At 49.6% G+C, this 70,584-nt stretch overlaps 2 protein-coding genes across 8 annotated transcripts; one reads left to right on the top strand and one right to left on the bottom strand.

Moving 5' to 3' along the window:
* Positions 1 to 29,931: 29,931 nt before the first annotated feature.
* Positions 29,932 to 48,124, top strand: CIPC (CLOCK interacting pacemaker). Of its 7 annotated transcripts, none has more exons than XM_082647712.1 (6): positions 29,932 to 30,028; positions 30,980 to 31,110; positions 35,353 to 35,540; positions 39,655 to 39,824; positions 43,170 to 43,741; positions 43,786 to 48,124. In XM_082647712.1, the coding sequence occupies exons 3-6, from the start codon at positions 35,405 to 35,407 to the stop codon at positions 44,027 to 44,029; spliced, it is 1,122 nt and encodes a 373-aa protein (XP_082503838.1). In that variant the 5' UTR covers positions 29,932 to 30,028; positions 30,980 to 31,110; positions 35,353 to 35,404; the 3' UTR covers positions 44,030 to 48,124. The 7 variants fall into 7 exon arrangements, with proteins under 7 accessions (XP_082503838.1, XP_082503835.1, XP_082503834.1 ...); XM_082647709.1 differs by adding an exon at positions 31,601 to 31,670 and having other exon boundaries at positions 43,170 to 48,124; XM_082647708.1 differs by adding an exon at positions 31,601 to 31,750 and having other exon boundaries at positions 43,170 to 48,124.
* Positions 48,125 to 63,989: 15,865 nt separating this feature from the next.
* On the bottom strand, positions 63,990 to 70,319 carry ZDHHC22 (zDHHC palmitoyltransferase 22; the record flags this gene model as incomplete). The annotated part of the gene is made up of 2 exons (XM_082648637.1): positions 63,990 to 64,255; positions 69,794 to 70,319. The coding sequence occupies 2 exons, from the start codon at positions 70,317 to 70,319 to the stop codon at positions 63,990 to 63,992; spliced, it is 792 nt and encodes a 263-aa protein (XP_082504763.1).
* Positions 70,320 to 70,584: the final 265 nt, after the last annotated feature.

Here is a 70,584-nt window from a genome sequence, read left to right as displayed (position 1 = left end):
AGATGTTAGCGGCTTTAAACAACAACGCACTTGTGATTTTGTGAGTCAGGAATCTGGGCAGGGCTCGACTTGTTGCCCTGCCCTCCACGTGGCATTAGCTGGGATCATTCTGCACTGGCAGCGAGACTGGGAGGGAAGGGCCGAGAAGGCTTATTCACATGCCTGCCAGCTCGGCGCTCCTCTACATGGCCTCCCCCGTGTGGCCAGCATGGTGGCTTCAGGGTGGCTGGTTTCTTACATGGCAGCTGGCTTCCAAAGGATGAAAGCAGAAGCTGCCAGGCTCCTTAGGGGCCAGCCGTGGAGCTGGCATAGCGTCACCTGCACTGCATTCTACTGGTCAAAGCAAGTCCTGTGGCCGGTCCAAGTTCAGGAGGAAGGGAAACAGATTTCTCCTCTAGATGGACACAGCAGCATGCTCATTCTGGAATGCAAGATGCTTGTGGCCATGGTGAGAGACTAACACGCATCCCCAGCTTCTCCACGGGCAGCCTTCCTCCCATGTCTAATTCCAGGAAGCGCTCATTTCCAGGGATTTGCTAAAGCCCACCAGGCCCCCGCCACGAGCCACATGCCTATGTTTCGTCTTACCTGGCCCTCCAGCCCAATGACTGCTTCATGCTCCGAGCCTGGCTTTACAAGAATCTATCTTATCTTGTTTTCTCCAAGGCAGGCACCATTTCCCCCTGCTTCCCAGGGGCCCCATCACCTGAGTTAGCCTGAGCATGTCTTGTTCTCAGGACCCTAAAAGAACCGAACATGTGACTTGCAGACAGTCAGCCACCTGAACAAGAGTGGGTTGGATTCATCTTTGCAGAGCCAGCACCAGCACTGAGTTTTCCCCAGAAGAAGAGCTCCGTAAACAGGACTTTCTGGCACCAAACTTCACACGCTTGGGCCTTGAACCAAGGAAAAGAGCGTCTTACCTCTCCAGGATCGGCATCATCATCACCTGGAAATGTGTCTAGGGTTGTGGCCCTCCCATCCTACCTCCTGAACCAGGACTTGCATTTTAACAGAAACCCAAGTGACTCATATGCGTGTTCAAGGTTGAGGCAATCGAGGTAGCAGTTCCCGAGGTAAAGAACGGGAACAGGCTGGGAAGACAGATGCCAGTTGAGCCCATCTGGAATGATCAGGCGAGGGTCTCACCCTTGGCTGACGGTTACAATCACCTGTGGGCCTTTAAAAAAAAATCCTGATGCCCAGTGTGCACCCCAGTCAATTAAGTCTTACATTCCTGGGGGTGGAGCCCAGGCAACAGAATTTTCTAGAATCTCCTTAAGCGATCTCACTGTGCAGTCAGGGTGGGGAGCCGCTGGTTTAGGGTACTGCTTCTTCAAGTGTAGTCTGCAGCTCATCTATGCCCAGATCACTTGAGACACTGATTAACTATGTAGATTCCTGGGTCCCACACCCGGTTCTTGAGTCTAAACATCCGGGAGCATGGCGCAGGAATCCACATTTTTAGCCATCTCCCTAGATGATTTGAGTGTGCACTAAGTTAGAGACCACTGGTTTAGGGCCCTGAATAAGCGACAACAATGGCAATGGTGTTTCTAAATGCTACAAGGTATAACGTGCACACATTAGAAGATACAGGTAAGTCCAAGTAGGAAACAAGAAAACGCGTGTACTCCTTCTGTCTAGGGATGGTGGGGGCCCTCGGCACCCACTCTAGAGAAGGGAAAGCGCCTCCCTCCCCTAGGGAAGCTGCCACCCAGCGCTGGGTCGGCTGTGATTTGGGCTCTGATTCGCTGGCAGGGTGGAGCCTGTTCTCTGGCCCGGACAGAATTATTGCCTCAAATCACGTGGTTGATTATCAGTTACTCGTGTCCGTGTGAGAGCGTGTGTGTGTGTGTGTGTGTGTGTGTGTGTGTGTGTGTGTGTGTGTGTGTGTGTGTGTGTGTGTGTGTGTGTGTGTGTGTGTGTGTGTAAGTGTCTTTGCAAATCATTAAGGGTCGTCATTCTGGATTATCGTTGATTAACGAGAGGGAGGCCTGGTACCTGCAGCAGCCGGGATGGCAGCCCCGCAATTATGTCCCAGCTGATCGGTAATTGGCGCATCGCAAGATGATTTCTCTCTCTCTCCGCTGCTCCTCCCAGCCTCTCCTGCCGACTCCGCAATTAGCGCCCTTGCTCATTCCCTTCCAGCCCGGGCTGAGTTCAGAGGCCTGCTCCCTGGCGAGTGGGTGCGGTAGGGCTGGCTTTGAAGACCAGAACCCAAATGGGGCTGTGACGGTGATGTGCGGGGTGGTGGCAGAGGCTCCGTGGCGGGGGGTGGGGGGGCATGGAGCTGGCAGGACCTCAAGCGCGCTACCTGGGCCCGCCTTATCGTTCATTATCCTTCCCAGGAAGCCCAGGGGCCATTCTCTGAGCTCCCTGCCCCTCCCCCACTGCATGGACCGGGAAACTGAGACCCAGAGAACGAAAATAGCAAATAGGAAAAAAAAATCCAAGACCACTAATTCAGAACAGCACGGTACCATGAATCCAGCCCCACAGAGCAAAGGAAAGAGCAAAGTTCCAGAAGGAACTCCTCCCCACCATCACTTCCATCCTGCTGAGGCTGTCACCTCCCAAGCCAACACTGCTTGTCTCAGTTTCCCCGAGCAACGCAAGCTTTTGATACCCCAACTCCCGGGGTTTGGGAGGAACTGCCCTGAGGAATGTGTGGTGTTAATTCAAGGCAGCAGCACCCACCTGGATTATGGCAACGGCCTCCTCACTGTTCCCCACACGTCTACACGGGGCCCCCAATATCCATCACGCTGGAGACACAGGGATCTTTATAACGCCTGGTCTTACTGCTGATGAGATACCATCCCTCCATGCGATGTTACTCCCCATTGCCCTCAGGATAAAGTCTGGGTCCCCAGTCCCCTTTCTTGCTCCACCCCACTTGCTCTCTCTGCCCAGCACGGACCCCTCAGTGCTCTAGCTCCCTCCCACCACCTTGTCCTTCACCCAATCTGATCCCTCTACCTGGTACCCTTTCCCCTCCTCCCATCATGTTTCACCTGGGCACACACCTGCGGGGGAGGCAATGATGCTCACACTCATACTTGGGCTCCATTGCCCAGAAAGGGGTTCTGCGCTCACTGGAGACCAACAGTGACAGAAGCAGAAACTTTAAGGATGGCTTTAGTTAGTTTAGCAGGGGTGCGAGAGGATGGGGAAGGCGGGGCCGTTCCGGAAAACTTCCACATGAAAGACTCTCCCGTGGCTGCAGAGCCACCAGGCAGTTTGTTTCTGAGCCTTGCAGCTGTCTTGGCCATTTTCATTTTTATCTACTTAGGGTGGTCAGCAGGTCACGGCAAGCGGGAGATGCAATGCTAATGACTCCGGCTCCACGTGGCAACCATTCAGGAAAAAGCTGCAATGTTCTCTCTGCCACATTAATCAGAGAAACACATCAAGAGCTGTTGCGTGGAGACAGCTTTCCTCCCAGTACCTGCCCTGCATACTAATCACCACCCGCTCCTGGCGGTGAGTCAGCTCCATGCCAGGCAGGCAGTGAGGGAAGGTCAGAAACGCCCGCTCCAAGCACGTGGGGACAGGCAGAAGGGCGGCAGCCGTGTCCCCACCCCACAGACACACACTGCCCGCAACCATCATTGAGCCCGGGCAGGTGGGCACAGCAAATTCTGGGAAAGTCCATCCAAATGCAGACTCTGGGTTAATTCCTTCGTCTAGGTCTTACCCAAGTCTACCAGAGGGACCTCTCCAGAAGCTGATCCCTGGACAGAGTCTGATAAAAGCAAGAAGGGCCTCACTGCCAGGCACTTTGATAACAATAAGACATAATTTTAGATCGCACTTAACATGTGGCAGGCATACGTGTAAGCCTTCTAGATGGATTACTCAGTTACTCCTCATATAACTCTGTGAACTGGGTACCCTTACTAGTCTCATTGTATAGATGAGCAAGGAAACACACAGAGAGGTTAAGTAACGAACCCAAGGTCACACAGCTAGTAACCACCCGCTGGGTTTGAACCCCCGCAGCTGTGTTCCAAACCATTTCCCTCCACTTCCCCTCATTGTGCTACTAGAACCCAGAGTCGCCTGAGCCAGTGGTAACCACGACAAGCTTCTGAGTGTCTTTTGCATGTATTCATTCATTCACTCATTCGTTCATACAGCAACTATTTGTTGAGCACCTACTATGTACAAGGCACTGTGCTGGGCACCAGGGAGACAAGGGGAAACAAAACAGACATACGCTTAAGAGGGAGACGGGCATCAATTTAACATTTTCACAAATTTATAGTAATTGCAAAATGTGATAAGTGCCATGAACAGAAGTACCAGGTCCCATGAAAGCCCATGGTGGGGGACGCTCATGTCTCTGGGAAAAGTCCAGGAAGGCTTCCCGAGGGAGTGACAGATGAGGGGATGGCTTACATCTGCAATTCTCAAAGGGTGGTCCCTGCATGGGCAGCATGAGGTCACCTGGGAACTTGTTAGAAATGCAGATTCTTGGGGCTCACCCCAGACTTACTGAATCGGGGACCCTGGGGATGAGGCCGAGAAATCTTGAGTAAGCCCTCGGGGGGATTCTGATGCCCACACAAGTTTGAGACCTACTGGCTTATGCAAAGGCCCGGAGGCAGGCAGGAGCAGGCATGCTGGAGCAACTGCAGGTGGTGTTGGGGCAGGGGATGGAGTGCCTAAGATGAGCTGGACAGGGTTTGGGTCACCTTGGCCTTGTAGGCATCCTAAGTGGTGCAGCCCTGCATCAGCTCCCATCACCAAGAAGCCCAGTCAGAGGGTTCCTCGGCCCTGGGGACCCTCAGGAGTAGCAGGTCACCCAGGTGTCCAGTCTGGCTGAGGCGAGAGGATGGGAGTGGCTGCGTCATATGGCTTCTGACCGGTCACCTGACTTCTTGCCAATGTTTTAACTTTCAGGAAGCACTGGTGAGAAGGTGGATCCTGTGGCTGGGGAAGTACCTCCATCCTCAACGCCGGGAAAGGAACTTAGGATAGAAACTTCTCCTTATCCTCAAGAAGCATCCCAATAAAACACCAGCAGCAGCAGGTGGCTACGACCCACTGAGTCGCGAGCTGGCTGGGTGTCAACACTGCGAGCACCTGAAGCCAGGTTCATCGCAGGAGAGGGACAGGGTGAAGTTCCCTAGCTGAGCCTGGACGAACTGGAGGTGGTCGCACCTGCTTGCAGAGGTGTCAGCATAGAATAGATCAGAGTTGGTGACGACCAAACAGCCTTGTTGGGCTCCTTCCCATGCACCTCCCCTGCTGCAGGCCGCCCCCCTCAAAGGGGCTTCACCCCACGGGCTGTCTCCGCAGGGTCTACTGGACGACCTGGCCGCCAGAGCAGGGGATGCAGGTCAGAAGGCCAGGATGGATGTTGGGTTGTTACTGGTCCGCTCCAACGTCACAGGGGCCTTTGATATGGATCCAGGTCACGTCCAGCTCTCCCAGCCAGGGTTCCTCCTTCAAAAGAAAAAACTAAGAGACCTTGGAGGAACTCACTGTCCCAAAAAGTGCAGTAAGGAGTGGGAACTTGCAGAAGGCTCTGGTAGATGAGGGAGTTAGACAAGGAGCACAGAGGAAAGGAGGGTACTTTTCTTTTTCTTTTTAATATTTATCTATTTGGTTGCACCGGGTCTTAGTTGTGGCTCGTGGGCTCCTTAGTTGTGGCATGCGAACTCTTTAGTTGTGGCATGCATGTGGGATCTAGTTCCCTGACCAGGGATCGAACCCGGGCCCCCTGCATTGGGAGCGTGGCACCCTACCCACTGTGCCACCAGGGAAGTCCCGGGTACTTTTCTTTACACTAGCTTTTTTCTCTCCATAAAAAAATGTGAACACAGACGTAAAGAGAGAAAAAGTGAAAGTTCCTTTTTTTCCCGTCTCTTACTAATATCCCTGCTTCCTTAGCAGTAACCTATATTAGCAGTTGGCTCTATATCGTCCCAGACCTTTTCTGGGCATTTACACACACACACACACACACACATACCCATGCGTGCATGATGCCAGGATGTTTGTTTTTCTTTGCTTTTACATAAATGGGATCAAGCCGACCATATTGTCCTGCAACTTCTCCCCCATAACAATATATCTTGGACATTTTTTTTATGACCACATATATAGAGCATCCTCATCTGCTGTTGCTTTTCTCTTTTTTCTAATTTCTGCATAGTATTGCACGTGCGAATGTAACACAGTTGATTCAACCACCCCCTTTCCACTCACTCCCTCACTCAGGGTCCCTGTTGCGGCCCAACTCTGGGGGGCGTTTGTGGTAAGTGATACTGCTGCACAGCCCAGGGGACCCCATCCACGCTCAGGCTGCAGCCGCCCCTCCCACCTCCCATGAACAGACTTTTTCCCATGCAAACAATTCTACAACCAGCATCCTTGCCCATGCCTCTTGGTGCACACACACAAGTATTTCTGTGGGTGTTGATACCTCGCGTGGGTGGAAGTGCGCGCCCTGCCAAGGTGTGGGAGGGCGCTGACAGCCTCCTCTGCCCCCATCCCCCCAGCACATATCCATCACTGGCTGCCGCCTGGGCCGCCGCTTCCAGGAAATCCATTGCAAAGATTGAGGACTGTCAGTGGCTCACACGCTGGGGGCCATCCAGGGAGTAGATGAAATTGTAGGAGAAAATCCTACCCGGCTCCAGACCGCTCGTAATGGAGACCCCTTGGTGACCTTTCCGGAGAAGTTAAAAGAACACAGGCAGACACACTCACCCTCCATCATCCACCACCAGTCCACCTGCCGGGAGCACAGCCCTCTGTCCTTGGAGAAGCCGCTCCTCATTAGCAGGCCTGGTGGGAAGGGGGAGGCTGGTCCAGGGCCCAGGCCGCCGCTGTGCAGGTAAGGAGGCCAGCGGGGGCACCTGCTTCCCTGGAGGGTGAACCCAGTGGACCACAGGGCCCTTAGCTGCTCAAGGTCAAGTTACCTGCCCCCTTCCGCCGCCCCCTAGAGAGACCATCTGGCAGCCGGGCAGCGATCCTCCAGTGATTCCCCTCCACCCAGTCCCCAGGCCAACGGATCCTGCATCTGCACTCAGCCCTCCTTCCTCCCTCTGTTCAAACAGAGGTGCCGGCCCCGTGGCCTCAGTTCTTCTTATCCAGCTTGGCAGCCTTGCCCTGCACCTCCGGGAGGAGGGGGCCTCTGAGCGCAGTGCCCATGAAGCAGTTGCCGGTGGACAAATCCAACATTTTCCTTACCCGGGAGGGTGACCTGAGCCTTTACCTGGTTTCACAGCAGCTAGGTTCATAATGCCTCACCCTCCACCCCTCACCCCCGTTCCTCCCCTTCTTGATTCCACCCACCCACACCCACACCTGGCCCCGCACAGAAAACCCAGCCATAGCTGTGAACGTGGGGAAATACGCAATCGTTTTCTGTATGCAGCTGTCTCCCTGCTCTCCAGGCCTATTTACCTGATAATGACTTAAAAAATAACCCTAGCTACATCTATTGGGCAGTGTGCCAAGTGCTTTATGTATATATCTGACTTAATTTTCGCAAACTCTACACAGTAGATACTGCTAAGGATTTACAGGTGGGGAAATGGAGGCTCAGAGAGGTTAAGCAACTTGATTCAGGTCACACAGCTGGTGAATGCTAGAGCCAGGCTGGAAATCAGGTCCCCATCATTCTCCAAGGCTATGAGCTTAACGGTTGTGCTACCCTGGCTCCCACTTACTTCATTTCATTCCTTCTTCTGGGTTGTCCCAAGGACCGGGTTGAGCTGGCCAATTCCCCAGGCTGCCCCCCAGACTGGGGGGAGCTGCGGCTTCCGGTCCCTGGAGCCGTATGGGTTCCTGGCAGAGGAAAGACCCTCACATCTCCGTGTCCAGAATCTCTGACTCTCTCGTGAGCACACCCAGGCCCCCTCCAGGCCAGTAGAAACTGACAGCCCACCCTGCCTGCCAGCAAACACTTTGGCTGGCCTGGCCAGCTCAGCCTGAGGACGGGGGAACTTCCTCCGGGCAGCACCTCACCGCCTGGACCCAGGCAGGGGCTGGTTTCAGGGCTGCCCATCCGCAAGCAGGCTGGGAGGCGGGAAAGGGAGGCAGCCCCCATTCCAGAGGGGCTTTTGCTGCCCTCGTGTGGCCTGGACACACAGCCCTGCACCTCCCTCCTCCCTCCTCCCTCCTTCCTCCTTGCTGTTATCCAGCCTTCCCAGCTGCCAAGAGCCCACACCCAGTCCCAGCCCTGGTGCAAGTGCCCAGGTTATTTTGCGGCTGAGGAGAGGGCAGCACGAAGGCCAGGGAAATTCACAACCACCAGTTCGTACCCCAGAGCCAATAACATGGATGGAGGTGAAATTTACGTATCTGTTGACCTGAAAAGATGTCCTAGTATATTGCGCTGTTAAAAAAAAGGGGGGGGGAGGAAGCAGGTTTTAAAGCTGTGTACAGTAAGAGAGCATTTTATTAATTAAACAAAAGTATTATCTATGTAACTAATCATAGAAAGAGGATATTTGCCAAGATGTTAACAGATGATTTTTGTTTTCTTCTCTTGGCTTATCTGTGTTTTCTATTTTTTTCAATGAACATCAATTACCCAGATAATTTTAAAAAGCAATCAAAATAAACCAATCCCAGACTGATTGTACATCTTCCTGTCCCCCCTACCCCCAACAGCTCTCCAAAAAAGAATCACAGATCCATATTCCTGGACCTTCCTTTCTCTCTCCAATCATTTCCACATCTCAGTCGGCCTGTGTTGGTTGGAGGTGGGGGGAGGATTCCTACCTGCTCCAGGAAGCCTTCCCCTGACTAATGGGAGGTGTGAAGGCTTCTTTGCCCAGGGGGCTTTTTCTCACTGACCCAGCTCTGCCCAAATGCACAGTGCCTGGAGGCCATCTTCCCTCCCTCTGGTGCCTTTTCACGGAAGAGGAAATGCTCTGCTTTCTACTGCATTGTTTGTTCCTGCAGGCTGAGCCGACTTCCCTGAGGCTGAGATGCTCAGAGGCAGCCCAACCCTCCATCACATGGACCGGAGCCCCAGGGCAAATGGTTCCACTGTCGAGAGGTGATTATGGCAAAATGAAGAGTGAGGGAAAAGAAGTGACAAAAGAAAGAGCAGTGCTTCAGGAGAGGGCTATGCTGCCCCTTCCAGAAGGACCCGAGGAAACTAGGAAGGAGATGGGAACGGAGATTCCTGAGCATTTCCTATGTCCACACAGTGGACCCTCCGAAGACAGGCCCTTGCCCCTCACTTTGTGCGGGTGAGGCCACCGAGGCAGAAAAGCGCCCAGGCCTTAGCTTCCTGCATCTCTGGCGCTTCACGCCACCGTGTCTCACGACAGAGGAGGCTCCTGAAAAGGTCTCTGGATGGAGAAATTAGCGTTGGTGGGCAGTGTTTTCTCCCACCCACCCCCGCCATGTTAGCCACTGCCCAGGCTCCCCAAGAGCCACAGACACCCCTCTGCTCAGGAACGGCAGCTGGGACCAAGCACTGTCCTGCAGGGGATGGCCCTCTGAGCGCCTGCTCATTAAATGATGAAGGTTGCTAATGTCATTGTTCTGGCCATCAGAAAGGCAGCCTAGAGGGCCCAGAGAGCTAGCCGGCAACCCAACAGAACCTAGGGTTCAAGGGAAAGGAGAGGACCTTTAGTGTCACCCTGAACCCCTAACTTTCAAATCACATTCCCTGAGGTGGCCATCCCCAGAGACGCAGGAACCAGGCTCCCATCCCTGCCAAGCCTCCACACACAGGACAAATGCAGTTTGCACACCTAATTGGGAGGCAGGAGACCCTCCCTGGTACTCTTTGAGCTCTGTTCCTAGCCACCTGGGTCATCTAGGCCAAGTCACTCCTCACCACCACACCTCCCCTTCTACCTACACGGTGCTGTGGCGTTAAGAAGGGCTTCTAAGGGTGCTGCTGAAGAATGCTCAGCCCCTGGCAGCGTCTCCTCCCTTAATGGGGGTCTGGTAATGAGTTCCATGCCCTGAGCAACTCGGTTTGTGGACAGGTAGTCGAAGCGTGATTGATAGCGACACCCCGTGGACACAATGGGTAACTGCAGTCACCTGGACGGAAGCCACAGGACGACCTTCGACTTTCTTCATTATGTGGAGAGGAGCTGATTGCAATTAATCCCACTCATCACCTTTCACAGGGAGCTGTCTTAGAGCTGAAAAAGAATCCTTCCCCAAACCAGAAAACAACCCTCCAGCCACACATTTCCATCAGCCTCCAGCTAAACACCTGTTTCGTTTCAACTTGTCCCTTTTCAATATTGACCTGATAGAAGTATCTAGTGGCCATGGAGGGAGAGTAATGTCAACAATAATATTAATAGAGGAAATATGTAAAGGGCTGTTGACTTTTGCCATGAATTTCATGCATTGTCTCATTTAATCTTCCCAGCAAACCGTGCAGGTATGTGCTCTTACCCCCAGCATTCAGAGGAGGAATCAGAGACTTGGAGCATAAGGGGAAGCTAAGTTTCAAACCTGGGCAATCTGGCATCAGACCCCATTCTCTTTTAAACACCAGTCTGTGCAACCTCACTTCCCCCAGTGTCTACCCACCGTGGTAATCCCTTGAGGCTGGAGAAATCCCAATTCCTAGGGCACTGGCTTGAATCCTCAGACTGGACGCCCCTGAGTCACCCTCTAGGGCAGTGAGAGGCAGGTGGACATGAGGGCCTTTAGGGTTCAATAGGCCTGGGTTGGAGTCCCAGCTCGGTCCCTCATTAGCTATGTGACCTTGGGCTTATTCCTGAATTTCACTCCCCTGAACCGCCAAATGTGCGTAATAATCCCTTGCCTTGGAGGGTGCTGTGAAGGTTAGAGAAATCATTCGGTGCTGAGCGGATGCTCCAGAAATGGTGGCTACTCTTATCTGCAGGGTGGGTGTGCCCATTGACCTTGGGAGGAGCCAGCCTGGAAGATTTCCGTAGGTGGCAAATTCTAATTCAGCCTCTTTAGAAAATACCACCACTAAGAAGGGCTAGGATGAAGGTGAGGGCCAGCTTTCTCACCCTTAGGCTTGTCCGATTTCGGAGGGAGCAGCTCATGGTCATGGTTCAAAGGATCCCGGAAGGGACTGACTTAACCAAGTTGGCAGAGCAGACACAAGATCCTGTGACTTTGGGCCCCATCTTTCCTCAGAGACCCCATTATGCAGAGAACAGTGTGCCGGCAGGATTCAGGTCCATGCCTCTAGGTATCTGCAGAGACTCTGGTGCCACGAACCAGCCAATGGTCCATTTGTGGTACTTTGTTACAGCAGCCCTAAGAAACTAACATGGTCATGAGAGATACTGTGACTTCCCCCTTGCTCTCCCTTGAACCACGCATCCTGGGGGAAGCCAGCTGCTATGTCATGAGGCTACTCAAGCAGACCTATGAGAGGTCCGCGTGGCAAGGATCTGAGGCTTTCTGTCAAAGCCAGCGCCCGCTTGGCACCCTGTGGGTGAGCCTCCTTGGAAGCAGATCCGACAGCCCCAGTCAAACCTTCAGATGACTGCAGCCCTCCTAAGAAGCCCGGAGCCTGGGACTTCCCTGGAGGTCCAGCGGTTAAGACTCTGCACTTCCACTGCAGGGAGCAGGGGTTTGATCCCTGGGCAGGGAACTAAGATCCTGCATCCTGTGCGGTGCAGCCAAAGAAAACAAAACACACAAACAAACAAACCACAAAAGAAGCCTGGAGCCAGAACAGTCAGTTAAAGCTTTCCCCAGTTCCTGGCCTACAGAAACTGTGAGATAATAGATGCTTATTATTGTTTGAAGCTACTAAGCATTGGAGTAATCTGTTGTACAGCAATAGCCACCTAATATTCACATTTATCATACTGGGGCCCCAGTATAACCTGAAACAGAGAGAGCTGCGTTTTTTACATACATCATACATCACTTGAAATGGATCAGGGGCCCCAGCGCCATTCTCTCTGGGGATGTTGCCAACACTGGGCTCCACAGGTGTCCCTGTTATTCATTTCCGCGTGAGCACCTTCCATGTGCCAGACACTGTGTTACCGGCTGCGGCTATAGATGTGAACTGTCATGTTCATGGCCAGTGGCCATTATGGCCATAGCTCTGCTAGTAGACAGATGTGTGAAAAAGGAGAGCGCTCATCTGCAGAGGCGGGGGTGGGTGGGTGGGGGGGGCATTGAGATGCTGAAAGGAGAAGCCTTCAGTGGCGTGACCCTGCAGAGGCAGGAAGAGAGCCAGGTTCAAGGGTCCACAAGAGCAGTGGGAGGTAGAGGGAACTAGAATCCAGACTCCCCACTTCACGGCCTTCTCCCCTGTGTCTGTCTGTTCTGTGTCTCTCTTCTAAAGATACTAGGCATTGGATTTAGGGCCTGAGCTAATCCATTACAACCCTTAATTACATCTGTGAAGACCCTACTCCCAAATAAGGTCACCTTCACAGGTATGAGGCAGGGTTAGGACTTCAATATATACCTTCTGGGGTACACAGTTGGCCCACAACAGTGACCTAGCCTTGGAAGTCACATACCATCGTTTCTTCAGTAGCAATTGGTTACAAGGGTCAGCCCTGTTCAGGGCAGGAGGAGACCACACAGAGGTGAACATCAGTAGGTGAGGATAACGGGGGGCCATCTTGGAGGCTGGCTGCCAGGAGATCAGACGGCAATCTGAGCATGAGACCCGCCCTCAGGCGCAGTATTCACAAAGGAAACAATGGAGAAGCAGTTGCACAGCACTTAGGCCCCCCGTACAGTCAAGAATATAAAAGGGGCAGAGTGGGGAACAGAAGGGTCTGGAAATAGAAATCATCCAAGAGAGGAAAGCTATGTGGAGAGCTCCACCTCCATCTCAAGTCTTGTGATGGGGGCTTCCACAAAGCCATTTACAGCCATCTGCCCCCACGGGCCTGGGCCAAGAGGACGGGCTGCACTGGGATTGGCCAGGGGCCCTGTGAGTGCTTCCCGGGGCCTCTGGGGAGAGAGGGCCGGCGTGGCGTCATTTTAAGTCCTGTAGCGCTTCCTAATGGGCAGGAAGAAGGTGGAAGGGGATGCTGGATTCTTGGGGCTGAAGATGAAGTCATCAGCCATTACCCGGAGGAGAGACGAAGACCAGGAACCTCAGCAGAGAGCCTCAGGGACGGGAACCTCCGTAGAACCCAGGGGAGCCCCCGGGAAACAGCGCTCACCATCTGTCAGGCCCGGAGGGCTGGCGATTTTGCAGTCATATAAGCATTGCCCTATTCCTCTGTTCCCTCATTTCTTCTCCCCGCTCACCCCTCCCCCTTAGACCCTGCAAGCATCAGCATGTGGGGAGCAGAGGCCGTCAGGTGAGAAAATAGACAAAAGCCTCCCACAGCCCAGTCCCTGAAGGCCGGCACCCCAACTCCAGACCTTGGAGCAGAAGGAGGAAGATTGGTCTCTGAAGGAAGATGAACGCGTCAGGTCATATCTATAACCAGCTGCTTTAGAGCTCTAAATCGACTGTGGATTTTATGACGTAGAATGACCATACCTGAGCCTGACCAGAAGAGACATGGGGTCAGCTGGGCTTTCATCCAAGGCGGGTGAAGGGGAAATGGCTCCTTCATGGAAAAGTTCAAGTGGAGGGAATTCCCTGGCAGTCCAGTGATTAGGACTCTGCGCTCTCACTGCCGCGGGCTAAGATCCCAGAAGTGGCATGGCTTGGCCAAAAAGAAAAGTTCAAGTGGACAGTGAGAGGTGCAAACTGAGCTGCATTTTGATTACATCCCACGTTCAGCGATTGGTTTCACTGAGCTCGAGCTTTCTCAAGGCAAGTTGGGCCTTATATTCCTCACTCTTGTCACCCCCGGGGCACAGCCTCGATCCACAGGGAAGTTCCCGAAGAAAAGTCTGTCTCAGCTTTTGTCCAAAATTGAGGCATGTTTACTCAATTTTCCTTCCTATTGTCTGGAAATGACACCAAGAACAGGGGGGAAAATAAAAAAGGACAACTTGTCCCCGTGCAAAACAGCCACACCCTCTGAACTCTTCACCCTGCTGTGTTCTGACTTCACCCTGGATGGGGAGGTGAGGTATGAGGTTGGCAGAAAGGTTCCTGGGAGGATACGCTTGGCCTGGGAACAAAAGCTGTTTTTCTGAAAGCTTTGTGCACGTCAACTAAGTGAGGGAGGGGTCTGAGCAAAGACAGGAGAGAGAATCAGGGGAGGAAGTTCTGCTAAAAAAAATTTAAATTCCCCAGGGATGTTGGAGCTGTCATCTGATCAGTCCTTTAAATGTCTTGTTATTATTGAAAAAAAGAAGGTTGGGGCTTCCCTGGTGGTGCAGTGGTTAAGAATCCGCCTGCCAATGCAGGGGACATGGGTTCGAGCCCTGGTCCGGGAAGATCCCATGTGCCGCGGAGCAACTAAGCCTGTGCGCCACTACTGAAGCCTGTGCGCCTAGATCCCGTGTCTCACAGCAAGAGAAGCCACCACAATGAGAAGCCCGCGCACCGCAGCGAAGAGTAGCCCCCGCTCGTCACAACTAGAAAAAGCCTGCACACAGCAACAAAGACCCAACGCAGCCAAAAATAAAAAATAAATAAATTTATAAAAAAAAAGAAGAAGAAGGCTGCCTGTGAGTCTCTCCTCTCTCACTGTCCTTGCACCAAGCTTGGAACCAAAGCTTCCTTCCTTCTCTAGGAGTCAGGCTCTGAAGAGAAGTGCCCTCGAGATTAGGCGCTAGGACCCGGCAGAAGCTGGGGCTCTGCAGCAAGAATCCAAGGTCTTCAGCTCACAGGCCTGCAGTTCAGACACCCACCAGGTAGGTTCCAGCTCCCAGCAAGGACCCAGCCGAGCAGAGGCATGAGCTGGAACACAAGTGGGGATGAAAGCCTGGAAAGCAGGGGCATTCCACAGTCAGCGCTTCTAGAAAAGCCTGTCTTCCCCAGCACAGAGGCTGCAGGGAGTAGCGACTCTGGTTCTCTATATTTCAATAAAAAGCATTTATCGTGCTGATGATGTTGGTGATATTTCAGGACCTAAACAAGCCTAATTTTTCACAGTCTGTAGGACAGGGGGCTCCTAACACTTTTTAAAAGATGCTAGACCCTAAATAAAATCCCTTGTCACCAGGCCACCCATTTCTCTCTCCCCCAGGCCCTGGTGCCATGAAACAGTCACAGCCCCCCATCAGCCGATGGCAGCGCTCTTGGATCTGTTTCCCGAAGAGCTTAATCGTGAACAAATTGCTGTCACTTGGCCTGGAGCTGAGAAGCCCAGGAGAGTCTCAGGATGAGGTCTTCCCTGGTGAGAACACAGCCCTTCTGGGAGCCTCTCTTCCTCAGTGCATGTTTGCACTGGGGAGTAACTCCAGAGCACCGAGCGCCGTGTGGGGTTAGCAGGGCTTTTCAACTTCAGCACTAATGGCATTTGGGCTGGATAGTTCTTTGTTGTGGAGGTGGTCCTGTGCCTTGTAGGATATTTAGGCCTATGCCTGGCCTCCATCCACAAGACGCCGGTAGCATCCCCTCCCCACTCCTCCTCCCTCGTGACAATCGAAACTGCCTCCACGCATTGCCAAACGTCCTCAAGGCCAAAGTCATTCCTGGTTGAGAAGGACTGGCTAGGAGCAGCGCTCATTCCATGACTAGACAGCTAAGGAGACCCAGGGTAGAGCTGGGCCACCCGTATCTCAAGGGAATTTTCACTCCAGGAAAAAAGAGACCAAGTCTACACGGCCCTTGTATCAGTGCTCTGTTGGATGCAACTCTAAATGACCTGCCAAGGGTGAGGGGTGGATGCTGTCTCTTGTAACTGAGAAGACCACGGATTTAGGCACATTGCTGGCTCAGGCCCAGCTTGAACCAGGACTCAAGCAATATCACCAGGACTTGATTCTGTATTCTGCTTTGCTCCAGCTTTGGAATTCTTGCAGGGGCAAGATGGCTGCCAGCGCTCCAGTCCTGTATCGTCCTAGGTTGGCGACTTGTGGAAGAAAAAACGGGAAGTGTTTTCCTTTCTGCAGTCCTAGCGAAAGCGTCATTGTATTTGCTTGGCTCCGATTTGGTCAAGAGTCCGTCACCAAGCAAAAGCAAAACACCATGGCCAGAAATGTGCTGGCCTAGTTGGCCAGGCTGTAGTCACATGCCCACCTCTGGATCTCGGAGCACAGTCAACCCGGCATACAGGGAACCAAAGACGGAAATGTGAGGTTTCCCAAGAGGAAAATCAGGGTACAACTACCAGGGGACAGGTGAAAGGATTCCAGATGACAAAAAGCAACAGGTCGCTACCACAGTCTAGACCAAAAAGAGGTTCAGCTCATCCGTCAAGGCGAGAGGTAATGAGAGTGTAAGGAGGACTTCAATGAATGGCAGTACAAAGGCTGTGCCGTGACTGTCCAAGTCAACCTCCAGGAGACAAACAGAACCCTCTTAGGTGTCTCTAGGACAAACTAGCAACTGACATGATCCATTCAACTGCTGCCTGAAATGGAGACCACAGGAGTTTCACCAAGATCTTTCCCCCCTTCTTCCATAGTAACATATTTGCAGTTGGGCCCATAGCTGCCCAGCTGGGCACAGCATTTCCCAGCCTCCCTTGCAGTTAGGTGTGACCATGAGACTAAGTGAACACTACAGGAACAGAAGAGATGGCCAGACCTATGCCTTAAGATAGTGGGTGTCTCATCCACACTCTTTCTCCTTCCCTTGAACCAGAACATGAACTTTCCTGAGGCCCAGGGTTTGACCACACAAGAGAGAATGATGCCTTAAGGGACGACAGAGGAAAATGCAGAGGAATCTGGATCCCTGAATGACCAGGGTGGAGCAGAGCCTCCTGCTAGCCTGGAATGGGTACCTCAAGTGAAAAAGAAAGAAATGTCTGTCTTTTCTAAGCCACTAAATTGTTGCATTTCCTCTATTTGAAGATGCAAGTTTTTTTCGTATTCTAATATCTCCAAAATCCATGACACCATTGGCCAGGCAGTGGCCACCCTTAAGTCAGGCCCCAGGAAAATATTTTTGTGAGGCTCTTGTCTATATAAACAAATTACAATTAACATATTATAAAAATTCATAAGTTCATGTGAGACATAGTGATTTATCAATGAAGATTCAGAATAACGGGTAGAGAAGAGCTGCTTACGTATTTGTTTATTGTCTCATCAATGCACATGAAGATTCTTCCTCCAGGCCAGACACCATCTCTTCCTGTTTAGATCCAGAAATCTATCTCTTCATAATTTCAGGTCTCCCACCAGGAGAAAATAGTAGTGATACATCATTATGTTGACTAAATACTGGACACATAATATTGTTTTTTTCAGAACAGAGTGACAAAGTTCTGTGTCAGCCTTCACTTGCCTTTCTTGCTGCCATTGACCATTTGATATTTATTGAGGTTTCGTCTCCATTCTGGAAATTGCATAATGTGTGGAAGTGATATTCTGTGCTCATTTGATAGAGATCCTATGTGTTTCTGGTCCCTGATACCCTCGTTGGCCAACGCTAATGGTGAAAGGGATTTTTAAACAAGTAACAGTGATAACGGAACATTTGGGTTTTGAATTTAGAATATATTTAGACCATAAAAGCTAGTTTCTACAGTTTCTTTCACCACTTGAAGAAGGTGTAAAGTGAGTTGCTTACTTGCTTTCCAGACCTTGGGCAGGTCCCGGCGCCGCAGAGTCCGGTTACTCTAGGTAGCAGAGCACGGGTCTGTGCCCAAGTCCTAGGGAGCACGGTGCTGTGCGCGCCTACGCAGACGCAATCGGGACGCCCTCGCCCGCCACGCCCTTTCTCCGCACCCCTCTAGGTGCTCCAGATACACGAGGCTCTTGGACTCGCACCAGCCGCGGACCGAGTGGTGAGGCGCCTAGGTGGGTGGGACTGACTGTGGGCCTGGAAGTTTGACCTTGGGGGTGGACATCAGGAAGAAGATGAGAAGAGCCTGGAGAGCAGGGGTGCGACTAGGGGCGCTAGAACGCAACCAGTTGGGGGAACCTGCAGGGCGACAGGACCCTTCCTCCGCGCTGGCTCTCCCCGGGGCTGAGACTTTCACCTTGGAGGCTGGTGCAAGACCAGCCAGGAGTCAGCAAAGGAGCTGTGAATGGGTGAGCCACAGGCCACATTATACAGAAACAGCATAAGGGTCAATGTTCTGAGTGGGAAATGGCAGATAATGGGACAAGATCCTGTGTCAACAGAACCTTTGTATCAAAATAATGTAAGTCAAATCCTTTAGGGAAAAAAAAAGTTAATCCATCTGCTACTGTAACTGCAGTCATCATCCAATATCCAGGGCTTCACTTAGGCTCACAGATCTGGCCAAAAGTCTGGGAGGTGCATGAGGGATGCCTAGACTTGGAGCAGCATTTGCTGCTGGGGTTAGATCTTTGGTGGAGGCCAGTCATGTCACAAAACCTTTGTTAATACCAAAGTCATGACCATTTAGTGACACAGGCTGGACTTTCCGAGGATATGATGCAATACAGCATTCCTTTTTTATCATCATCAATCTTTGTGCCAATAGTGAGTAGACTCCAGGCAAGGGCAGGGGCTCTGCTTTTGCTGGTACTGGTGTTAGTCACTATGCAGGATCCTTCTGGCAAGATCAAGAAAGTACCAGCATCAAAACCCAAGGAGTGTCCCTACCTTGGAAAAAAATCCCCAAAGATAATAGTGAAATACTCTTTTAAGATAAGCTGCATCTATCACCAATGCTCTTGACATGAAGAGTGATGTTGGGGAAAATGCAGCAATGATTCTCAGATGGAAAGTGGTTCAGAAGAGCTGGCTTCTGACGGAGAAGAGGATCGGATGGTTGACGTCAGTGAGCACACACATTCACTAGTCACGGTCAGTTCCATCATCTGTGGTTTTGGGCTGGCCTCACCAGGCTGGATTGTTTTCCGCTGGGCCTTAAGACAAGGCAGTGTATCAAGATGGGTTCTGTCAGTTCCAGGCCTCACATTTGTGCTGAAGACACATGATGTGTGGGCACAGAGCCACCCCGGGAAAGACCCCATCAGCCTAGTCAAAGCCACATGGGTGCGGCAGCTGCTGTGATTTCCTCCAGCTTGCCTTTAGAGAATAACAAATGCTTTACAGTTTGTAAAGCACTTTCACTTACATTATCTTATCCCATTCTCACAACCCTGAGAAGAAAGGCAGACATTATCATCACTCCATTTTAGAACTGAAAAATAGCTCAGCGAGGTAAGGGAACTTTATCAGGGAACCCTGGGTTGTGACAAAGCCTGGATCTGACATCTTTAATGACATCTTTAATGCCACACCCTGGGCTCTGTCCACCATACCACAAAGTCTACTTTCAGGGAAATTCCATTTCTATCTTTTATCTTTTGCATTACTTGGAGCTATTGGGTTGGCCTAAAAGTTCGTTGGGTTAGTGAATACGTTGTTCAATAAAGTTCTTCGTGGAAATGAAAAATGTCTTTTATTTTTACTTAAAACCAAACGAACCTTTTGGCCAACCCAACAAATAGTTTGTTTTGTGTTGGTTGGGTTTTTTTTAGTTTTTTGTTTTTTTAGGGATGGATGTTTCTAGTCTAGGGTGAAAATTCTTGTAGAGCAAGAACCCCATTTGACTGCAACCATTGCTAATTTCTCTTAAATGACATTCTCACAGATTGCCCATGAGATAGCAGCTTTCATGCATTATATCCCTTATGGAAAAAAGAGGTACCTTTAAGAATGGGGTGGGTAGTCTTTACCTCATTTTCATGTTATACAACAAACCCTCAGTACTCTTGGGTTTTATAAACTATGGGATGGAGTTTACAGAATGCCACCAAGTCCCCCGCCCCACCCTCACCCCAAGAATCAGTAACAATTTGCATCAGTTGGCACAGTTTTGTTATTTGTATTGAAGTAGAAGGGTTTTTGAGCTTTATTCATTTTGTTTTGTGGGAGTTATTCTGTTTGGGTGCAGAGCTTCCTGGGGAGAAAGATAAGAATAATGGAAGGAATTGATGAGCTGTCTGTCCCCCATACTGCCTGAGAGACTCATTTCCAGCCCCAGGGAGGGAAGAGTTAGGGTGATAAATGGAGAGAGGAGTAATCATGTAAGACGTTGAGCAACTAAAGATACAAGCGGTTCTGTTATGGGACACAGGCAGCAAAGGACAGCCATTCAGTGAGGAGGTTATTTGTTCCCCGCTACTCCATCCTGCCCTCCACTTTGGCAAGTTGGTGGTGTAGAGTGGCCCCAGGAGAGAATGCCATGCCCAGGCAACAGGAGTGACCACTATAAGAACAGAGTCCTTACAGAAGACACACGTGCTGATGAGGTACCCTTTTTAAGGGGCTGTGGAGAGTAGACCATCTGTGGGAGGTCGCGGTGGAAGAGCATAGTGGACCTTCCCTGTTTCCTCTGGGAGACACCTCAGGGACCTCCAGAAGTAACTGAGGAAGAGTTGGCAGGGCACAGGATAAGTAGAAACTTCTACAGACCTTCAAGAGGGGCTCAGAGCTAATAAAATTTAGTCTGGATGTCAGTGTGACCTCATTGGCACCCACAGGCTTGTGCACTTTATTCTTCTCCTCTATATGCCATTCGACTTAAAACATCCTGTCTTTAGTGAAGATGCCATGAAACGTGCTTACGGTGCAGACGCCTTCCAAGAGCAATTCTCCCACTAGCTGATGGCCCTGCCTCCGCCCACCCTTCTAATAAGGGGGAATCGTAGGGCAGCAGCTGGAGAAGTCTACCTGCAGGGTTTGGGGCTGGGAAGAAGAGAAATAACTCTTTTCTATGTTAAGGTAGAGCACCAGATATGATTTGCTAAAGGCTTCTGAGTGACGAGGTTATTAGGCAAAGATTTTTGCTATTTCAACTGAAGTTGGAATGAGAGAATCTGGGGGGTAGGCTGCAGCGTGAAGGATTTAGATTAGAGCAGTAACGAATTTCCCAACATCAAAGGGAACGGGTTCTCTGCTCTAGGCCCATTTTTAAAGGTAAATAGAGAGGTCTCCCTTGTGTGTTAACCTTCCAGATCTTGCAATGGCTCTCTACATATCTTTTCCTGAACTCCCACCCTCTTCCTGAGTTCCATCTGTGTCCTACAACCTCATCACAGCACTTAACAACACTGAGCTGTGAACTTCCTGGGGTAGAAACTGTGTCTTATTCTTTAATGTGTCCTTGACCCTTAGGAGTTACAAAGCACACAGTGAATGTTGGTCTGATCATAAGGGAAAAGCTGCTAGGAGACTGGAGGATACGTCAGTACGCGTTAGAGCAGTATGTGTTCACACTTTTGAGTTTCACCTGGGGAATGGGCTGTGAGCGGCTACTGGAAGCTGTCATGAGGACGCAATGAGGAAGCACCAGGAGAAACATCTCTACAATGCCTGGTATCGTACAGTCCCCTTCTCCCCTCTGTCCCCTTCCTTCTGCCTGACGTTGGGTCTGGAAGCAAAGGTCAGGTGCTCTATGTGAAGATGGGAGGTCTGAATGATTTCTCAAGAATGGCAAAGGATCTGAGGGAACTGGACGGCAGAGATGAGCAAGCTGCAGGTCCTGCCCTGGGATCTGGAACGGCAAGCAGAGAAACCAAGTGTGCTGACAGAAATGGGGGAGGGGGGACAATTCTGGTGCCAGAGTATGGCTACCCACAAGAGCTACCTCCTTCCTCTGTGGATCCAGCCCACTCAGGAGGGGCAGTCGGTGAGTGTGCACAGGGTCGGGCACCAGTGTTGTCAGGAACAGATCCTTCACACCATGGCCTGGCACCTTCCTGAGGAAGAAAAGATGCCAAGCCAATCCCCCAGAGAAATCAACTCAAGGGAAAGGGGCTCGTCAAACCCCAGGCTCTGTCTAGCCGTTGTCTCCCCAGTGGGAAAGAACTTAGCCCAAGGGATCAAAAGACTCCTTAGCGCAAGATCTGGAACATTCCAACGTCCCTCCTTAAGCGGAGGGAGGCTGATGGCACTGCTGCAAAGTAGACAAAGAAAAGCAAGGGACTTCTTTTAAAGTGAAACGTGTAAAATAGAGGGGGGTGGGGGAGACCGTGAACACCGGGGCAGCAATTAGGCAGAAAGACTGCAGTACAGACACAGGGCAGTACCATCCTACCCGACAACACTGGCAGTGTCATACTCCAAAAGAGCTGTTTAAAAACTGCTAATTACTGAGATTCCAATAAGAGCTCTGTCTTAAAAGTGATTTCAAACTGATTGCAGCTTTTTGAACTGATCGCAGCTGTAAGCTATAAAGGAAGGAATCTAAATAAAAGTGAAACATCCTTTGATCAAACACAAAGGAACTCTTCCAAATAAAAATACCTTTATTTTACATACACATCATAGCTGTCTCACATGTGTAAACAAATGATTTATACACATCTATTAAACAAATAAGTTCCCTGAGATAGGGATCATACTTGTTCATCCTCATAACTCCTGACAGTATTTAGCATAGTATCTGGCACATGGAAGATGCTTACGGAATTGAATTTCATCGAAGCAATTGCAGTATTAATGATTTAATCAGATCATTGTCATTTTTTACAATAATGGGCTACTATAAAATGAATACTAGGGTACAGCAGTACAAAAGGCCATTGTAATAGCCTCAAATCCAGGAAAAACATACCTATTTTTCCAGAAGACCAAAAGAAATATGCAAATACAGTCGTTCTCGAAAGGCAAGTCAACCACTCTACATTCCACAACAGAGACCATGTTGATTGTGCTGTGTGAGTTGCTAGGCAACCACTTGGTAATTCCCCATGTAATAGAGACGAACCTGTCATCTGCTTTCTTGGCTATAATGTGACATGAGGAGACAACAGGTAAAGGACAGCCAAGAACACCTACACCTGGATGACACAATCACTCCTGAAGTGTGATGACACTGGAGAAAATCCCCATGCCCTGCAGAAAGTGCTGGAGGGAGAATTTCATTAAACTATTAGCACAAGATATCCGGTGAATTTTCTTGGATTTACCCTGTGGGTAAATCCTGCGGGTGATCCTGTTATCCCTGTCCACAAAGCCAGGGACCAAAATCCCTGAAGTTCAGCTTGTGGATGGCTGTCAATCCAATAAGGCCTCCAGATCAGCGGGTCCCATGACTCCAGCTGGGAGAAAATTTTACCAGATAAAAGCATCCTTTTAAGTCTTAAAAGGGACACTTAACATCTCAAAGAAACCCAAGTTCTGGGTGAACAAACCATACTCTTTTATACCAGAAGAAAATGCTCTTAGTAATTTCTTTGGACATGATTTCCCAGACATTTTAGGCAAATGAGCTACCTTGTAAAGACCCCACTCCACTGTAGGTACTGACATCCCTGTCTTTGAAATAGACTGAAAACCCAATAAAGCATTGGAGAATGAATGCATAAGGAATGTCTGAAAGTTGCTCTGACATTAAGAACTTAAATTTAAATGCCACTTCAAATTTGGAAGACTAAGAGTACTCATCTTTTTCATATGAATTTCAAAAGGACCACTCCTCCCCAGATTTAAAAAAATAGAGGAGGGCCTCCCTGGTGGCGCAGCAGTTAAGAATCCGAATGCCGGGACTTCCCTGGTGGTCCAGTGGTTAAGAATCTGCTTTCCAATGCAGGGGACGCAGGTTTGAACCCTGGTCGGGGAACTAAGATCCCACATGCCGTGGGGCAACTACTCCCATGCGCTACAACTAGAGAGTCCACGCAGGCAAAAAAAAAAAAAAAGAATCCGCCTTCCAATGCAAGGGACACGGGTTCGAGCCCTGGTCCGGGAAGATCCCACATGCCGTGGAGCAACTAAGCCCGTGCGCAGCAACTACTGAGCCTGCGCTCTAGAACCCTCGAGCCACAACTACTGAAGCCTGTGCACCTAGAGCCTGTGCTCCGAAACAAGAGAAGCCACCGTAGTGAGAAGCCCGCGCACCGCAACGAAGAGTTGCCCCTGCTGGCTGCAACTAGAGAAAGCCTGCGCGCAGCAACGAAGACCCAACACAACCAAAAATAAAATAAAATAAATAAATAAACAAATAAATAAAACAGGAATATTTGCCCACAACCTATTCCCACAAATATCATATTTCAGTCTTTTCCGGAAATTACTTGCTTCAGTCTCTTGTTTGAGATTTAAGATCTTGGACCTGGGATCAGGCAATCCGTTGGAGATAAAATCACCAGTTTTGATGAACAACTGGGCAAGGCTTTAACCTAACATCTGGTGCCAACCTGATTTATCCAACCTGTTGAGATGCTGACTGAAGCCCAGCTGGCCAACCCTGCGGCGCGAAGGCTGTCAAAAGCACCAGCCCTGCCTAACCAGCACTGGAAAGGGGAGTGCTGGTTGCGAAGTTCCTGGGCACGTCTCCATCTGCAAAGGAAAGCCACGGCATCCGTCATCTCTACTGACTACCAGGTTTTACAAGGGTTTTCATGGAATTCCGAATAGAATCAGCCAGGAACCAAATCACATGTGAGGAAGGAGGATGCAGGGGCATTCTTGCACAAATGCTCAAAAGACCTTCCAATGACTGGGCTTGGGGTGAGGTGACGTAGGAGGGGCAACAGAGGCTCTGGAATTTCTTTGCCAGAATTACAAGTATGGACAAAAACCTTTCGGCAGCTACCTTCACTCCATCTTTTCAACATGACACGTACAGTCGTGTGCAAAAGGCCTGGAGGTGGGAGAGAGCGGAGCGTGTCAGGGAACCAACAACAGAAAAGGGGATGTCCATTCGTCCCTTGCACCAGTGGCCCCGGAAGCCACTCACCCTCCTGGTTGGTGGCATCTTCCTTCTCTGGAGTCCAGTCAGTGATGGGTAAGCCCACTGTTAAATTTTCAGGAACCTGGCGTCCCACTGATGTCAAGTTGGTTGAACACTTACTACGTAGAACTTGCTTTGTGGGAGAAAAACATTCAATATAATCCCTGCCCTGAAGGAGCTTAGACTCCAGTGGGGGAGACAGATGGGTACCCAAGAAATTATAATGCAAACCAGTCTGGATTAAGGCACAAGAGGCGGAAAGTGTTCAATTCGGGGATAATGAATGTCCGTGTGGAGGCTGCCCCTGATTTTGGGCTCTGTAGCCAGCTTTGTATTACCGGAGTTGTAACAGGGAAGAGCTGTGTTTCTTTGACTTTAACCTTTGCTTTTCGTTCCTTTTGTTATTATAATCATACATAATGGCCTGCCTCAGGGAACCCTGCCCACATGTGAATGGCTGCAAGAAAAAAGAAACTAACACATGCCCTCACCGAGGCTGGTCATTCCAGGAGATATTTTGCAAGACTGACGGCCCTTTTACTTTACTTCCTCACCACCTCTCGCTCTCTATTCTGCCTTTTTACTTTAATTCTTCGCCACCTCTCCCTCTCTGATTCTATAAAAGAAACTGGCATCCAGACCCACGTAAGGTGCTTTTTCAGAGACACTAGTCCGCCATCTTCTCGGTCTGCCGGCTTTCCGAATAAAGTCATATTCCTTGCCTCAGCGCCTCGTCTCCGATTCACTGGCCTGTCGTTCGGCGAGCAGAGTGAGCCTGAACCCGGTAAGAGAGCGTCAGGTTCCACTGAAAAGCCTCAGCTCCGTCTGGCTTTCTGCTGTGGTGGCCTGTATTTCTTGCCTTTGGGCGAGCCCGCGGTGGGGAAGTCCGCTGCGATCCGAAAGCTGTTTACACATGGGACAGAAGCCCATTGGGCAAGATACGAGGCCAAGGAGAACCTCTGTCAAAAATCAAATGGTTCTACAGAAAGGGACAACTGAACAGCTTTCTGAGTCATCTAGAGAAAAAAGTTGTGAGTTTAAATCAAAGACTTCACATTCAGTGGGGGGAGATGACACTTGAAAAATCTTTCCACTAAAAAGATTCTAGATAGGGGATCTAACAAGTAAAGGGCAGCTGCTGAGTGCTTTGGAAAGATATGTGGGTTGAAATCAGCATATACCCTGTCACACACAACAAAATATCTCTACCACGTGCAGAGTGAAAGAGAGAGGATCAGACGGAGGTGTTTTCTGCACTTTGCCTTTCCAGTGCCCGGTCTCCATTCCTGGTGACCTTTCCCACACAAGTGCTTGTACCCAGTGCCTTCCAGCTCCGCTCCCCACTGGTCTCCCGCTCAGCGCAGCAGGAAAGGGTGTGGTAGCACCATTTCCACTGAACACGCAGCCCAGCAGAGCGGCCAAAAGCAAGGACTCTGGAATTCAATTCCTGGCTCTACCACTTAGCACCAGTCACCTTGGCAAGTGACACGGCCTCTTTACCTTAGTTTCCTCCTCTGTAAAACGAGGATAATGATACCACAACCATGTCACGGGACTGTGGGAGGATTAAATAAGTAAATCCGGGCAAATCACTTAGGACAGTGTCTGGAAATAGCACTCTGTGCCAGTTGTTATGAGAGAATTTGTCTTGGGTTCTGGAGTATTTGCATGTCGAGCAATTATTCGTAAAGGAATTTCGGGTTTGGGCAAGATGGAGAGATATTAGGGAGGGGTTTTCATTGTCCCCGATCAAACTTGTGCCTATATATCAACACCCTGTCTGTAATCCAATGCCTTTCTATTGTCTCTGCTCTTCTAGATAACTCTAAAAATAGGAGCTAAGAACTAACCTGGCTGGTGGGTGCCCAGTCACTTCGCTGCTAAGGAAACAAGGAACATGCATCCTGCTATCACCCACCTCTGCCTCTGCCAGCCTGGGACCTGTAGGTCCCTCTCCCCACGCACAGGCTGGAACCCCTTTCCTCTTGCTGGAACTCTGGGGCATACACACACCTACCATCCCATCAAATCATCTTAAAAATCTGTGAAGTGGTCAGCAGTAATGTTGGATGCCAGATTCAGACTAGAGGATAACTATGTTACAGATGGCCAAACTCAGAAAAAAAAGATGGTTCTCAGGTGTCACTTCAAGAACTGATGCCAGTCCTTGTAGTGACGTTTTCACTGATCCTCGGCAAAATTGGAAAAATAAGAATAGCAATGAGTTTTTCATAAAGCAGAAATTATTCAATTTTTGAATTGTGAGATTATGGCCTATCATCCTTCCTATGTCTGAGAGAAGATGTTGAAATGCCCCATCTTTTATAAAATGATATCAATAGGAGCTGGGATTTGAAACTAGATCTTTTGCATACTTTCACTGTTATTATACTATTTTAATTACTTTAAAATAATTTAAAAATAACCAATTTCAAATTCAACTTTAAATGTTAAAATAAGTTGTAAAGAATTATTTATAAATATTGTAAATGATATAGTAGATTGGATACTTGAAAATATCTTCAAATAAAACAGCACAGGGTTAACTCTTTGTGGCATCCTATGCAGGACTGAAAGCTCAAATCGTCACATGGACAGGGCCGCGAAGAACTTAATGAAGTAGGCTGGGCAGAGGTGCAGTTTCTGACCTCCAGTCTGTGACACTCCGTGAGGGCAGAAAGGAAAAGAAGCCTACTTGCAGTTCCCTAAGTGTAGCATTTAAAGGAGCAGGTCTCCCCCTGCTGGCAGCAGTGGTGGCAAAATGAGTCTTGAACCACAACTGGCAGTGAGGACTCAAACAGGAAAGGGTTCTACAGCAAGAAGCAATGGTGCTTGGAAAACCACTCTCCGCCACGGAAACCTTAGCCACGTAAACAAGAGTGTGACAACAAAGATTGAAAGAACTTGCATCACTCTGATAGGAAACTATCAACAGAGATGCTGATTTACAAACTCTGGTGAATTAGCAAAGAAAGAAAAATGTTTACATTCGTTTGGCTCTATAAAAAGATTCATTACCCATTTTCATGAATCGCTGATTCTATGTATCTAACTACATAGGACCGTACAGTGGCTCAATTAAAATTACACCTATCAGGGCTTCCCTGGTGGCGCAGTGGTTGAGAGTCCGCCTGCCGATACAGGGGACACGGGTTCGTGCCCCGGTCCGGGAAGATCCCACATGCCGCGGAGCGGCTGGGCCCATGAGCCATGGCCGCTGGGCCTGCGCATCCAGAGCCTGTGCTCCGCAATGGGAGAGGCCACAAAAAAAAAAAAAAAAAAAAAAATTACACCTATCAGTAACTTAGTCTGATTCATTTGGTCCCACTACCGCATTTGTCTTTGAAGTTCAAGTTATTGATACAGCATGGCTGTCTGGTCATAAGATAGCTAAAATCAGGGAAGTTTGACTTATTTGCACTTTTGGAGGATTAAAGTAATCCTCGCGCCTTTGTTTATTTCATTTATTCTCCTTTGGCTGGCATGCATTCTGCGCTCACCCGCTTCCATTACTGGATATCCTACCTTTACCTGTCCTTCTTACAGTTTTACTTCCTGGTCTCTTCCTCTTTCAACAACAAACAGAAAACAAGCAGAAGGTTATTTTTCACTCCCTTGATTTTATTAACTCGATTTTGTTCACAATCGTCTGACATTTATCACATTCTCTCTCATACTATTTATTAGAACATGTCTTTTTCCCATACCGGATTCTAAGGTATTTGAGGGCAAAAACTGTTTTATTCTGCCTCAAAAAGATCCAGGGCTTAGTAGTTTTGTCATCACGGACATAAACTTCAGTGCCCTCATCTATAAAATGGAGACGTTCATAACAGCGACCTCGTTAATTTGTACAGGCATCATAAGAGAATGCATGTAAAGCTGCCTGACTCTTAATTACTAGATAATTGTTAACTATAGTTTTCACTCTCTCCATCCCCTAAACAAAAGCCTTACGCGCTGCAGGCATTCAATCATTATTTGTTGGTAGAGCTTAATGCTAATAAATACATTCACGCCTGGTAATGCATTAGCATTATCTGTGTCTGGAGGACTAATGTGATTACTTATGACCTAGCAGCACTTAGCAAGGCTTGGATTACCAACACAGGGAGAGTTTCCCCTGCCCCACCATCTAGATCCAGTGTAATTCTCTGTGATGCTGGCAATGTGCTGTACCAATAAAGTAGCCATTAGCTACGTGTGGTTATTGAGGACTTGAAATGTGGACAGTTTCCGTCTTATTTAATTTTAATTAGTTTAATTATTTAATTTTAATCAGTTTCAGTACCTCCTAGTGACTCTTGGCTAACCTACTGGACACGTCAGCTCTAGAACTTGCCTCTACCGGTGAGCAATCTTTACATTCACCGTGTCCTCTTTTCCACCTGTGAAGGAATTTTTCTAACCTAAGAAGTAACCTTCACTGATTCAACGCATCAGAACTTTAAATGATCCCAACCCCTTTTTTTCTTTAGTGGGTTCGTTATGACACTTCAAGAACTGGCGTGAGAAACAGGATCCATGTGAAACTCAACATCTCGGTCAGTTGCACAGGACGAAATGAGTCATACATAATATGACATGCAATCATCCCACAAGAAATACTAATTGCGTCCCTGCCTCGTGAAGCATCGTCTGGAGGGATGGTAGGGGACGCAAACCAGCCGCTGCGACAGGTGTGGCAACACAGTGAGCAGCGCGCTGGGCGGTCCGGGCAAGCCTCTTTCGGGCCGAGACAAGGCGAGGCTGCCAGCCTCCCCTCCCACGCCGGCCGCCTCCGCACGGGCTCGCCTGCAAGTCAGCATGGCCTGTCCCGGTCCCCAAGCCTAACGGCGTGCCTCTGTACAAACCGAGAACGCTGTTTCCCCCAACCGACTTCCACCCACGCCCCCGGGAGAATCACTCCTCCTGCCTTGTCCACTAGAAGCCGGGCCACCCCTGCTTCTCCTGACCTTGCCTCTGAACCACGCCCCCCAGCAGCTCGTTGCTCAAGATCCCCGTACAAAATGGCGGCTGAGTCTGGAGAACCAACCATAGAGACGCCCACCTTCCGCGGAGAGCGCGCCGACCTCCTAAGGACGCCCGCGCCTCCCTGATAGGCGTGCCGACGTCATCTTCCGGCGGAGACGAAACAGCGGGCGCCGCCAAGGGCCCTTCTAGGAGAACAGCGAGCAGTCTCTGTGGTGCCGGGTCGTCCGAGCCGTGTCACGTGGCTGGCGAAAGCCGTCGCGGAGGCTGGGGGGGAGGAGAAATGGGCGGGAGGACTGGGGGATAGCTTGAGACCCGACGACAACGGGGTTGTCATGGAGCCGCGCAGCCGGGCTCGCGCATGCGCCACTCTACTCGCGGGTCGTCCGGTCGCGGAGCGGCGACCTCGGTCCTAGGTGAGAAAAGGAGGGCTGAGGGTGAAGGGGGAGGGTTTGGGCGAGGAGCGTGGGAAAAGGAAGTGGGAGTAGGGGAGAGAAGAAGGGAAGCAAGGTAGTCAAGAGGCAGAGCCGGGACTTTCTGGGGACAGAGGGCCAGATGATGGGAGCAGGGGGTGTTGCGTTCCTCCCCCATTTAGTTGGTCGGTTTTGCTGCGAGGGTCAGGACTGCGTGGCAGAGGAGATAGCGGGTGAGGAGGGGGCTGTGTGTGGGGAGCAATTGGGGTAAGACTGTTAGGGCGGGTGAGCCCTGGTCTAGCCCTGGGGGCAACAGCCGGCTGGGCATCCCGGCGGGGGAGCGCTTGGAGGCCCGCCGTGCTGTGAGCAGAGGGGCAGGGAATGGGCAGGTGAGTGAGCGCGGGAGCTGGTAACCCTGTGAGGGTCCTGGGCCTCCCGTTTGGGGATGAGGGGTAGTGCTCTGTTCTGGGCCCGGGGCACAGGTGTGCTGTCTTTTTCTGAGACTTGCTGTCACCCACTTGGCTGGTTCTTTCCCTTGGGTGACCAGCTTGCCAGGCGTGGTGCCAGGGGGTGGGGAGGTGGGAGAGAAGGTGGGCATTGCCAAGTAAGGAGTTAGTGGTTAGTGTGGGCGGGTTCAGAGGAGCTCTGATCCAGGCCCAGGGCACAGGCCGCAGCCAGGCTCCCTGTTATTGCCCAAGTCCTGGCAGTAAGCGTTGCCTGGGCGTTTGCCCTGGGGGGCTGGTGGTATGCCAGTCACAGCACAGTCCTAGGGTCTGCCCAGTTCTGCCCTGCTGAGCTGGCAGGCTGGTGGATGCCTGGAGGGCGCTCCTGCTGTCTGGTACAGATGCATCGTGGGCTGGTGCGAATGGGGGGTGGGTGGGCACTGTTAACTGTGAACCCTTCTCCAAGCAGGGGATTTGAGGAAGTTCTCTAATCTTATCTTCTCTTTGAAAGAGGAGAGTGGAATGAGCCATACCAGGTTCCAAACAGAGGACATTGTATGTTCAGGATCTTTGACGTGGATTTGCAGCCAAGCTGGAGCATGGAAATGGATGTGAAGGGGAAGATGAATATTAGAGATTTAGGTAGACTGGCTTTTTTTCCTCCTTTGTTAAAAAATCCACAGACATTCCCCCAGAATGGCATCTCTGAATATGCAGACCAAGAGAAAATGACTTCAGAGAAAACCTAGTAATGTATTTATAATTCCAGCAATTACTCATGGCTTTCTGGGTGGTAAGGTCTTGATTTTCTATGGCCTTGTCGCTTTACTGTATTTAAGCCTCTGCTTGGGCTTTCACCTCACACCTCTGTTCATGCATGCCTGTTAAACACATGACACATTTTAAAAAGAACTTGAGCTCTCAGGAAAGTTGCCAAGTATCTATAAAAGGAGAGATCTGTGAGCAGCATTTCAGATCCTTCCCTTGTACACCTTGGGTCTCCTTTTTATCATAGGCCTAAATCTCCATAGAGATTGTTTGTGGATTAGACCAACCTCTAATTTGGTTGCTGGATTTACCCCTGAGGTTTCAGCTTAGAATAAGGGGTGGATGAGATACCTGTTTCCTGCAGGAGACCAGACCTGGACGTGAGGTGACCGTGGTGTTTGGAAATGCAGACTCTTGACCTTCAAGCTGTTCAGGTATTTTGGTGACAGCTAAAGCTGCTAGGGCTGTCAGCAAGACTCAGCACGACAGAAGAGTTGTTGCAATTTATTATTCTGTGAGTACCTCACACATTAATTGTTGGGCGCTGAGGTTGCAAAGATGAAAAGACAACCCTTGAGGTTGAAGAGACGAACAGATAATTAGACTCTAATGTAAGAAGTGCATAAATAGAAGAAACAAGTGCTGTGGAGCACTTGTTAGAATTTTATCTTATACCTATTTACGTAAACCTCTAGATTCATTGATTCACTTTCCACTGTGAGTTTTAGTGTATATTCTCTGTGGGAACCTTTTGGACAGTGTGTTACATGTGCACTCGTCAGAGGCCCATTTAGGGTCAATCCAAGCTTAACTTGGAGTCCTCCTAATGCAGAGTTAGGCTTCTGAGGATCTGAGATGTTTGTAGGCAGTCGTAGTGGTTTCCAGTTTGTGCCAGGAAGCAGAGATGGCACAGTGGGCATGAGCTTGGTAACCCATTTTCAACCCCTGGTCAGCTTATGAGCATCTAACTTTATTGTAAAATAATACTGAAGAGGCAAAAAAAAAATCTTCTTGAGGTTTTCAAACTTCGCCATTGGTGTGGCCCTGGGTTTGAGAGCACCAGTAGTAAATGCCATCACTCTGCCTCTCTCTTATCGAGGGCCTCGTCTGGTGCTGTGTATGAATGGGTCTGTTGTTCACTGGCTAATTGACGTCCTCAGCGTCACTCCCAGGAGGGAAGTGCCTCTCTCAGGGAGAATAGGTCAAGATGGCATGTAGCCCTTCATTCTCTTTCCCACTTGAACTTGCCTGGGACACTAAGACTATCTGCTGCTTGAAGAGAACTTTACTTAGGACAGAGGCTTCCACGTCCAAAGTAGTCAGTTTACTATTCAAGTAGATTATGCATTCTTTATTTCCAATTGCCACCAGTTCCCCAGGATCTAAAATTTTAGCATCTGTTCTCCTTTTAACGTCACCGTTTCAGCATTTTGATTCCACAACCAATATTGTCCTACTCTCAGATGAGCCAGATAAATTCCTGTGTATTTTCTGTAGCTCCGTTGACTACACTTTAATAACAGTAGCAAGACCTTGTTCGTTGTCTTGTCACAAGGATTGTAGAAGTTGAAGTGCTTTATCTAAAATGCCTGTGAAATAATCCATTTCATAAGATATTGTGAAACTTTGTCAGGGTCTTAATTAGTTGCAGCTAACATGAGCTATCTTCCTCATCTAAGTCAATAGTAGGTTCAGACTGAATTCAAGTCTAATTGCCCATCCATCACCGACGTCTGCTTCCATTTTTGAAAAAGCCCTCCATTCACTTTCAGACAGTATTATTTCAGGAAAATGAAACTATGTACGTTTGTTGGGTTTCATACAAAAGGATCCTGATTTAATTAGAGATAGTTTTACATTTTATTCTGCTTTTTAAACTGGATTTTCCATGCTGTCAAACTTCATAGCCGTCCAGTAGAGACATGTGCTTTTGCATAGTGTCATGCAAGATGTGACAGTGCCATTGTTTATCTTTCATGCACGTAGTACTAAACGTGGTCTGTCAAAGAGTGCTTGGTTGACATGGACTGAATGGGGAAGCCAGTCCCTTTAAATGAGTTAGATATGGTACAAAATAATTTTTACTTGGAATTGAGTTTAAAATTCTGATCAGTGTGCGTTCCCTTTAGTCCACTTCTACCGTATGCAAAAGTATGAGCAAGAGGGTTTCTCAGGGCTGCCTGTAAACCTCCTTGTCTTCTATTTAATTTTATGTTGAATCCCTCCTCTGCTTCTGGAGTAGTTAATGTTCTTCGCTAGATCCTGTATTAGCAGAAATGTTCACACTCGGCATTTTCAGGGTATTTCAGATACAGTGCTGTTTGGCAGGGGGCCATGTTTCCCTCTACTCAGAAGGACAAATGGATGGAGTCGAGAATGGATTGTGAATAAAAACGCCATTGGGTGTTGCTTAAACCTACTATCTTAGTCCATTTGGGCTGTCATAACAAAATACCGCAGACTGGGTAGCTTATAAACCACAGAAATTTATTTCTCACAGTTCTAGAGGTTGAAAGTCCAAGCTCAAGGTGCCAGCATGGTCCAGGGAAAGCCCTCTTCCAGGTCACAGACTTCTCACTGACTGTGGTGGAAGGCGCTAGGGACCTCTCTGGAGCCTCTTGTAAATCTCTAATCCCATGAGGCGAAGCCCTCATGGCTTAAGCCCCACCTCCTAATACCGTCATCTTTGGGAGTCAGGATTTCATATATGAATTTTGAGGGGACACAAACATTCAGACTGTAGCACTTTGCAGTTCCATTATTACTATTGTTTTCCCTGTTGGTCCCCTGTTCTCTTTATCCCTGCAGTATCCTTACAGCTGGCATCCCTTGGCGATTCAGAGGGCCTTGTTAAAATATCTTGAAGGGCTCATTGCTCTCATACTTTGCACTGTTAGCCTAGTTCTGGATCTGCTTTGGACTAGCTGTGTATCACTGGATCAAATCTAGGCTTCTTTCCAGGAAGTGGGCGACCAGGTCTGTTTGATTGACTCTATACCCCCATTCCTAGCACGATGCCTGGTTCATAGCAGGCACTTGATAAATATTTTTATTTATTTATTTATTTATTTTTGGCTGCGTTGGGTCTTCGTTGCTGCATGCGGGCTTTCTCTAGTTGTGGCGAGTGGGGGCTATTCTTCGTCGCAGTGCGCGGGCTTCTCATTGTCGTGGCTTCTCTTGTTGCAGAGCACGGGCTCTAGGCGCTTGGGCTCTAGGCGTGCGGGCTTCAGTAGTTGTGGTGCATGGGCTCAGTAGTTGTGGTGCACGGGCTCAGTAGTTGTGGCTGACGGGCTCTAGAGCGCAGGCTCAGTAGTTGTGGCGCACGGGCTTAGTCGCTGTGTGTCATGTGGGATCTTCCTGGACCAGGGCTTGAATCTGTGTCCCCTGCATTGGCAGGCGGATTCTTAACGACTGCACCAGCAGGGAAGTCCAATATATATTTTTAAATGACTGAATGTAACTTATCTGAGCCTCAGCTTCCTCCTCTGTAAAGTGGGATAGCAACTGAGGAGGACATGGTGAGGCTCAAGGAAAGAACCTTAGCAGTAATAATGTTATGGGCGTTTCTGGAATCAAAACACTATTACATATGGTCTTATGTGTGCATAGAAGTGCTTTTTAAGCCAAAATGTAGCATGCATATATAAGGAGTTGTTTTTACTCTGTTCACTACCTCATCCAAAGAAGTGGAAAGTTAATTTGAGAAACTACACTCTGGGAGGTGGCAGAAAGTCCCGGGCCTGCAGATGTATCCTGGGAGGCAAGCCTGGTCCGAGGTGGGCATTCCCTCTGCTTTCCTCCCTCAGGGAGCATTCCAGAAAGCCTAATCAAATGTGCCTTTGTTAGCAGTCTACAAAGCTTCCACTGAGAATGTGGTTTGTATGCTTTGCATTTGTAATGGAATTAGAGGGCAGCGAGAGGACAGTGAACCTCCTTTTGGGTGGAAACCATTCTACTGTTGAGTAAACTTGTAGCCTTTGTCAGCTGAGACCGCTGAGAAAGTGCACACAGAGCAAGTGGGCGCCGCTGGTGTTCTTTGCCCTTAGTTTACTCACCGTTTGCCTCACCTGTCTCAGCTCTTCAGGCAATGACTTCTTCTGTAATTGTTTTTCACAGGGCAGTCCAGATGAAAAGAGTACTGACGAATGCACTTCCAGCCCAGTAAAACATGGAGAGGAAGAACCCATCCAGAGAGGGCTCTAGAAGGCTCTCAGCCAAACTGAGCAAAGGCCCAGAGATGAAAAAAGTGTCTCGTCAACTCGGCGTGGCAGCTGCTGAGTCAGATAAGGACTCTGGATTTTCAGGTTAAAAATACCTCATCATTTCTACATTGGAATGAATGATTTGCCTGAAAAACGTCCTCCGTAAACACTCATTTGTGTGATGAGGATGGGAAGATTTCACCCACAGGAGAAATAGTTTTCTGATCTCTTCAAATGGTGATTCTGTTGCCATATGGCGGGGTACTCATCCCAGTCACAGTGGGGTTAGTTCTGAAGGAACGATATGACATCTTTTTTCCACTTAGACTCTCAACTTTAAATCTTATATTTCCAACTGTGGCAAGTGGCTACTGGAAAAATATAGTTAAATACTCATAATTCTATTGTCTTACCTCCTTTTTCATAGGAATAGTTACATTGCAGGGAAAGATACTGGCATGTTGTCCCCACATATAACAAATTAAACAAAAGTAGTATATAATTTGTTAAGATAACTTTTTTGCTGAGAAAGTGTTTGCTGTGTTTAAAAACATTTCCCCCCATAACCCATCCCTGCCGGTATTTGTGCCTTTTGTCTTTGGACTATGAGCCTCCTGGCCCTATTCCAAACTTGGGTATCTGTTAGAGACAAGAAAGCAAGACAGTTTTCCTTATTGGTTTGTCTTAAACTTTATCTGAAAGGACTAGTTGCACACCCAGTAAATCTTTTCATTTTGTGCCGAGGCTTTTTTATTTCCAGGTCTGAGAGTAGTGGCTTAAATATGGCTCTAGTGTAAACATTTTGGCCCAGGGGAGGCAGAGGGGTGATGCCAGGGGATTCTGGCTGGGTTAGCATCCTGAGAGTGGAGCCCTCTCCTGGAGAAAGATTTATATTATCCAGCCCACAGAGACTTACCAATCCACTGTGTTGATTTATTAATTTATAGTGAGAAATGCAGCTGTTAGGAAAACTAGAACTCAATCATCCTTAGATTGGTGTATTTTCTCCCTGTAGGTATGCTGCATGGGAAGCCAAATTATAAATAGACTGTTTCTCAGAGGAACAGAGCACCGTCCTAGGGATTAGAATAGGCACAGTTCAGGGAAGGGAGGGCAGGTTTATAGCCCTTTGGGTTTTTCTTCTCAGTCTTTTAGCATTGTTTCCTAAGCTTGCCTCATCGTAAGGCTCATCTGAGGCACTTGTTAAAAGTACTGATCGCCAGACCCCTCTTCTGGAGACTGTGATATTGAGGGTCTGGGGGAGGACCCGGAATGTGAGTTTTATATTTTTACAAGTGTCTCTGGTGATTCCTGTGATCAGACAGGTTTGGGAAACTTTGCAGGCCTAGTGTCTTTTTTCTTTCTTTCTTTTAATATCGTGTTTGTTTTTTGTCTGTTTTTCATATCATGAAGGTAATATATGCTCATGGTAGAAGCTTAGAAATTTAGGTACATGCAAAGAAGAAAACAAACATTAACCATACTCCCACCCCCTGTTATTCTCAATACTGTGGCCATTTTGGTACTTCTTCCAATAACTTCAGTTCTATCAGACCAGCTGTTCTGTAGCATGTCCCGAAGTCTGGATAGTTTTTCTGAAAGTTTCCTATTCTCTATGCAGAAGTGCCTTAAGAAGTATCGTGCTGTTCACATAAGGCAGTATCAAAAATACTCAGATTCGCTGTGCTCCAGAAAGTGGCCCTAGTGAGTACCTTCAGCCACATCTGGGCCAGGTGCCAGTGGTTTCGTCAGTGCCTGAGTTATTGTTCCAGTTACCTTGGAATGTGATGTAATTTGCAATGATTAATTAGCTGCAGTCCATATTGAGATTTTTCCCATTGTCCCAATAGTGGCCTTTATAATTGTTAATCTTTTTGTATATTTGTTTGTTTTGGGTCCAGAACCCAGTTGAAGGCTGTGCATTTCATTTAATTGTCCCTGTCTTTTTTTTTTTTTAATTTTAAAATTTATTTATTTATTTAATTTTTGACTGCGTTGGGTCTTTGCTGCACGGGCTTTCTTTAGTTGCGACGAGCTGGGGCTACTCTTCGTTGTGGTGCATGGGCTTCTCACTGCGGTGGCTTCTCTTGTTGCGGAGCACAGGCTCTAGACGCATGGGCTTCAGTAGTTGTGGCACGTGGGCTCAGTAGTTGTGGCTCGCAGGCTCTAGAGCACAGGCTCAGTAGTTGTGGTGCACAGGCTTAGTTGCTCCGCGGCATGTGGGATCTTCCCGGACCAGGGCTTGAACCAGTGTCCCCTGCCTTGGCAGGTGGATTTTTAACCACTGTGCCACCAGAGAAGCTCTGTCCCTGTCTTTTAAATCTTATTTAGTCTAGACCAGCTCCTTCGTCTTCCCGTTCTTTTTTTCGGGACATTGTCATCTTTAAAGGAGTTAGGCCCGTTGTTTTGTAGAATGTTTCACACTGGATTTCTCTGGTAGCTGCCCCATTATCAGAAATAGGCTAAACATTTTTTTAATAGAAAACTAAATTTTTGATGTTCTATCCTTCTCATTGCAACACATAAGGTGACTCCTAAGTGTGTCTTATTCTTGGTGACACTCTGATTAAAGGAGTAGATGTATACCAGATTTCTTTATTGCAAAAGTACTCTTTTCTCTTTGTAATTAGTGAGCAATTTATGGGATGATACTTTGAGATTGTGTGACTGTCCTGTTCCCCAGCAGACTCTTGACTAGTGATTTTAGCATCCGTTGATGATCCTTGCCTGAACCAATTACATTTGTGGTCTGAAAATGGTGATCTAATTCTATCATTCCTTGTATATTTTATTAGCTGACAGTCATCTTCTCTAAAGAAGTACTTCTCTCCTCTGCCCCCTTTTTAGAGCATCACTGTGGATTCACGGAATTTTTTTGTGATTTTGTTTGTCAGTCCATTATCATTATTATTTTTGACACTCAAATTGCCCCACGTTTGGTCAGTGGGAGTCCCTTCTAGGTGGCGCCTGTGTCTTTGACATGTCCCCATTTGTGTTGGAGCACTTCCTTGCTTTCTGGGACAGTAAGATGTCCAGGCTCATCTTGCACCTTCCCTGCCAAAGATATCGGCCATTTCTCCAAGGAGCCCTGGTTTCCTTTTTGTGCAGAATGACGTTTAGAAACCGAGATACACGTGCAAGGTGCGCACTTTTCTTCTGAAGTCCTTTGTTTCTGGCCTCATAGTTCTTAACTAGAGGTGCACATTTGGATTACTTGTAGTGCTTTGTGAAAATAACACGTGCCTGGACACCAGATAAATCAGTTCAGTAGAGTGAGGGGAAGACCCCAACACCAGTAATTTCTAAAAAGCATCTTTGGAGAATCTGATTAAATGCCAGTGTTGACAGTTGCTCTCTTCTAAATTACAGTCACATTCCAGTCCTGCCTCATCCAGACGACTCTGAGATTCTTGATGAGCATTTCGGGTATTCCCAGACTCCTCGCTGGCAGGGTTACTGCAGTCTCTTGGTTTACTCCAGCAGGGAGCTAATTAAGCCCTTTCTGTATGGGTTTCACATAGAGCAGCCTTCTTTTCTTCGTGGCAGAGAGTATCTTTCCGTCACCCATTGTGCAGAACCCCAGTGGGCACACTCAGCGTGCATTTAGGACACGAACAAAGGAGGTGCTTAACTGCGTGGAGGAGGAAAACAAAGGAAGACACATTGTAAACCTCATCTTGATGAACTTATCCAGAATTTTACAATTAGAAAACTTAGGAGGAAGCTATTTTAATTTCAGAGTGGAGGTAAGTCTTGAGGTTTTATAGGTTGGTTTTGTTTTTGTTGTTACTGTTACATCATGTAGTGCCCAGGGCCTCTAAAGGTCTTATTAACCTTGCCCCAAGTCACACGCACACTCCTCTTCCCTTTCAACCACAGATTCTTAAAAGTAATGAGCTAACTTCGAAGGCCTTACCCACTTCTCCTGTAGACGGGTGATGGTTACTTTCTCATGAACCCAAATGGATGCAGGCTTTTGTCTGTAATAGAGTTGGAAGGGCAGTCAGCTGTCCTAGGGCAGTGATTCTCAATCTTTTGGGATGGGAGGGATAATTACGGCTCCCGTTGAGAATCCAGTGAAAGTTAGATACCTCCTCCTCAGAAAAATTCACAAAAACACATACCACAAATGTTCCATTCCGTTTCGTGGGGTCCAGGGCTCCCCAGGAGGACTGGTTGAGAGCCTGAGTGAACTGACCATTTTTCCGCCCACCAGATGGGAGCTCTGAATGCCTGAGCTCGGCAGAGCAGATGGAGTCTGAGGACATGCTGAGCGCCTTAGGCTGGAGCCGAGAAGACAGGCCAAGGCCGAGCGCCAAGCCTGCGAGCGGTGCCTTCCCAACACTGGCCCCCATGGTTGTCATGAAGAACGTGCTGGTCAAACAGGTGAGGAGGACTGAGCTCTCATAACTTCTTTGCACGCCAGGGTTTCTGAGCTTCCTGTGCACAGAGCTTCTCCCTCTCTGTCAAGGAGAGATGCGAGGAGCAGACCACCAGCACCACACCAACACGCGCTTCTGTGCTGGGAAGAGGATGTGTCCTTTCAACTACTGGCGGTGTTTGAAAAAGGAATACGAGAGTCATCACATGTGTTCTCATTTTCCAGATAGTAAGACTATTTTATTTCTGTATCCCTAGTTTGTCCAAAGCGATCTGGAATACTTTAGTCATGTTAAACGGAACCAAGCAGAAATGTCCTGACTTTTGTAGTGTGTGCTAAGATATGACAGAATTTAAGGTAGAAACAAGAGCATCTCTTTTTAATTTGACTGGGACTTTTAGAAATATTTTTTTGAGAAGGAGAGGCAATTTCCCTGTTTCTCATGTTACATTCTGAGCACTTTCTTAGTAATCAGCCAAAGCTATATCATTAGTGAGGAAGGAGCTCTTTGGTTTAGGTATGGCTATACCAGCAGACTCCACCCAGCATTGTTGAGGAATTGAAAAATAACCCTGTTTCAGGCTTTCTTATATAACTATGCAAATTATGTGATTATTGTCTAGATACGAAAGAAAAGAAGATTTAGATAAAAATCTAAGCTAAGCCCCAGTGTTTGGAACAAACAACTCAATCATATGAACTTGAAGAACGTGTAACCTTACCCTGCTTTGCCCTAAAATAGATCAGTCCTCGCATGGGTCTGTTGATGCGGCTGCCCAAAGCTAGTGAAGGTTGGAATCTGGCTGTATGTTGCTGACCTTCCCACCTTAGGTAGAAGAACGTGGCTCTAGCCTGACAGGAGACCTTCATGTCTTAACTGTTACCTAGTTATTGCTGAACAGCACAGACTGATTTTCAACGAGGCAACCTGGTGAGTTTGGAAAAAGAATTTGCAGATATTTGCTTGGCAGATCACATCTCAGCTGGAAGCACAGCTCTCCTCGCCGAAATGAGGCGAGAGAATAAAGACATGAAACGGAGCCCAAATGAGATTGTCCAGGCCCCACCGGTGCTTCTCAGGGCTTCCTGTCTCCTGCTCTTTCCTCCCTGCCTTCCTCTCTGGCCCCCTGGTCACTCTTTCTTAGGCATCTTTGTTGATTGTTGTGGGCGAGGCCGGCAGCTCCAGAAGGCTGTTGCCGGGTGAGTGGGCGGGGCCAGCAGAGCCATCTCCTTCAGGACAGAGACCCACTGGGAAGGCTGCTGGACTTGATCAGGAGACAGGAGGCTTGGGGGCAGACTGACCTGATGGAGCAGTCTAGGAGTTTTGTTTTTTCACATATGCTAGAATCCAGCACAGTCCAAATTTAAAAGCATTATATACTTCTTAAAATCTCTGCTTATTGCATAATGTCTTAATTATTGCTGCTTGGTTTTAGGATATTTCTTTTGAGGCTCTGATTCCAGTTCTGTCACCAGACTGCGTGATCTTACACACAATTACTTAATCACCGTGAACTTCATTTTCTTCATCTTCAACATGAAGCTAGGATTCATTCTAGAGATCCTATCCAAGACCCTATGATTCTGAGATCCTATCCAAGTCTAAAGTCTTGTCTGGTATTCCCTCAGGTGATCTCAGTAAGAATGGTACCTTGTAAAATCTAAATTAGAACAAATAAGCCAAGTATCTAAGGGGGCATAACAATAGCATTAGGAAGAATAATCCAGTGAAATCAGCTTGGGAAAGCAACGAGTTAGGTATTTTCTGGATCCATTTGCCTTGTAGGTCAACCCTTATGGCATGAGTGAGCAGGGGGACAGCCTGAAGTTCTGCTCTTGACTGACCTGGACGAGGCTGATCTCTTCTTTGAAAGACCCCCGATTTTTGTATCTCCTCTGACGGGGGAGTGTGGTTGCTAGGCCCAGCGTTGCTTGCTTATGGACATCCAGAGTGTATTTGAACACCAAGAGGGCTCCAGGATGGACTCTCCAGGTCATCCCAGCCTTTGCACAGGAGATGAACTGTAGTTGAACTTGGCCAGGAGTTCCTAAGCAGGTATCCAAGAAGCTGAAATGTATGCAAATCAGGTGCCGGTGTGGGAGCACAGTCCATCGCTTTCCTCAGATAAATCACATGACTGCACTAAGGGTAAGAGCCTCTGTCAGGTTCTCTCTCTGCCTGTAGCCTCATCTACACTCATATCTCTGGGCCTGGGTTGGAATTGGACTGGCTTTTAAATATTAGAGACAAGTTCATGGAAAGTCCTTGTAATAAAGAGTCTGAGTCCATCTTTTAAATGAATACATACATGAGAAAAGTAGCCATGCCCTTCTTTATTAGATTACTATCTGAATCAGTACTTTAATTAAAAATTAAAATGTATAATTGAGCAGTAATAGAGCAAAAGCAATGTAGCAGAACGGTTTGGATGGGTTTTAGAGTCAGAGGATGGAATCCTATCTTCACCACTTAGTAGCTTGGGGACTGAAAGCAAGTTATTTCAACTTCCTAAGCCTCAGTTTCCTGTTTGTGAAAGGAAATGATAACTACCTCATGGGATCATTATGGCGATTCCGTGAGACAGCGCAGGCGACACATCACACCCAGTGCTAGCCTGTGGTGAGCACCCGTACACGGTGGCTCTTCCTGCCTTGCAGAGCTTTGTGGTAGCCGGGCGTTATTGCCTTAAATACAGGGGCCCATGGACTCCTGACAATACGTAACTGTTTAATCAAAAGTTGTTTTCAGGTAAAAGAGGTTCCAGATGTAACTAAATGAAGATAGACTGGTGTGAAGTCACATTTATAGTATTGAGATTAGCACATTTTAACTTATGCCAGCAAATTGTACTATCCATCCTTTTTTTAAAAAAAAAATTTTTTTTAATTAAAAAATTTTTTTTTAATTTTTATTTATTAAAAAACTTCTTTTTGTTGCACTGCATGGCATGCGGGATCTTAGTTCCCCCACCAGGGATCGAACCCGCGTCCCCTGCAGTGGAAGCGTGGAGTCTTAGCCACTGGACCACCAGGGAAGTCCCCTATCCATACTTTTATTGCCTTACTTGTGACCTTAACTGTGTCACTACTTCACGACCTTCCTACAGTTTCTTTTTCTCAAGTGATAGCACTTGAATAAAGATAGCTATTTCCTCCAGTTTTCCCTTAAGAAAAAAAATATATGATGTCAGCCCCAAATGAATTTTTAAGCCACATCTCCAGTCATGCTAAGAAGGGCCACCCCGTGTGTGAGGGAGGCTCTGTACTTATATCTGAGTATGTGCTTTGCCTCTTGGACAGCTGCAGGTAACACGTAGTGTGCTGCTCTTTGCCTTTGCTTTTTCCTTCAGGGCAGCAGCTCATCCCAGCTCCAGTCGTGGTCTGTGCAGCCCTCCTTTGAAGTGATCTCAGCACAGCCCCAGCTCTTATTCCTTCATCCACCTGTACCGTCTCCTGTCAGCCCATGTCACGCTGGTGAGAAAAAGTCGGACTCCAGGAACTACTTGCCCATTCTCAATTCTTACACCAAAATAGCCCCACACCCAGGCAAAAGGGGCCTCTCCCTCAGCCCAGAAGAAAGAGGAGAAGGTGGAATGCAGAAGAAGATCTGTACTGAGAGACTGGGGCCAAGCCTGTCTTCTAGTGAGCCGACCAAGACTGGTGCTGGCCCACCCGGGCCCCCGACGCCAGCGCCCCCCAGCACCAAGCTTGCCGAAGACTCAGCTCTTCAGGGTGTGCCCTGCCTGGTGGCAGGTGGAAGTCCACAGACGCTTCAGCCAGTGTCCAGCAGCCATGTGGCTAAAGCGCCCAGCCTGACCTTTGCTTCCCCCGCCAGCCCTGTCTGTGCGTCAGACAGTACCCTGCACGGGATGGAGAGCAACTCCCCGCTGTCCCCACTGTCAGCTAGTTACAGCTCCCCTCTGTGGGCTGCAGAGCACCTCTGCCGCAGCCCAGATAGCTTTTCAGAGCAGCGGCAGAGCAAGCACAGGCGCTTTCAGAATACCCTAGTAGTCCTACACAAATCTGGTTTGCTGGAGATCACTTTGAAAACCAAGGAGTTGATTCGTCAGAACCAGGCAACTCAGGTGGAACTAGACCAGCTAAAGGAGCAGACCCGGCTATTTATCGAGGCCGCCAAGAGCAGGGCTCCTCAGGCTTGGGCCAAGCTGCAGGCGTCTTTAACATCAGGGTCAGGTCATCCTGGCAGTGACCTAGAAGCGTTCTCCGATCAGCCAGACATATAACATAGAAGGCATATTTTCCTGTTACTTGAGTGGTTCTTTTTAACTCTTTTACCGTCGTCTACTCCTGTTTCCCAAAGCTTATGTAAGAGCTTTCCTTTTAAACTTAAACTGTTCAGCGGTTCACTTACGAAGCCACATGCCAATACCTGGCTGCTGTCTTAACCTGTGGTCTGTGCACAGTTTCCCTTTGTCTCCGTTCCACTGAGGACCTCAGATTGTCCTCGAGTCCCTCTTCCTTAGCCTGCAGGCACTTCGATGGATCACGGTGCAAAGCGGGAAAGATGCTTGTGTGGGGCCCCTCTAGCTGTCACGTCCCACCATCCCACTCACTAACCGTGATCAGGGATGCAGTGACGCAGACAAGCGTACAGAGTGACACCTGTCAAGCCAGGGAGTAGGTGACATAAGGAGACCTTCGTGGATCTTCCCTTGAAGGTCTTAGTCACAGAGGAAAATATAAGAGGAGGGTGTTTCCATTTTACGAGGCCTTGTGCCATTCGGGAGAAACCTAAAATGCTCTGGGCACACATTGGTCCTCGGATGCAAGCACTTAATCACTTAAAGCTTTGTTTCTTTAAACTCGAAAGTCAAGGGGAAGGGGTGGTACCGTTAACTCGTACACTTTCATCATAAGCCAGATTTCTGTTAAACTGGTAGGTGAAATATTTCAGATTTGTAAAGTATGGAATGGATTTAGGACCATCTGGAGCTACAGTTGATGAACTGCTTTTTTGACTCAGAGTCTGAAGAAAGAAATGGCTAACATCTCTTGGTTGAGAGCTGGAAGATTCTGATAATTTATGCTTTTTTCTTTCTCTCTCTTCTTTTGAAACAATGCAAAAGAAGATTTTCTTACATGTGAAAATCCTAAAAGAGAGCTTCATGGTTCCCGATTGTGTAATACAAGTCAGCCCTCTGCTACCATCTTTTTTCCCCCCTTTGTTTTTACAAAAGAGGAAAGAAATGATTATTAAGCTTGATAAACTTTGAATTAAAATCATCATAATGTTATGACATTAAGTCCACAAAAAATTGGAAAACGTTATCCATTTTCTTTCCACGTCCAGAGTTTTCCTTTGTCTTACGTCACGGTGACGTGGAGCAGTCTTCTGTGTTTCTTTCGTGCATTGGATTTGGCTGCAAAGCCAACGGTGTAGTGGGTTATGTGAAGTCCATCTAGAAGTGGAGAGTGTTATGAGACCTTGCAGATGATACACACCCTTTCAGCCTCATTGTAAACTAGATTTCTGAGTCGTAAAGTTGCCAGCTTTTTATCCTCCCATTTAAAAATTTCATCCTCTTGAAAATCTTTGTACCAATTACTTTAGTAAGAAATTCTGTATGACCAACTTCATCTTTTCTGCAAGGAAAATGTTCTTGAAGTTCTACCAAGGCCAGAAGCTAAGGCTCGTGCTTGCTGGGTAGTTGTGACTCTGAACATAGTTTTAAGATTACAAGCCTTCAGATTGCCTGCATTTTGTTCTCAAACATGCACAATTTAGATACGACCAATTTAGAAGTAAACAACTCCGTAAAATCTTCAGACTCTCCTGGTAAATGCAGAACTATTACCTGCCATTCGCTTTCTGAAAGATTTCAAAAATCAGAGCAAATGTGTCTTTAAGCAGACTCTGCTCCTTTTACTGTTTTTCTCTTGGCCCACACCCTTTGCCTCCCCTGAATCTGTGTGGTGCTGCAGGAACTCTGCTCTGCACGCCGTGCTAGGAAGCTTCCTTTCTGGCAGAGTATGTTTGGCAGCAAAGCTCTAGAAACAGGTGCCTTCAGAGCAGCCTGGGCACCAGTCATGAGTCTTACTGAGTCAAAAATCTGAACACACTTGCTGAGAACCAAATTTATTCCTTCAGAAAAAACCTCTGTGGAGCTTTATGCGTCTTGGACTCTTCTTCCTAGATTAAGGTTTGCATTCCCTCCTGTCAGGTACAAGACGATGAAAGCCGTCATTGATCCTCACTGCTGAGTGACAGGGAAAAGCAGCACCACCCCGCGGCTCTTCTCTGATGTTGTAACTCAGTGTGGAAGTCTCTCTGGGCTCTTAGCATGGGTGTTCTTTACCTAGTGGAGCAGTAAGCAGATGAAGCCACTTAGAGAAGCTGGTCGTGGAAGGAGAGATCCACTGAGGCTAGCAGACATGTGGAGCCAGAAACCAGATCGGCAAATGGAGGAACCTCGGAGTTGACTGGAAGGATCTCCGTTGGTTTCACGAGGCTGTAAGTAGTAGTGGTTTTAGTGATGCGTGATTTGATCTGGTATGAAGTTCTGTGGCAAAGCTGCTGTTTTCTAAAAGCCATTCTTAGCTCAAACCAACCCTTAAGAGAAGTTTCGGCAGATTGTGTTGGCAGTATTGAAAGACATCTAGAAAAAGCTGCTGATTGAATTGGTTATGGGAATGGAGTTTGGTGACATTTGTAATTTAATACACTCATTGCTTTTTATCGATTGTGGTATTGTCTGACTTTACTATGATTCCTTCAGCAGAAAAGTAACTCTTGTGCATATATTGAAGTGTTTTTCCAGCTATGAATTCTTTAGGGTAGAGATTTATTTACCAAATGTGAATTCCTTTGAGGAAGTATGAAGTTTTGTAGAAATTGACTGTGAAATGTCAGAGAAAAATAAAAGTCACTTACTTGAAAACTATTTGGCCTTTGGGCTTTATAACTGCTTAAAATGCTAAGTGAAATCAAGGGTAAATGTTTGATTGATTTAGGTTTCATACATACGTACTCGTGTCATTTGGGGACACTGGGATTAGTTACTGAACTTGTGGAAATTCATTGTTCAGACTCTCACCGGTGTGAACTTAAGGGAGATGCAGGCACTTAAGGCAAATGGATAGTGCAGCTTTCCCTGGAGTCATGGAGGTTTATACTGGGTAGGTTGGGAGGAGAGAGAGGAGAATACTATCCAGTGATTTCCTCCATCTGATAACGACACTTTCACAAACAGAATTTTTAAGTGGCAGAAGCACTACAGTCGTCTCCTGGGATAAACTAAAGCTATATCAAGTGAAGTTCTTTTACCACAGGGCAGTCCTTAGCAAGTACATCTCCAAGCCTTTTCCTTCCTGCTTCTCCGAGGTGATTCCTAAGGCTCTGCTCCTCCTCATCAGGGTTCACCTGCAGGGTCTCAGCAGGGAGATGTGTAGTCTTCCCTGCTCTCCGAGGCCAGTCAGGACACCCCTCCTGGGAAAATAAAAAGCTTATCATCATTTAAAGGCCTGTAAGGTTGCCATAGTCTAATTCTTAAAACATTATTTCTGTTCTATACAATTTTCTAAGTAACGTTTAAAAAGATGGCTGTAAGATCACTAAAACAAACAAAAATGGGTAAAGATGGCTAGAAGAGGCCCCTCCTGAAATAGAAAAGCACCCTCCCATAGAGATGGAATCTAGAGGCACGAGAGCCACTGAGTGTATACTGCAAGGCTTAGGCGAGCCCTGTTACTGTCGTCCCTGGCCCTTGGACATGATTCCTGTATGTGGAAATACCTGCCCGTTGCAAACATGTCTGTTTAATCCACGTCTTTTATGACATAATTGCAGATTGTAGCCTGGTGCAGTGGGGTCGAAAGACCTCCATGCACCTGTCACATCTGTCACTCATTAACTGGGTGACTTTGGATAAGTCACTGAACCTCTAGGTATCACTCCTCTCAGTTGAATAATAAAGAATTGGAACTGGTTCTGTCTACGGTGCTTCCCATCTCTAACCATTTGTAAGATCTCTGTCTGTCACAGGTGAGGCTTAAAATTACAGATCTTCCTCATTTTACAGTGGGGTTGCATCCTGATAAACCCATCATAAGTTGAAATTATCCTAAGTCAAAAATGCATGTGGCGGCATGGCCTTCATCAAATCCAAAAGAGTGAGCTCAGCGGAGAAATAGCTGCGCACCCTTCCCGCCGAGAGTCCTGGTCCACATTGGAAGCAAAGAGACAGTTTTCTTACAAAAAGTTGGCAGTTATCATAGAGTTAACAGTACTGTCTAGGCTGTTGCAATATATCCTCCTTCCACTCCCTTCTCCGCCTCCTCCTGTATATCCTCCTCGATTAAGTATTAAAACAGTATTTGAGTTGAAAAGAGTTTGTATATATTTAAATGAATAACTTTTTATACTCTTTGTTACATGTTTATAATCAGTATTTAGTGGAAAATGTTTTGAAGTTTTTTTTTGTTTCGTTCTTGGTTTTTTTGTTTTTGTTTTTTAACTTGGGTTAGAATTTTTCTTTTTGTACTGTTTCTTTAAAACAGAGTTCTTAGTAACAGAGGCAGTTCCTGAATTCAATTTTGTATGTCCAAAAAAAAAAAAAATGCATGTGGTACACCTGACCTACGGAACATCATAGCTTAGCCCAGCCAACCTTAAACTTGCCCAGAACACTTACATTAGCCTACAGTTGGGCAGGATCATCTCACACAAAGCCTATTATATAATGATATGTTGGATAGCTCATGGGATTTGTTGACTGCTGTACTGAAAGTGAAAACAGAACGGTTGTCTGAGTACAGAATGGTGGTAGGTATATCACTTGTTGACCTTCGTGATTGCGTGGCTGACTGGGGGCTGCCCAGCATCATGAGGGGATCCTACCTGCACATCACTAGGCCGGGGAAGAGATCAAAATTCAAAATTTAAAGTAGGGTTTCTGCAGAATGCCTCTCTCTTTCGCACCATCGTAAAGTCAAAAAATCCTAAGTCGGAGACTGTAGGTAATCAATTAAATTTTAAAGAAAACCCTGGGTGCCTACAAAGTAGGTTCCTAGTGCTCTGGTTAGTTGATTTTAAGGTGTTCTGTCAGATTTTAAACTTATATGTGACTCTGGGAGAAGCATTTTGCCAGCCTGCATTGGTTTTGATTACCTGGTTGCAGCTAACATGGATTTACTAACTCCCATATAAGAGACTGCCCTCGAGTGAAGACTCATTAGCCCCAAAGGAGAATAATTGGGGATTAAATCAAATTATGTCCTTTCCTAGTCAGTCATCTGCCAATAGCTCTTTCATCTGAAATGAAGGACATAATGGGTTTTTATATTTTAGAGAATATGTCAGTTTGCTTTTATTTTGTTCCAGATTTCTCTCCCCATAACCTTTTAATATATTTCTCTTGGCCCACTCCCTTTGCCTCCCCTGAATCTGTGTGATGCTGCCTCAGCTCTTCTCTGTGCACCGTGCTAGGAAGCTTCCTTTTTGGCAGAGAAGATGTTGCTGCGTGTTTTCTAAGGAGGCTCTTAGGTTGGTTTAACGTTACTTTAATGGTAAATAGTCATAGACCATGTAGATGTGGTGGTACTTTGTAAGGACTTTATTCTGGTCCCAGGCTCTGGGTATCATCTTTCATCCCCACCGGGAGAGAGGTAAGAGATGAGAAGAGGTCTGCCTGGGCGACACAGCACGAGCAGAGTGGCTGAAGAGAAAGAGGCAGCAGAAAGAAGCTTTATCTCAGTTCCCTTTATTATAAGAGAAGGGGAGTAGTCCTTGCTGTCCACTCGACATCCTGGGATTATGGTGAAGTACAAAAAAATGATGTCTCTAAAGTACTGTGAAATTGCTCCACAGAGCGAGGCAGCCTTCCTGCACGAAAGCCCAGCGACGGAATTCAAGTGATGACCTTCCACCCCTAAAGGGTTGTCATTTGCTTGGAACAATTAACGGTATTTTCTACCAAAATCACACTGACAACTAATGGGAAGAGAGTAAATCTCAACCCAGCCTTTGACTGGTTTCCTGGAAGGAGATATTCTGTGGGTCCATGGACTCCTGTGACCGCTCTGGCATTTTCCTCTCTTCGTTCTTGTGGCACGTGGCTTTCCTATCTGTTTCTCTTTCTGAAGGATGGTTATGCAAGGCATGAGAGAATTGCTTGAAAGAACAGTCTGTGTGGTTCCTGCCTCACATTACAGCATCTGGAGGAGATGAGAAAGAAAGAGAAAAGCCTGTGGAGTAACACAGTGAGTGGGTGGAAGCTGTTAGGAAATGAAAGGGAATAAAAACTGAAAGTAGGATCCCGAGGCCAGCCCGCGTGAGGGCCCAAGTCAGGTTGAATGATGTGCGTTTGGAGCGAGGCCTTCAGAGTGGCTTGAGAGCGCGAGAGTAAAAATAGCTGCCTTTAATCTTCCTAAAGCCTCACTTTATCTCAGGAATTGCAGGGGCCTTGGAGGAGTGCTCGCTAATTCTGGGAAATGTCTGTATAACAGAGGTGGGCCAGGGCCTCTGTTCTCCAGGGTCACCCGCAAGCCTTTGGCCTCTGGCTGGGCAGGTGGGAGTGCTTGGCTTGGAGCCTATCCTCCGTCTGGGGCCGAGAGCATGGCAGTTCCTGAGCCCTGGTCGAAAAACCCAGAGCTGCTCCCACTCGCACATAGTAAAACCATAATACCCCTCCAGAGAGCTGGGCTGAAATCACCATCTCTTCTGCTCACCCCGATACAAATTCATAAGTCGCCCCAGAGTCAGGGGAAGAGAAGAAGCTTAAAGATGCCCACAAATAAAAAACTGCACCTTCAGTAGGCCCTGCCTCCTATATAACAAGTGCAGGAAAGTCTGGTTCTGGAGGTCAGGTGGTCCCCCTAGAGAATGCTTAATTCTGACTCCCCTCTGTTCTTCAGCAAGGCTTCTTGCCTGTCACTGGGCTGCTCGGGAAATGCAGGTGTGTGTTCACTTAAGCAAAACACGGAGGAAGGGCAGTGAACCACCAAAACCAACAGCCCAGGATGCCCGCAGCTGACAGGGCAGTCCCAGGCCTGGTTTAGAGAGCGCGCTTTCACTGATGGTCCCGGAGATCCAGCAGGCCAGAGGCGCTGGGGTAACTTTAAGGTGAACGCCTTTTTTTAAAGCCTCAAGCCGATGCTTGTCTAGTCAAGATGTACTTGGAAGTTTATGCTGCTTGCATTCTTGAAGCATTTTCCAGGCTCAGTTACTCTGCGAAGCCCCTAGCTAGTCACTTACCAGAGTTGCCAATTGTACTCGTCAGGTCCGGCCGCAGTGACAGGACTGGCCTCCTGGCCCCGCCAACTGCAGGGCATAGGGAAACGTGGGAGAGCATGTACCCAGCTGTAAATGTCTCTGTTGCACTGATTTTTTTTTTTTCGGTACGCGGGCCTCTCACTGTTGTGGCCTCTCCCGTCGCGGAGCACAGGCTCCGGAGGCGCAGGCTCAGCGGCCATGGCTCATGGGCCCAGCCGCTCCACGGCATGTGGGATCTTCCCCGACCAGGGCACGAACCCGTGTCCCCTGCATTGGCAGGCAGATTCTTTTTTTTTTTTTTTAATTAATTAATTTTATTTATTTATTTTTGGCCGTGTTGGGTCTTCGTTGCTGCGCACGGGCTTTCTCTAGCTGCGGTGAGCGGGGGCTACTCTTCGTTGCAGTGTGTGGGCTTCTCATTGCAGTGGCTTCCCTTGTTGCAGAGCACGGGCCCTAGGCGTGCGGGCTTCAGTAGTTGTGGCACGCGGGTTCAGTAGTTGTGGCACATGGGCTTAGTTGCTCTGCGGCATGTGGGATCCTCCTGGACCAGGGATTGAACGCATGTCCCGTGCATTGGCAGGCGGATTCTCAACCACTGCACCACCAGGGAAGCCCCTGGCAGGCAGATTCTTAACCACTGTGCCACCAGGGAAGCCCATCTGTTGCACTGATTTTTTAATTGAGGGAAACAAGCATTCTGGAACCCACAGACTCAGAGGTGAGCAGGCATCTGACAGCAGAGGTCAGCCCCATGGTAGGTCCCACTTTGGGGACCTTTAAAAATCCTCAAACGTGGTCCTCACTACTCAGATTTTTCACTCCCCCTACCCCCCTAAGATTTGTATTACTCTCAAACCCTGATCATTTCCACTGCTGAAAGCTTTAATGTTTCCTGAAGCTTACCTGACCAAGACATTACCATTGTTAACTTCGGAGTAACAAATACGTAAAATTGTCAATACATTTATGTCCCAGGTGCTGACTTAGTTGTAGGGTATGAAATGGTGAATGAAACAGACATGTTTCTTGCTTCTGTTCTAGTGGGAGGGTAGCAATGACCGTCAGTTAGTCAGTCTTCCCTTTGATGGTTTGGGTCTCACCAGGTCTTGTACATCCAGAGTTCTGTGTGTGAGCCTGGGCAAGGTGATATGGCCTACTCACTTCTACTTTTATTTCAAAGATTAATGTTTTGATAATTTTTGGCTTTAGCATCCTTTGATTCGGGCAAGAGCCCTTCATGTTAAACCACTAGCTGAGAACAGAAGTGTTGATAGAGGCGCAGTATATTAATTAGTTGGTAAGTTCACTCCAACACCCAGCACACTAGGAGAGAGTTCTAGAAAGTGGATTATCCTTCGGACTTCTGGGCTCACCCACAAGAGAACTGCGTCTGCTTTCCTCAGCCTCCCCCCAGCTGCCGCAGAAGCATTTACAAGACCCCAAGCGAGCCTGGGCACCTCTTTAAATTTTGCACCGTAGGCACCTCGCTTGCCTCACCCGAGGCCCAGCCCTGGCAGCACCAAACAGTTCCTGAGACCCAAGTCCTACAGAAAGACACACGTGGTCTCCCGCCTTGGGGCCCTCACAGCTGAGCCAGGAGATGTGACTCACGGGGAGAGTAGCAACAGCGAGGTAGTGTGGCTGGTGCCCAAGGTCAACTACAGACCAGGGTCGTAGGAGCTCTCCAAGGTCTCGAAAGGAACACAAGGCGAGTTGAGCTTCGAGCTCAGCCTTGGCGTTGGGTGGAGTTTAGATAAGCTGAGAGAAAGGGGAACAGCATTTTAGCCAAAGGCAAGAGTCTGAGTAGAGGCATCATGGTGAGATGGAAATACAACTTTGGATCTGGTTTCTGTGTGATCCTGGCAAGTTACATACCCTTCCTGGGCCTCCTTTCCAAGTTTGTTAGATTACTATCTCCTCTGAACGGTTACTGTGCCGTAAGGTGTGAAGTGTCTACTGCAGTGGCTCCACGTGGGGAGGGGGAGGGGGTGCTCAAGAAGCGGTAATCATACGATCGTTGCTGCAGGTAAAGCACGAAGTTCGAAGCTCGAGGGGGTAGGATGGAGCCAGCTGAGCTGGCCTCCATCCAGGGTCAGCCTTTCACGTAGTCCTGAACGGGCAGTGAGCAGCCAATCAGCCCAGCTCCCTGCCGGCCTCCCACCCCCGGCTGCACCGAAAACAGAGCCCCTCCTTAGCACACACACTTGGCAAGCACGCTCTCCCAGCCTGTCCTAGGCCTCACCCCTCTTTAGGCCTATACAGCCAGGGGGTGGGGAGCTATTGAGGAATCCGTATTGATTGCAGGCCCCACCCTAGCCAGGATCCTAATCTCACACGTGGCCCAGACCCCTAGCTGATGACTCAGCCTCCAGTCTCGGCACATTCTGTCCTCACACCTGTACGGGGTGAACTTCTTCAGACCCTCTTGCTCTGGTCACTGCCCTCTGCAGGCACCTCCAGGGCAGCGGGTCTAGCCCTGGCTGCATAGCGGAAGCCCTTGAAAATCCCGATGCCCGAGGCCACACCCCAGACCGATTCTGTCAGCTTCTCTGGGAGGTAGGACCTCCCCTTCCCTTTCCCCATCAGTAATTAAAGCTCCTCAGAGGACTGCGAATGTACAGACAAAACTGGGAACTCCTGCAATGGCTCCCCATCGTGGGCTTGGGTTTAGGGAGGGGCGGAGGAGAAGGGACTAGCCCTGCACTGTGCAGTGTGATCGGTAGCGTCGCCATCCCCTGGAGCTTTTTAGAAATGCAGAATCGGAGGACTAGCTGATTGTGAATCTGCACTTCTACCAGGTTCCCGGGTGATTCCTGCACACTGTCAAGCACTGGCACCAGCTTTTACTAGACGCTCACGGTGGTCCAGGTGGGGTGCCAGGTACACACATGCCATTTCATCTCAGCCTCACAGCCTCTCAGCCGTTAGCGCACCCTCTGACAAACAAGGAGACACCGGCCATTCGTTCAACAAATCCTTCCTGAGTGCCTAATATGAGAGAAGCTCCGTACTAGGGACTGGGGATCAAGAAGGGCGCTCCCCTGCTGGACTAGTGCTTAGAGACCAATGGGGTATGATGTCAGCGTTCTCACTTAACAGCTTAACAGTCATGGGTGACTCCCTTGGCCTCTCTGAGCTCCAGTTTCCTCTTCTGCAGCTCTGGGCTGTGGTCATGATTCAGTGATTTCCCCTAGGCCAAGTACTCACCAGAAGGCTTGGATCTAGCTTGAGTTCAAGAATGGTTGCTATTGTTTATACTAGTAAAATACCAGCAGGTTGTGGGGAGGAGGGGGAGTGGGGTAGAGGGACACCAGGCCACAGTGGTGCCTGCGGAGAGGCGGCAGGGATGAGGGCGAGGTCGTGAACGCCAAGAACCTCCCAGGAGGTGATGCGCCGGGGAGGAGCCGGGGTGTGGACAAGGCTGCCCTGTCCTCGCGCTGCCTGGCGTCATTTCTCCGGATCAGGCTGGTTCTTCCCACTTTTCTGACGAGTAGATGAATCAGACCACTAGAAGCAGCATGAGTCTGGGCCTAGATCTCGCCCTTGGTCCCTTGAAGCCCTTTGTGGTTCCTCGAGGCAAGACACCGAGCAGCCCCTCCAGACCCGGGCTTCATTAGCCCGAGGTCCTCTCCTGCGCCCCACCTTGGCCTGCGGAGCGCGGGCGGCCCCTTACGGCGGAGCCGAGCCACGGCAGCGGGCCCTGGCGAGTCCCAGGCGTGCCAAGGGCGACGGGGAAGCGCAGCCAAGCCGGCTGAGACCCCGCCCCACGCGGCCCTGGTCTCACGGGGTGGGGCCCCGGCTGTGGAATTGCGGCCCGGGCCCGCGCAGGGGTCGGGTCCGCGGAATCGGCTTAGGGGTTTCGTGTTCCTCGGAGTCCCACCATTGTTTCCTGTAATTTAATTTTCTCTCCTGAAGGCGCTGCTAATTAAATCCTTTCTCCGGCGAGCCGTCGTCCCCCTCCCCTGCTCCTCTGTTTATTAATTACCCAGCACGTGCGAGGGAGCCAGGCGCGCTCAGGTGGACGGGCCTCGCTGCTCGCTCTACTGGCCGCCTGCTCAGCTCCCTCCTCGGGTCTCTCAGGGCTCTTTCCACCTGGACCATGTGAGCAGTCCTTACAAGTCTGATTAAAAGCAGGAACAGCCCTTTTCCTGCTGCTGCTGACCTCTGCTGGCTTGGAATCCATCAAAATCCAGTTCATTGCATTTCGCCTCCCCTTTCTTCCCACCTCTGAAACCGTACTCCTCACTGCTTTTTCCCCTAAGCGCTCTTCCTGCCTTGCCCCCCACCGTCCAGTGCACGACATGCTAGGCAGAGGTTTGCCACACTGAGCCCCGTGGCTTGTGGAAGGTCTCACAGCTTATCTAAGGCACAGATGGGACTAGAACCCAGCTCTCCTGAAGCTTAGCCTCTCAGGGGTCACGAACTCCGAAGGCTCCAGGGGCCCTATGTGTTGCACAGTGGGGAGGGGTGGAGTCTGCGGCAAGGGAGAGCTGTGCTTGCCCCTTTGGGGGGGTTCATTCAGTGTGCCCCACTGAGGGCCGAGAATGGCCACTTCTTGATAAGTCTAAGAGTGAGTCCAAAGAGGGTGTGAAGAAAAGGGAAGCCTCCTACACTGTTGGTGGGAATGGAAATTGGTGCAGCCGAAAACAGTATGGAAGTCCCTTAAAAAACTAAAACTAAAGTTTAAGCAATTCCACTTCTAGGCATATAATTGGGAAACAGTGAAAACTCTAATTCAGAAACATACATTCACCCCAGTGTTCATAGCAGCACTATTTACAATAGCCAAGACATGGAAACAACCTAAGTGTCCATCGACAGATGAACAGATAAAGAAGATGTGGCACATATATGCTATGGAATATTACTCAGCCATAAAAAAGAAGGAAATAATGCCATTTGCAGCAACATAGATGGACCTAGAGTTTATCATACTGAGCGAAGTAAGTCAGACAGAGAAAGACGAATATCCTATGATTATCACTTATACATGGAATCTTAAAAAATGATACAAATGAACTTATTTACAAAACAGAAACAGACTCACGGACATAGAAAAACTAATCATGACCAAAGTGGAAAGTAGAGGAGATGGATAAATTTGGGATTAACAGATACATACTACGCTATATAAAATAGATAAACAATGAGGACCTACTGCATAGCACAGGGATCAATATCTTGTAATAAGCTATAATGGGAAAGAATCTGAAAAAAATATCTATCTATCTATAGATACATAGATGTACATATATATCTATGTACGTATATATGTACAACTGAATCATTTTGCTGTACACCTGAAACATTGTAAATCAACTATACTTCAGTAAAAAATTAACATTGCATATTTAACTATAAAAAAGAAAAGAGTGAGTCCGATGTCCGAGGATGGCAGTGACCGGAACCACTGGGCACTTTGGACTCACCGTGTGGTGATCTTTCCAAGATGCTGCTTAGGGGACATGTGAGCCCCACCCCCATGCCTGCCCATCCAAGGCCTAGTTCTGCCCATGCTGTGGAGAAGGTTCCCAGGCTGGCACCCCTCCCACCGCTCATGCAGGGCCCCCCTTCCCCTCAGATCTCCCCATGTCTTGGACGCCACTCTCCCCTCCTCTCTGTCTACAGTTCCCCATTCAGACCGCATCTGGCCCAACTCTCAGCTCTCTATCAATCAGGCAGAAAAAGAAGGCAGTTCCAGCGGATCCCAGAATTTGAAAGGAGGCGTTGTGGCTGGGGTGTGTGTGCTGTCTTTAAGGAGATACTGGTGGTGGGGATTTCAGGCATCACAAGGAGGCCAGAAGGGGGCATTTGGGGACAGGGACTCTGGGAAGGAGCCCACACACAGGACTGCCTCCCCTCTGGAAGCCTCCCAACGCTGGCTCTCAGCTGCTCTCGGCTCAGAGTTTCAGGTCAGTGCCCTGCTCCCTGCCTGCTAGCTTCTGGCTAAGGCTGCCTTCAGTGGGGAGGGCGTTAACATGTGATCTCGCTTCGCCAGCTATCCCTTTGGCCCCTCCGGAGGCTTCTCTTTTCGCATAGGTTGTAGATGAGCTTTGGCGGCTGTGTCTCTTCCTCCTTAGGACCCACTCCATCTTAGGGTCTTTGGTGCCTCCCCTGCTCTGGTCTCTGTGGGAGGGGGTGTGAGAGGTGCCCGGCTGTGCTCAGCCTTCTGGCAGTGTCTGGTCCCCACCTGCAGGTGCCCTGATACTGCCTGGGAGTAACTGCCTGGAAATAACTGAGACCTTTCCCCCGGGCTAGGCATTGTCCCTGAGCCCTGGAGGATGGCCCCCAGCCTGGACTGTCCTCAGACCCGCACAGTCAGTCTCTGGTAGAAGCTGCTTCATCCAGGGCAACTCGCCATCATCATCAGTCTGGGAGGAACCAGATACACCCATAGTTCCTGAAATCAGCCTGTTTTCACCTGCACAGTCACCTCAAGCAGCTGACTGTCTGCTCTGTGAAGAGAGAGGCTGAGCCTTATTCCTGTCTCTGTTCCCACCAGGGCCTGTCACATAGTAGGTGCTCAATAAATTTGTTGGCTGAATCAGTCAGTCAATGAACTGATGAATAAAAATGCGACTCCTTGTTACTTTTCAGCAGGGAATTTATTGGATGTCTACAACAGTCCACGTAGAAAGACAATCTAGTGTCTGGGTTAAAAGGATAAAGTCAGGAGCAGGCAGCCTGGGTTTGAATCCCAGCTCTGCCACAAGGCTTTGGACAAGTTATATAACCTCTTTGGGCCTCAGTTTCTTTATCTGGAAAATAGGGGTAGTAATAAATCATACCTCAAGGGGTTGCTATGAGGAATAAATAGTGCAGGTAAAGTGTGTGTACGACAAGGGCCTGCTATGCAGAGAATGTTCAGTAAGTGCTGGCCATTCTCACTCACGGTAGAATTACTGCGACAGTAGTGTCAGTGGACTGCACTCTACACTAGGAATGGGGGAAACCAGGGCACTTCATCGTCCCCATTCCCGCCCTCTAAGGTTCACAGTAGAGTTGGGAGATGAAATCCACAAGGAGGGAGGAAGTTAGAGCTGCCAGGTGTAGGGGAAGATTCCCCCAGGGCTGGACTAATTGAGGAGAGGCCCTGTGGGATGTAGTGGGGCTGGGAGAGGCCTAGGCTGATGGAAGAGGCATGTGGTTGTGGGGTGTGGGGTCACCCATGAGGGGGCAGCGGGCCACAAGGGGGATGTGGACCTTGCCAGTCAACTCAGGAGACTGTACATCACGCAGGTCATCCCTACATTTCAGGGTTTTCAGCTTTTCAAATCTACTCGAGCTCCTGGAGGCCATCCTGGCAGAAACAGTTTCCTTCCAACCGCATTTGCTGAGTCTGGGTGGGAAGGAAAGAGTGATGGGGAGCTCCCAGAGGCCCCTCTTTGGGCCCAGGGTGAGGTCCAGGGATCTCCGATGGTCCCAATTGAGTTTTCCAGCAGCTTCAGGCTGAAACTCTGGGCAATAAACATGACCCCCTGCCTTTGGTCTCCAACCTGGAGGACCCTGCTGATCTAAACATCAGTTTGTGCCTGATGCACCCAAGCAGGACACCCTTGACCTAGGATGAGCCAAGGGTTTGTAAGAAGTGATCAGAGGGAGGAGACAGGGGGAGCGTGCCTTTAGGGCTAAAATCTTCTCTGACTGTGGTTGCATACTCATGCTCCTATCACTCCTAAATGGAGACTTGAAATTCCCAGAAATCAACTGGCATCCCTGCCCCTGGATAGTCCTTCCCATCCCCACTTCCACCCACAGCCTTGCTTTTCTGCCTAACCAACTCCTATTCATCCTCTGTGACCCAGATGTCACCTCCTCTGGGAAGTCTTCCAGCCTACCCACGGCTGAGTGAGTGCTCTCCTCCAGGCTTCCCTAGCACCCTGTCCTCCTCCTTCCATCAGCGCTGTCATACCACAGGACCGTCTGTGATTGGTCCTCTTCCCTGTGAGCTCCCCCAGGTCAGGCAATGGGTCTCATTCATCTTTGCCTTCCTGGTTTTTGGCACCATGCCTGGCATCGAGTCAGCATCAATGAATGTTTGAGGCATGAATGGAGAAGCTGGGCCAGCACGACCCAGAGTGAGAGGAATAGGGCAGAGGCAGAGGCCAACACCAAGAGCAGCTGAGCTACCCCAGACACTGCCTGCCCCACCAGCAGGCTCGCCTGGCCGCTAAGCAGGTCCAAGGTTCTACCTCATCTCTAAGGCACCTGGGATAAGACAGGAGTCAGGCATCCTTGCTCTCTGCCCATCACCCCCTTTTCTCCCCAGCAGGAGGGGCTGCTTCCCAAGCATCCCTGAGTGCATGCCCAGAAGCAGGGCAGGAGGGACGTGAGGGGAAACAATGAGGCCAGTTGGAGGACACAGGGTACAGAGAGGAGCCAGGGCACTGGGGGGACCAAATACATGGAGTGACAGGGACAACCATGCTCTTAGTGGAGGAGACTGGCTGAAAGATGGCTGCCAGGACCGAAGGACTGGGCTCCTCATTATAGTGGAGGGGGATGTGGTTTAGGTCTCCTCAAGTACATCGTTTCCCCAAAGCTCCTTTGGTTCCCGAGCGCTGGGGAGCCCAGTATCTCCCTGTGTTTGCCACTGGGTGTGGAGACCAGAGGACCTATGACCTCTGCTGCCACAGGCAGATGGTTCCCCACCCCCCGGCTTTGGGAGTCAGAGACTTGTGCGTAAAAAAGCTCTGAACCCCTTCCTCCACTCAAGGTTGCAGAGTGGTTATTAAGAGTGACACCATCAACTGCCAACCAATGGGCCAATGACAGTGGCGAGCGCTTCAGGGGCCCTGAACCCTGCCCAGGGTCATGTTCTCCTCCCAGTTCCAGTGCTCCTGATGGCCTGTCCTTTGAGGTCACACTGATCACCCCATCTCAACCTTCAGGATCACCTTGGATCCTTTCAGCAGTGCCCCTTCAGTCATGCTCCATGTCTGTGAAGTGCCTCTGATATCCTCTCTTCCTTACCAGCCTGCAGCCACTATTCCCCCCTAGACCCTGGTTACATCATACACAGATCATAGCAAATGCCTCTTATCTGGTCCCTCCCACTTCCAGTCTACCTGCCAAGGCTCCATTTTCTGAACTCTAGCTCTAATCAGGTAATTCCCTTGCTCAAAACCTTCAATGGTTCCCTATTACCGGTCAAATTTATTCCAGATCTCTTAGCTTGGCATTCAAGGCCCCTCTGCTCAGGTCCCAACTCTTAGCCTTAACTCCCTCTGCCTCACTGTGATGTCCCCGATCCTAACTGTTCCACGATCATTCCAAGGCTCGAGGCCTGTTCCCTCCACCTGGACAGCCCTCTCCATCCCTCTCCACCCGCAGAGATCTCATCCCTCCTTCCAGGCTCTGCCCAAATGGAAGCTCCTTGCTCCCTACCTCTGGATGTGCTCTCTTCGTCCTTTGAGCACTCCCAGGAACCTCTCCCAGGATGTGAACCCCTGGAGAACAGAGCTGTCTCATTTGTCTTCCAGCCCCACTGTGTGCACAGCCCAGTACTGGCACACAGGTATGCGGTGAGCGAATGAGCACGGATCTGTGCAATCATTGAGCACCTACTACGTGCCTGGTCCCTGCCAGGCATCCAGGGTACAGTGTGAACAAGGCAGGTGTGTCTGCCCTGTGGGGTATGGATAGCTCAGACTCTAGAATGTGCTGAGGGTTAGCTGCAGCTCCATTCATCCCTTCCCGCTGGCCCCAGCACATCTCGGGACTGCCTTGCTGGTTGCCCCTTGGTGTGTGTTCAGGGAATGCCGACCCATATGCAACACTGACCTTGGCTTCAACAGCCCAAGTAGGATGAGCACTTTGCAGCTGTGTCTTCCATCAGTCCAGGCCTGCACATCTTTGGATGCATCAGAGGCTATGCCCATTCCCCTGCTCAGGGACCACTCCCTCCCTGCAGGGCTCCACACCCTCCCAGCTGCCAAGGGGCCGAGAGGAGGGGGCCCTGCCTGATCCTCGGTGGTGGGCAGCTCTGGCTGAGATGGAGGACCAGGCGGACTCCCCTCTGCATTCACTCCCCAACTGTCATGGGAAGGAGTGAGAGAGGGGGATTGCGAGAGGGAGGCGGAGGCAAGTTCCCAGGTGGGACATTCCATCCCTGGTGCCTGTGGGTCCACGCAGACCTGCTACCAACCAGGGTTGATACCCGCACTTTTACCAGCCACGTGGCACAATCCTGACCGCTCACAGTGGACACTGGCTGAAGGGCTGGAGCAGGATCCTGGGGGCCCCGCGCTGCTGCCAGGCGCTGCCCTTTTCATCGCTGGATTCGAGGTGAGCCCGGGATCCCAGGGAAGGAGCAACAGTGTCTGGGCAGCAGGGGCGGATTACTCAGGGAGTCTGGACACTGGTTACTTACCTACTGGAACAGAAGCGTTTTTAATACTTACCTTAAATATTTTAGCAGCTAGTATGACCGTGTCGGTATACTCCAGCCTTGCCAGCCCTGCTACCAACCAGAGCGCCAAAACCATCACAACAAGCCCAATTTAAAACCACATATTTTATTGATGTTCTTCATCGACATTATAGGGCCATGTGTACAAATATTTCTCAAGTCCTACACCTGGCAACCTCCCCACTGTCACCCCCACTGGCCAGTCAGCCAGGAGATGACTCCCTGCACGTATCCCTTTTGCTCCCTCACACTGCTGAGCCTCCAGGAGACTGAGCAGGGCAGGGCTGGCTTCCAAGCCTGAGCTTTGGGGTCAGGAGTGAGCCAGGCCCTTTCCCTTCTCGCCTTCCACTCCCACTGATTCAATATGGTCAGAACTGAGGGTGAGGATGCCCCTCCCGCCCCAATGGCCCCTCCATCCAGGAAGCCTGGGCTCCCCTTCAACCCTCTCCGCCACATCCTTCCCCTCCAAGCGACCTATCCTGCTGCCCAGCAAGATGGCAGAGTGACTGTTTTGCAGGGTGTGGGGACATGGGGTCAGCAACAGGATGCTCCTGGTGGTAGGGATTTCATCCTGTTCACCACCGTACACCAGTGCCTGGTGGAGACCTGGCACACAGTTGGTGCTCAGTAAATACATGTAGGATGAACGAGTGAATAATATAAGAGGGAGAACTATGAGCAGGTGGCACCATTACTACATTAGTTCTCTAGGGGCCATGAAGGCAGAACCAAGATAAAGTCCTCCCAAGCTCTGCTCGGGAACTCGAGGTGCTGTGCAGTGTCGTGTGGCAACGGTTGGGGTCACTGTGGCCACCAGCTGGACACTGCAGAGTGTGGGCTCCAGCAGACTGGATGGCAGAACGGCCTTGGGACCCGGTCAGGAGGGGGCGCTTGTGTTGTCCCCACTCCCTCATATGCCCCAGGAGTCTGGTCTTCTGGGTCCCAGAATGCAGAGCAGTGCCCTCATCCAGAGCTAGTCAGGGCTGGTCTCCCAATTGCACCCCTATATTCCGGTCTCCCTGTTCCTGAGCCTCAACTCTCCCAATCTCACTCCTCAGAGTTGAACGTGATTTTCCAGCTTTGCTCTCCCCACCACTGCCCCGACCTGCCCCTGACACTGCCCCATCTCCCTGTCCTCAAAGGCCAACCCCCTCAACTAGCATTAATACCTAGTAGTCCCATCTCGCTGGTGGTCAGGTAGGGTCCTGAAAGTTTGCATCATGATTTTCAGACTACTCCATCCCGCCCCATCCTCCACGAAAGCAAATAATTCACAGGTGTCTCTGCAGATCTTGCCTCTGGACCTGGCAATCATGAAGAAGACACTGGCATCTTGGGGTGGGAAAGGATCTTCCTTTCCCTGACCGTGTGCAGAAATTCTTTCCACAGCATGCCTGCCAGATGACTGCCTAGTCCCTTCCGGAATACCTCCAGTTGTGAGGCACTCACTACCTTCCCAGGCAACTATTCAAACACTGAACAGCTTTAGCTGCTAGAATGTCCTTCAGAAATGAACCCATTTGCCCCTTTCATTCTCAGTCCCCAAATATCCCAGTGCCCAATCTCTGTGTGACCCTCTCTCTTCCCATTCTTTCTCTATTTTCATAACAACATTCCTCACCACTTTCTCTCTCTCTCTCTCTCTCTCTCTCTCTCTCTCTCTCTCACACACACACACACACACACACACGATCACATGCCCCCCCTTCTATATGGTTGTGCAGTCACACACCACTCTCATTTATCAGTATCTCCCTTTCCTTCTCTCTTCTTCCTTGCCTTCCCAGCATCTAGCAAAGACCCAGAGGCTGGAAGAGTGCCAGGGAAAGGAAGCATCCAGCCAGGCCCTGGATGGCACTGGGTAGCCGGCTGGGGCGGGGTGGACAGGGGACAGCAGCTAGAAGTCCCAGGCCATTGGCTGCTGTCTCCCAGAAAAAGGCCTTGCAACTTGAGGGCTGGGCAGCGAGCTGCTGAGTTCTTTTTTCCCTCCATTGTTCACAATTCCACGGAGGGGATGAGGACACACACCCCTCCTTTCCCAACCTCACTAGCAGCTGGCAGAGCTGACTTGGCTGCCTCTCACACGTGGTAATTTTAAACCTTTTGCCAGACTCCAGGTCCTGGGGAGCTGCATACCAGCAGCAAGAATCCCCTCCCGACTCCTGACATGGGGCTGAGAGGAAAAGCTCTAGCAGATAGCAGTGATGACATGAGACTTGGTGGAGCGTGGGTGAACCAGGCAGAGGGGAAAAGCAGGCACCCCAAGGGGGAAGAAACAAAAGAGAAGCTCTGAACGGTTAGCAGCCACCAGGCTGGCTCACGGGGAACCTAGCAACGCCTCAGTGGCCATTTTCCCTCCTTGTCATGATCCACCAGCCAACGCTGTTCTCTGTATGTTACAGACCAGGGGTGGATGCTAGGGCCTTACCGGCCCAAAGCTGTAGTGGGCCATGGGTGGAGACAGGGTGCTGTGGTCTTATGTTCACGAGGAGTCAACACACACACACAGAGGAATGATGGGAGTGCCTGCTACTTGTCCCGCTGCTTGGAGCTCTCACTTCCAACATTGAACATGGGGACCAGCAGGCCCAGGAGCCACCTCTTTCCGAAGACCTCCTGTAAGTTCTTGCGCCAAGGCCGGGCCCTCACTGCCACCCCCTTCCGCACCTGGTGGCGGGTCTGCCCCCGGAGGATCAGCAGCAGCTGATGGCAGCAGAAGCCAGCGCAGGCCAGGCCGACGGCAAACCAGAGGTAGAGCATGAGGATGACGAACATTTCAGGACCAAGGACAGCTCCTGCAGGGGGGCGGGAAAACAACAGAATCGCTTTACACCCAGGCCACGCCCCGAACTGCCGTCCAAGCAGGCGCTTTCCACTAGGGAGGGAGATTAATGAGATTGAAGCTACATCTCAGCTCGGCAGCGAGGGAGAGGAACAAGTTGTCCTAACTTCTTCCTACTGCTGATGGCTCCTGAGGCGAGAGAGGAGAACTGGGGACGTGGGAGACGCTTCTATGGGCAGTGCCTAGATGCTAGCATTTCCTCAGGGTCAGTGATACCATCTCTCTCTCTCTCTCTCTGCCTTCTCTTTTGGGGCTAGAAACAGGGAGAAGGGTTGTTTTTCAGGAGGAGAGAGGAGTGAGCTGAGGACCCTGGAGAGGGAGCTGGTGCCTGGGCAGCTGTCTAGACTGCAGTGCCTTCTCCTCGGAGCTGTGAGCACTGGCTGGGAGGACTCGGGAAAGTGACAGCATGATGGAGAACAGGGCCTAGTCATCAAGAAGAATAAATCACGAGTTTCAAGGCAGTGCAGAGGATAATTCAGTCATCAATGTTAAAAAGAGGACAGTATGGCACTGGAACTTTCAGCCACAGCCGTCCTGTCAGAGCTTGCTAAGGCTGGAAAAGGCCCCCAAGGTCATCAGTCTAGGTCCCTGCCTTGAGCTGGACCTTCCCTAAACCCCTCTAAACCAGCACTCTCCATGACTGATTTAAACATCACTGAGTAAGAAATTCTCCACTCTTCCTCCGAGTTGGGGTGGCCGGTCCGTGCTAAGTTTGAATCTCCCAGCTCTGTGGTCTTGCACAAGTTTCTTAATTTGTCTGAGCTGCAGTTTGCTCATAATGTAAAATGGGTATAACAACAATGACTCCATGGGGTTGCACGTTTCAGAGAAATTGTGTGCGCAGTGGCCAGCATTCTGGTTCACACTCAGCGCAGCACTCCCTGCTGGGCATCCTTCACAGATAAGGAGACTACCTCCAAAAGGGGCTCAAGCTTAACTCTTAAGACCATCACGCTTTCTCCTTCTCCTTTCCAGGGCTTGGAGATCTGGCTGGGTTACAACTTTAGCAGCCTTGACCTGCCCAGCAGCCAGGGCAGTGGGCCCAGGAGAGAACTCAAAAGCCCTCCTCAGCCCCTCTCTCCAGCAGGGCAAGCTCACCATCACTTCCTCCAGTGAGATGCCAGAGACCCTACCTTATAACCTATTCAACCTCTGCAAATCTCAACCCTATTCCTCCCTTCTCCAGCTTCCCGTGGTGCCCACGGAACTCTTCTCAGCTCCCCACGTTTCCATTCCCAGACCCCTGAGGGCTGGGCTTTTAAAACTTTTCCAGGGACTTCCCTGGTGGCGCAGTGGTTAAGACTTCACGCTCCCTATGCAGGGGGCCCAGGTTCGATCCCTGGTCAGGGAACGAGATCCCACATGCATGCCACAACTAAGAGTTCGCATGCCACAATTAAGCAGCCTGTGAGCCTCAACTAAGGAGCCCGCCTGTCACAACTAAGACCCAGTGCAACCAAATAAATAAATTAAAAAAAACACTTTTCCAATCTGAGCAATGGTGGACTCAGTGGCCAGGAGGATGTGGATATGACTCAGGTTTGCTCATGAGCATCCCCCTCTTGCCCTCAGCCCTAGGAGCTTTGATAGCAGGTTTCTCTTTGCAAACTTGGGGACAAATAAAGTCCTGCTGTCCAGGGGACGGAAAGCTCAGTCCAGCTGGCTTGCACGGGGGGCAGGGGGCAGCAACGGTACAGGGCTCACCTTGCGCTGTGCCATGCCTCTGACCTACTTCTTCCTTGTCAGCACAGGTTAGCTCATGCAGCCATGTGCAGGATGAAGGATCCTGGAACCATGGTGCCCTCTGGGGTGCAGGAATGCTACAGGCAAAGATGGCGTTCAAGCTGGGCTGTGCAAACATCAGAGCTGTCGAGTGCAAGCCTGCCTTGCACCTCAGCCTCAGGGACAAGCCTGGGCTGATGGAAGCTGTTTTCCACAGTCTCTTTTTTCTGGCGCTAAATCAAGGCATGAAGAAAAGACCTTGTGGCCTTTCCCCGGCCCCTTGCAGCAGCTACAAAAGGCTAATCTGGGGACATGCTTTCTCTCAAAGTGTTTGAAGCTGCCTAGCCTGGCTGCCTCAGCTTCTCTGAACTATTTAATAATAGTTCTGCTTCTTTTAGAAAATCACAGAATATTCCTAATGGGCCTGAAGGGTCACACCACCCAATCACTCCACCCTGGCTTTCCACCAAGCACCTATAGCACCTCTGACAGATCATCACCCAGCATCTTTAATATACATCCTGGGATAAGAAGCTCTCTCCCTCCCAAAGTGGCTCATTCATCAAGAAGCAACTGCAGGGAGGCAGTATTGTGGGAAGAATGTGGGCTCTGGAGGCTAGCAGCTCTGAGTCCAAAGCTTGGGTTGGACTCATACTAGCTGTGTGCTTTCAAAGCAACTTAACCTTGTTAAGCCTTTGGTTGCTGAGTCTTTAAAAATAATATAATAATACCTACCTCACAAACTTGTCCTGAGGATTGGATGAAATGAGACCTGCACAGTGGTTAGCACATAATATTTGCTCAACAAATATTAACCCCTTTTCCCTTCTACTGGACTTTCTGGCACTCACCACACTGGCGTACTTTTCCAAATGCCACGACACAGGTCAGATGGTGTCATCTCCATTTCCCAGATGAGAAGAATGAGGCTCAGAGAAGTGACACAACCTGTACTGCTCCCACGAAGCCAAAAGAAAGAACAGCTTCTAAAATCTAACTGGCCAGTCTCCTTCCTCTCTGGCATCAACGGAGGGCATGTGGGTACAGCCACCAGAAGACCCCCACCCCACTTCTGGCTCACGGGGCCCACACACGGCCATCCCGTGCTCTGGTGGCAGATCTGCCTTAGGGGCAGTACCACAGTTGGGGACAGCTCAATCTAGCAAATGACTTGTCCCTTTTTACTTCCTGTCCACCTGGCCTCTGGAGCAGATGAGAGGGCAGTGCCCTCAACCATCTGGGTTGAGAAGAGAGGGAGAAGGGACAGGAAGGGAGAAGCTGAACAGGTGAGGTGTGTGTCAGGGCAGGCGAGAGAAGGGCTGTCAAGGGGAAAGATGAAAGGCCAGCAAAGGAGGAGGATGAGATGGGAGAGTTGGAGATTAGAAATCACGGCCTCGGGACTTCCCTGGTGGTCCAGTAGTTAGGAATCTGCCTTCCAGTGCAGGGGATGTGGGTTTGATCCCTGGTCGGGGAACTAAGATCCCACATGCCATGGGGCAACTAAGCCCGTGCACTCTAGGGCCCGCGGGACAACTAGAGAGTCCCCGCACCGCCACTCCGGAGCCCGAGCACCACAACTAGAGAGAAGCTCGCGCGCCGCAGCAAAGAGCCCATGAACCGCAACAAAAGATCTTGCACGCGACAATGAAGATCCTGCGTGCCGCGGCTAAGATCCAATGCAGCCAAATAAGAAAAAGAAAAAGAAAAAGAAATCTTGTCCTCCTTTTCCTAGTGGGTCTGGTGAGGAGGTAAAAGATAGTGGGACTCATTTTTCTGCTACAATAGGGATCTGGGCCCCAGGATAGGCACTGACTGGCTCTGCTCCCTCATCAGATCAAAGCAAGAGGTTCCTCTTCTTTACTTTCCTGTCTCCCACCCAAACCTAGCACATATGGACAGGCCTCAAGCCCAGCTTAAATCAAACCATTTCAAGATCCTCTCTTTGGAAGCATCCATTTTTATGTGATGAAACTACTTGGAAAAGAAAGTGTAATCAGCCTCTCTGGCTCTCCTCATCTCTCCACCTGCCTGTGCTCACACTCTACCGCCTAGCCCGCCCACTTTCCCTCCCTCGTCCTGGCTATTTCAGTCCCAGCAGCCTCCTATGCTGGCGCCAGGATCCAGAAGGTCGGAGAGCTCTGAGTTCTGGGTCCAGCTCAACCACCAGCCCTCAAGGCAACCCTCATAGCTGGGTCCTTCCTCCAGGGCCTCTGTGTTCCCACTGCCAAATGGCACAAAGTTTTACACCTGCAGAGGACTGGGCTGAGGCCCCAACAAAGACCAAAACGATGGCTTCCCCCAGAGTGGGGCCAAATTTTATGAATGTCCAGCCCAGGCATATCAAGACAATTTGGGGCTCTCAGTGGAAGAAGCTGCACTCTGTCTTTTTTGTCCCTGAAAGGTCAGTGGGGTATGAAACACGCTGTATTCCCTCCGCTGCTGCGCGTTGTCTAAAGACCTGGGAGGCAGGCCAGAGGCTGCTGCTCGGAAGTACTAAGATCCTGGGGAGCCATTTAACCCCATCTGAGCCTCAGTTTCTTCATGAGAAATGGAGATGACATCACACACGCACAGCTACGTGTCCCTATGTGCATGCTACTAATTGTAACAGCCAAGTCAGTCAGAGTCAAAGGCCGGGGTAGGTGGAGTGAAGGAAATGAGGTAGGGGCCAATTTCATGGCCAGGCAGGGTGGGTCCTGACCGGTGTCAAGGCCTGGTCCCTGCCACCAGGAACCAGGTTCTCCTTGGGGTACTCTCCTTGGGGTACGCTATATAAAGCACAGTCCTCACCAGGGGGCATAGCTGAGCCCCAGCGTGAAGGTCTACATGCCTGGCTCCTGCAAGTGTAAGAGCCTCCTGGAGGGTCAGATCCCACGCCAGTCCCATGGCGCTGTGGTGTGAAGATGGAGCCATTAAATATGGCTGCATCTCCAACCAGATGCTCCTTGCTCTGAGCCATCTGCAGACTGGAGGACCACCTGGAGGGGGTCAAACATAGCGGGTAGGAGGGCGAGGGTTAGCCTCCTGCTGGGACTGGCCCGGCACCCTGGTCAGCCTTACTGTGGTTGACCAGCAAGACCTTTGGAGGGCAAAGTCCTCGGAGGAATGTGAGCAGGATTGGGGTCCAGGCAGAGGAAGGACATAGCACGGGGGTACCTCACAGGCTGCACGGAGGGACGGCCAGCAATCAGCCCCTCCTGGCACAGGGCAGGTGTATTGCCTGGTTTGCCACAATTCTATGAGCAAATGGGCAGCGGCGAGCACCGAGGAGAAGATGAATGAGGATGGATGTGGGGAGGGAGGTTGCCAGCTGACATACAGCATGCCCAGTTAGTCTGCTTTTGTTTTTTTTTTTTTTTTGCGGTACGCGGGCCTCTCACTGTTGTGGCCTCTCCCGTTGCGGAGCACAGGCTCCGGACGCGCAGGCTCAGCGGCCATGGCTCACGGGCCCAGCCGCTCCGCGGCATGTGGGATCTTCCCGGACTGGGGCACGAACCCGTGTCCCCTGCATCGGTAGGCGGACCCTCAACCACTGCGCCACCAGGGAAGCCCTGCCCAGTTAGTCTGAATTTCAAACAGATAACTAAAAAACTTTAGTGTAAGTATGTCCGCTGCAATATTCAGGAAATACTTATATTAAATAGTTATGCATTGTTTATCTGAAATTACAATTTAATTGGGCATCCTGTATTTGCTAAATCTGGCAAACTTGGGGTTGAGGTAGAAGGTCTTTGCATAGGGCCCAACCTGCCTGCCAAGGCCCACTCACCGGAGAAGAACTGGCTGATGGAGGTGGGAAGGAGCGTGAGGAAGGCCAGGGGGTGGGCGAAGGAGATGGAAAGGACTGCGGAGATGTAGGCCACGCCGGCCACCATGGAGTAGAGGCAGGCCAGGGAGGTGTAGAGGCAGAACAGGATGAAGTTGCGCATGTTCCTGCTCCCGATGCAGTTGCCGGTGAAGAAACAGTGATGGTCGTGCCTCAGGGTGACTCTGGCGCACACTCGGCAGAAGTGGGCGCTGGGCGGAGGGCACAGGGCCCTCCTGGCTGCGGTCCCCTGGCAGGCGTCCAGGTCGTCTGGGGAGTTCTGGATGACCAGGACGTAATTACCCAGGGCGTTGGTTGAGAGGAACAGGAAGAATGCCCCGTGGAGCAGCGCAGGTGAGAAGAGCCGGGCGGCCGAGGGGTCCTCACGCATACTAGGCAGGAAGAGGAAGAGCTGCAGCACGAAGGTCACCAGGGAGATGCACAGGAAGTAGGCGGGGGCCACCACGTTGAGCAGCCTGAGGGCCAGCATCCTCGATTACATTCCTAAGGGGCCCAGGGGGAGAGGAAGACTCACTGCAGCGTCCGGAGGGCTCCCTAGGGCTCTCCCCAGCGCTGTCTGTCCGTCCTGCTCCACGCAAATCCATGTCCCTCGGACCACCCCTCCTCTCTTCCCTAACCCGTGACCAAGCAGGCGTGAGACCCCGAGATCGTGACAGCGTCTGGGAGCCAAGCCCTACCTTCTGGTGCCCACCTCCTCCGTTTTTGAGGCACCTCGGCGCCTTGACGGCCCGGGG

The sequence above is a fragment of the Grampus griseus genome (assembly GCF_964374135.1).
Source record: "Grampus griseus genome assembly, chromosome: 2".
Taxonomy (NCBI): domain Eukaryota; kingdom Metazoa; phylum Chordata; class Mammalia; order Artiodactyla; family Delphinidae; genus Grampus; species Grampus griseus.
This window is presented reverse-complemented; position numbering and strand designations above follow the sequence as displayed.

What these genes read in the sequence shown, in the direction of transcription:
- CIPC (XM_082647707.1), top strand. Translation starts at nt 35,405, where the DNA reads ATGGAGAGGAAGAACCCATCCAGAGAGGGCTCTAGAAGGCTCTCAGCC. An exon ending in TAAGGACTCTGGATTTTCAG is followed by an intron (nt 35,541 to 39,654) that starts GTTAAAAATACC and finishes TCCGCCCACCAG; the next exon opens with ATGGGAGCTCTGAATGCCTG. An exon ending in AGAACGTGCTGGTCAAACAG is followed by an intron (nt 39,825 to 43,169) that starts GTGAGGAGGACT and finishes TTTTTCCTTCAG; the next exon opens with GGCAGCAGCTCATCCCAGCT.